This window comes from Dendrobium catenatum, unplaced genomic scaffold (assembly GCF_001605985.2).
Source record: "Dendrobium catenatum unplaced genomic scaffold, ASM160598v2 fragScaff_scaffold_860, whole genome shotgun sequence".
Lineage (NCBI taxonomy): Eukaryota > Viridiplantae > Streptophyta > Magnoliopsida > Asparagales > Orchidaceae > Dendrobium > Dendrobium catenatum.
This window is the reverse complement of record NW_021319322.1, coordinates 582,888-647,718: the sequence shown is the minus strand read 5'-3', so window position 1 is coordinate 647,718 and position 64,831 is coordinate 582,888. Positions and strand designations below refer to the sequence as shown.

Here is a 64,831-nt window from a genome sequence, read left to right as displayed (position 1 = left end):
CCCAGTCCAAATTTTATCTCCCGTTTTATGTTGTTCAAGGGCATTTTACCTAATTTTTAAGTTTAAGGGTCATGGGTTGACCCTTAAATTCAAAAGGATATGGACCTATCCAATGGATTTAGGGTGTGATTTTTGGTGTGCTAATAGATGTTTAGGATAAGGAGTGTAGAGCCACTGATTTTGCCCCAATCCAAGCCTAGGATAGATCCCTATAGTGATTTGAAGGTGACTTAGAGCTCACCTTGGGTGGTTTTAGTTACCACTAGAGTACTCCTTTTGAGCCCAAATTTGTGGATTTAGGCCTTAGGATCAGGGATCCTTGGTGTTTAAATTTCATTACATTTGGGTTCATTTGGTTCCCAAGTAGGAGCCACAATAATTCCCCTTAGAAATCCCCTTCAGCCTTAAAAAATTCTATAAAATTTGGTTAATTCTTAAAATTCCCCAAAACACCCCTAAACTAACCTCAATTCATCCCTCAATCAGTGAAAATTGGAATCCCTTTAATTTGACATTCAAGTCATATTCTAATCTAATTTTAAGCTAAGATCACTGTTTAATCAATTTTAATTAATTAAAAATTATTAAAAATCCCAAAAAATCTTTAAACACTTGCTAATCTCTTATTAGATCATTCTGATTTTGGAGTTAATTTCAAGAAGTTTAGGACTCATTTGGGTTCAAATCATTAAAAGGGCCCTAATTGAAATAATTTAATAATTCCAATAAATACCTAAACTTCCAAAATTCATAACTAATTGTAGAAAATTCTAAATCAATCAAACTCAGTGGCTAATGACTCTAATTTAAAATCTAGTATTTTCCAAAAATGTCAAAACCCCCAAAATCTGGTCAAAGTCAAAAAGTCAACATTTTAGGTCAACCTTAGGTCAAAACCGGGTTAAAACTTCAAAAATCATAACTCTTGATAGAAACTCCAAATTGAGTGTCCCAATGTCTAACAACTCATAATTAGGTCTAGTATTTATAAAATCTGAAACCTTTAAGATTAACTTAATTTTGAAAGTCTGTTTTGACCCGGATAATCTTTTAAAACCCATTAACCCTTTCAAATTTCAGAATTTTCTTAATAGGTTAATAAAATTCTCAACCAACCCATTAAAATCAGTAACCAACTCCCTTTAATATTAAGCCACTCTTTAATTCCAATCAATTTTAAATCAACTTATCAACCCCGATTGCTACTGGGTAACCCAGGCCTACGAGGCTATTAGCTTAGCCCCAAGGAAGGTGGAATAAACTTCACGGCCTCGGTGTTGAAAAATGGTAGTAATCAATTAACTTTTAAAATTTTAATTAAAATTCTTAATTTATTTAATACTTAATTTTAATTAAATTCCCTTTTAAGCCTTAACAAACCCAGACTTTTAGACAACTTCAACTAATAGCCCACTTTAGGATCTACCCAGCCACACGACCTTTCTCACACACTTTAGATGATGTGCTAGGACAACCAACTCTAGATCTAGGTTAGGCCGGTGTTTACTTTACTGCTGTGTGCCAATTTTTCGTAGTTTTCACTACATGTTTGGATGAAATTGCTTTGCTGTGTCTGCTTACTTTTTCTGTACTCTGTGGATGGATTGATGTGTTTGGCGACTAGATTACCCTTAGGTTAGTACGATCTGGATGTGACACAGTTTTCTGCAGGTGGCCACGCTCATGCAGGGCAATATAAAAAGGGGGCAAATCATAAAAATGCATAAATATTATAAACTTTTTGCACAGGTGTTCAGCTGCTAAAGCCCCCAAATCATAAAAAGAGCGTGGCCGATGTGTTTACTTTCTTTTCTGCTCATAACATCGCTTGGAATAACTGCTTTTATATATTAATTGCTTAGGATAACCCTGCAGGTGAGTCTAGATTTTTATTTGATACTAATGTTAATTGTTGTAATTGTCAAGTGTTGTGAAAGTTGATTTTGAGTTGGGATACATTATCCAAAGCTTGGTTTCCAAGAGGAAAGGATACCCCTTTAGGGAAACTCCTTTTCCATTTGGAAATCCAAATTTGGATCATACCTCCTCCTTACCCAAAGAGGAAAGAGTGGCCTTCCCCCTTAGAGGAAAGTGTCCTCTTATCCATTTGGGTAATCTTACTCGAAGATTCCAAGAGATTGAAGAAAAGGAGTCAAAAAGAACGAGATTGGGATTTGAAGATTTGAAGATTGAGAATATCCATTCAAAACTACTTGCGTCATTACTAGGTTTAGAATCCGGGTTGTTGTCAGTGGTGCTCCGGCCACTTTACTTTCTACAAACTCTGGTTTGTAATAAGCAAGGCAACTTTGACTATGGAACATTTATTAATTAGTTAATATTTGATTTGATGATCTGATTTCCTTAGGATTACCTGCTTTTATTAGTTTTTTTGGCTGATTGTGTGCCGCTTTTGCTTTTGCCTGGATCGTGAGGCTCTTCGTGAGGGTGTGAAAAAATTTTTATATTCATAACCTTAAAGTCTAAAATTTTAGTGAGTCTAAATAACATAGAAAGATAACGAATCTAGGGAATTAGCCGGGATCGACCCCGGGCGTCGCATGCATATTCTGCATTACTCTTTCCTTGCTTTAGACCCTTCCCGCCTACGGGTAGAGTCCGGATAGTCTGACCTATGAGGACGAGGTGCCGGACCTGGAGAAGTCCAGTCTTCTAAAAAAATATTTTCTAAGCCTGTTTTAAAAATTTCAAGCATACTTGGTGGAATTGTTAATTAGCATGCATTGCATTAGATACAAACTTAAAGAGTCAAATTTTAATGATCAGTTTAGCATTTTAGCACCCAACATAAGTTGAAGGGGCCAATTAGAAAAATCTCTAATGTCGGCCCCAAACTCTCCAAAACTTTAATTACAACGTTCCACCACTCTTTCATAAAAGACCGGACTCATCTCTTTTAAATCGACTAGGTGGTTAGCTGCTCCCCAATCCAGGCCGGGGTAAGTCCAGACCTTGCGACTGCATTAGTTAAGGATCGGACGACTGTGGTTCAGTGTCCAAAATAGATTTAGGATCCGGGGCAGATCTTTGATCATAAGACCCCAAATTTTCGGTATATAATCCCAAATTTCTATTAAAATGCTTCAACTCTAATTAAAAATTCCTTTCAGTCCTAAAACATAAAGCCAACACTTAGATTAAGTAGGGATACTTCCGGATGGTTCCGGAATCTCAAGTGTCCGCCTACCCTCTCTTCCTTTGAATCTGTTAATAACTGCTCAATCTGATTCCATTCGCTTTTTGATTTTTCCACATAATTCTATTCATGCTTTAATGACTCACTCCTAGAAATCTAACAAATTCTGGCACCATTTTAATGCGGGAGTTTTCGATAGGAGATTTTGGTCTCCCTGCGATGAAATTAACTACGAGGCTTGCGCGTCATAGGAGATTTGGAACCCCACAACACTGATTTAAAAAATTGATTTTAAAACCTTCACATAGATTTACTTCGGGTAAAGTTTAAAGAATGATCGTCGATCGTTGCAATTAAAAGAATTATCGTTAGAATGGTTCATTCCTTTGGGTGATACATCTTCTATCGATAAGGCTTTTGGATGGTGAATGCGTACGATCACATACTTCTTGAATATTGTAATTGGGTATTTAGTTGAACTCTGCTTTGTTCCTTCGGGCCATAAGAAGTTCCCTTATGAACGCGCGGTCTATAATATTCAGATGAGTTTACATAATTCTAAGTTCTGAAACACCCGTTACGAAAATTTATGTTCGTCCTTCGGGCTGAATATACTCTTTCTAACGAGTTGGTTCACTTTAGGATAATAGAACTCAACCTTAATCTTTAAAATTCCAAGAAAATAATATTTTTAAAACATATTTTTCAAAGATTCCACCAATACTCTCAATCCAGGAATACAACCCATGACAAAATAAAGAAAAAAGAAAAAACATAGAAGAACCAAGAATGACAAAAAATACAAGTCTAGAAGTGGCCAGCAAACAGCCAAGGCTCCCAGCATCCCGACTACACCGCACAGCCGTCCAGTAGGAATCTCGAAAAACCCAAGTCCCTCACCAACGGTGCCACCAGCAAAGCTGACCGGATGCGAGCCCGACCACATCATTGCCATAAGCCACAAAAAACCTGCCAATCCAACAAAAAAACCAACAAAAAAACCGAGCAACAGCAATAGGAAAAACACAGCTATCGGAAGCTCACGCCTACGACGTCCCCTCCCCCAAAATTTCCCCCGAGTGGCAACATTTTTATTACATCCAAGCACAAATTCATTGTCAAAATATTTAACTCAGACTCAATTCAGAATCTGATGAATCAACCATCCAATCTCCCTTGTTTTCAATCGTCAAACCAGATGAAATTACCATACAGGTATCATCTCATTAATCATCCACCTCATTGACTGGCACCACAACCAATGTTTTGGTAGAAGAAAGCCTTTCCACACTAACCATATGCGTAGACTCATCCACAAGCCTCGACAGAAACAACGAGGTACCCCACCATCAGTACCACATTCCAAGATTCTTTGTACCTGCAAACTGCCATTTTCAACCAAACACCCATAACAGGTGAAATCTCAGAACCCGCTGGCGGTACGATTCACTAACAGCCGCCAGAGGTTTCAAATTAAAGCCACAATATCAGAAACATTCACAAAATCCATTGCTCGAAGGAAAAAAAGGGGTAGCCTTATGTGACAGAACACAATCACCAGCATCAGCCGGCAAATTACCACCATCACTAGCCAACAATTGGCAATTACTAACACCCACGATATACCCAAATTAACCGGGATCAGCCCATTCAGCCGGCGAATCGCCCTCAGGCTCCACAGTGAGCAAATCCACCCCAGCCATCTCAGAATTAACCAAAACATTAGCCACATTTTTCCGGACAGAGGAAAATTCCACAACCGTCAGTTAATGCTGTTATAAAAAAAAAAAAATCAGAGCTACCTAATTTCTTTTACCAATATCAATAGCTGTATAAATAAAACTATCGATCAAATATATATATATATATATATATATATACTTGTCATATTAAGCTAGTGTATATCTATTATGTACATGTCATGTAACATCAAGTATCAATGCATGTATATCATATATTCATATTGTATGCAATGTAACATATATATCATTTTCTTTTCATATGTATTATATACCATTATATTAATCTTATCAGTCTTAACATGCATGTATCAATCATGTAATATATCATGTTCCTATCATTTTATATCATAATTATGTCATATAACTTATATAATTTATCATATATGTTCATATCATATGCATATATATAAACATGACAGAATACATAGCTATCTATGGTTTTTTTGTATTAAGTCCTACAAGCCAACCATATATGAATTAATCTCAATAACATTAATCATGTTTCTACGAATTAGTCTCATATCATATATCATAAGTTAGGTGGCTTTTATATTAAAAGTCATCACTTTTATCAATCGGCTTGTCATATCATGTCAATAAATTTTCTTATACATTCATTTTTATATCACATAGGATTACATCTATTGACCTCACTTTTAGTTGAGGTCACCAAAGCAACAATCACCTTGAACTATAATCAGCCTGAACTCCAATCACCCTGAACAATCATAAACCTCAATCATCTAGACAACAAAAAACCCTATATTACAATTAACTGACATAATGCATTGCCTTCTTCAGTACTCCGAGCCCCTAACTTTAATCATTGTCCATATTACTTTATTAGGAGCTCCATACATTAGAGTTTTTAGCATTGAGCCCTTAAGCTAATGGTTAACTTGTTTGATCCGGTTGGGCTAGCCCAACGGCGGATCCCCGCTGAACGCTGGGCGGGAAAATGCCCACCCTCAAAAAATAAAATAAAGTAACAGACAAAGTATTTTTGGTATTTTCACCCCTCAAAAAGCAAATTTCCCCTAAATTTATCAAGCCTGTCCATCCCTCCAGGCGTCAGACGCCAGACGTCGCGAAATCGCATTCGGCATTCCAGTCGGTCGTCGCCTTCATCTTCACAACCCTCTCATCTTCTGTCCATTCGACGTTCAAGACTTCACAGCCCTCTCTTCTTCTTCCCATAAGACGTTCAAGAGATCTCAGTTCGGACTTCGCAGCATCTCGCAAGTCGCAACCTCCGGCTCTTCGTAGTCGTTATCTTAGGCGCTCGTCTCCTATTGAAGCTAAATTTAATCTAGCCATTAATCTTGTTGTTTTTGTGCCTCCCACTACTCCAGTTGCCTTATTTTTTGCTTCTCTTTTTTCCTTTTCAACATATTAAAATTTTTTTAGTATACCATTTGTTCACTATGATTTCCTTATCGCAATCACAGATTTTTTTGCTGTTTCAAACTTGAAAAATAATCCTGGACAGTGAACAGAAATTTCTAATGACTAGCATGCTCTTAGGTACATGCGAAATGAAAATGCTTCTCTTCATGTGTGGGCATCTTATTCATTAGAGGTATATAAGATTGCTGTTTCAAACTTGAAAGTTTTTTCAGTGGTTGCTTTAAGAAAAATAAAGTTTTTTTTTTTTTTTTTTTTTTTTTTTTTTTTTTTTTTTACGATTGACGTGAGAATTTTGATTGATACATTGCATGGATTTCAAGTCAAATATCCAATTGCTTTGCTGTTTATTTTTTTAATGTATTTCTGCTTTGATAGATTGTTTTTTTCCAGTTTTTATTGATTTCTTGTCTTTTATACTTTTTATAGAGTTTTTTTGGCTTTTTTTGTTTCAGAATTCTACTACTACCATGTTAAGATGAAGTTCTTTTTCACAGTCTGCATTTGTTGTATGACTAGATGAACAATGCATGTTTTAACATTGTTCCTCCACCCTCAATGCACACATATGCTTGTGTCAATGTGTTGGAAAGCAATATGAAATTATAATTCATAGAAATTTTTAATTTCATAAATTATAATGAAATACAATGCTTTGCTTTGTATTTTACTAGTGATATATATATATATATTGGTATTTATTTTTTTTTATATATTGAGTTTGCCCCCTAAAATAAAGGGTTGGATCCGCCATTGGGTTAACCCAACTTAGCGTGATTGATCAATCGCCCTATTTACCTTCAATTAAATCCCATATCTTTCCTGAACTTAACCAAACTCCTTTCAACTCAACTCGTAGTAAATTGAACATGATTGGTCACCATGATAGAGTCAACAATTGACTCGGTCAATTGAACCCATACTTGGTCAAACCAGGTCAATCTGGGTTAGCCCAGTGCATACACTCAAATTAAACCTCATAATCCATGAACATTAGTTCATTGCATGCTTCAAACAAACCCAATCCTTCCACGAGTCAAGCCTCGGTAAGTTTGACTTGGTCAACCACCAAGAGAGGCCATACTCTTATATACACCCAACCCTTCATTAAAATTCCAAAACCATTGTTCAAACCCCTTGGAATTACTCTCAACATCATGCAAACCTTCTCTATAGGCCATCCTAATTAGCTTGAATCTTGTTGACTAGTCAGACATATAAAAAAGGGTTAGATGGTCAAATTACCCTAGCTAGGCCTCTATTTTCGCTCCATGGCAACTCAACCAACCTGTTTAAATTTACTCCAGAAGTTTCCTAAACACTTTTCCAAGCCACATTAGTCCATAGTTTTGCCAAAAATTCCACTTGTGGACCCCTCCCATGTCGCAAACCTTCAAAGAAGTTGTTCCTGTCGATCTAAGGAACAAAACAAGCCCAAATGCAAGTGAGGAGGTTCATTATATCGATATAAAATTGAAAACCTAAGTCTAGATATAGTTTTTTAAATAACTTATTAAACTTCTTACGTGAATCAATTAAAATTCATACAATAGATTTATAATTGATTTAAAACTTAAATCTAAAATTTATCAATATTTTATCCATTCAATATTGACTTTAAACCCTATTGCATCCGGTCACCGGACGCGGAGATAGGTCCGAATATTAATAAAATATTATTTTAAATTAAGCACGTCAAAAGCATAGGTAAAACGCAGGCAAAAGCACAGTTAAAGCGCACCTAAAGCGCAGTCAAAAGCGCAGGTGACGTGGCATGTTTTTATTGGATGTCCGAACCTATTGTGCGCGTCCGGTGTCCGGATGCAATAATTTTGCCCTTCATCTTGCTATTTTTGGTTGGCTAGAAGAAGAAGACGCAATCACAACCGTTCAGATCTTTTATTTAAAATAAAGGGCTGTGATTGGGTTGTACGAAATGTTCGTCCGCTCTTCCCCTTTGCCGCAATTTGGATGGTTTAGCTCAGACGTCCGATCAGCCCAAACATGATTAGACGGTTTAGAGGCAAAAAGACTCATTTAAGTGAGTCCCAACTAACTTGCACCTCCAATGAACTTCCACCACGTGTAAAGGATTCTGCCATGTTAAGGAAAAGCACTTAAATGTGGCTCAAATGAAATATTAAATGGTTATTAATGATAGAACTTCAAAATTTTGCCATAAATTCATTTCTTTACCATTTTTCTCAAATAATACCTCGATGGAATTGAAATGATGAGCTCATTAAATTAAAATTAAAATTAGAGTAATATATTTGCATTTAAGCTTAAACATTTTTTAATTAATACTCCTCAACCATGAGTCCAATCAAGCTTAAATTTAAATAGGATGAATTAGAGGGTGTTTACTATAACCAATAATTTTATGTAGTTTATTTGAGGTTATTATGGTTCACAATTGAATTTACGAGCACCTAGGCATGATTTGACCCATATTTTTTAAATTTTGTCATAAATTCATTTTTTATCCAATCTGTGCGTATTAGGCTCTATGAATTCATGGCGAAAAGCTATATCTAATAAAATTAAGTTTAGTTTAATTTGATGAGTATTTTAAAAGTAATTTTAGTTATTTGTTTTTTTATTTGATTAATTATGCCTAAAATACTCATCAAAAGGACTTCAATTTGTACAAAGAAGTATGCTAAGTTGTTACACACATCTCATAATTTTCCTAGCCTCAATTGAATTTCATATTAAGCTTAATTGAATTTCTAAGTAACGGGTCATATTTGACCCAAATAATTAGAAATTCATTACACCCAATGCATGTAGATTTAGGACACCAAATTTCTGTGGTATGTTTACATTGTTGCAAGGGTTAGATACATTGATTTGTAAGCTTATTTGAACATTTGAGACACTTAGAGAAAATAATTAAGAAACTAATGGAGCTAACTTAGAAAAATTTATCAAGATCCAATAGTGGTGAAACTCAAACCTAGCAAACTTAGCGACATGACACATTAGAAATAAATTTGACATTAATTGAATTCATCTAGCCCTTTAATTAAGTAAACCTAAAATCAACCCTTAATTAAGGGATGATTTCCAAAAAAAAAAAAATTAAGTTAAGGAAACTCCTATTGTCTTACTACTTCTCGCATCCATTTTTTGCTATTAGGGTTCCTATGCCGGTGGCGCTCCTCACCCCCTTGCTGATGGTTCCTCCAGGGAAGTCTTCCTATTTTCTCTTTTCCTCTATTGTGGTGTATTTTGGTTTTTGTTTTGCTTACGTTTTGCCTTCCTCTGACCTCCTTGGTCAGAATGGTGGAGAAATGCCTGAGCGACCCTTGATTTTTAAATGGTTTGTTCAAATCTTGATCTTTTCTTCACGCTAGCTTGCTGGTAGTTCCTCCGATGGAAGATTTCCTGAACTCAAACCTACTTCTTTTCATGGCTTGCCATCACTTTGGATTTCAGAGGAAGACATCACTTCCCTAGCGGTTCCTTTTTAATTTTTGCTAGTTGGTTTCTTCCCCTCTAAGTGACCTTCTCTTGCATTGATTTAAAGGTTTTTTCATCCTTAAGCTAACTGGTGATGTCTCGATTACCTTGCTTAGTCAGTCACATATTTTGATTAAAATGAGTAATGATCTTGATTATAGTAGGATTTTTTATCATAGATCTTACTTAGTTAATAATTACTATATGAAATTGACTAAATGGTCTCCTCTTGTTGATGTTGGTGTTGCATCTCCTGTAATCCCTATTTGGGAGTCTTTCCCTAATCTTTGCTCTTATTTATCCCCCCCCGGTATCTTTATGGATTGGGTTTAATTTTTGGTAGGCCATTGAAGGTTGATAATGCTACTTCTGTGGGTTGTCGACCTTCTGTAGCTCATTCTATGGTTGAGCTTGACATCACAAAAACTTATCCTGATAATGTGTGGTTGGGTCCTGAAAAACTAGGTTATAATCAATAAGTTTTTATAGAGGTTTTCCTAGCCTTTGGTGCTTCATGTAAATGTATAGGGCATTTGAGTGGTGATGTTGGCCACATCAATCCTCTGCCTCGCGTACTGCTGTTCATGTTGTCTCTAAACTGATGAATGTTAATGTTAGTTGTGAGGGGGACAAAGTGGCTAATAATATTTATTGTGTTGCCAATGAATTGGCTCTTGAGTTGGGTCCTACTGATGTTGTTGATGGGAATGATGCTGGCCTTTCAGTGGAAGCTTTCGTTCAATTAGCTTTGGTTTTACCTTTTGTTGATCCCATTTTTGTTGAGGAGGAAGTTGCTCTTTTAGTTACTGTTATACCTATGAATATTAATTTTACTAACATAGATCGTGTAGAAAGTGTTAATGCTAACTTAAATGCTAATAATTGTTGCATTAACCTTATAACTAGTCCTAGTTGTGTTGAAGTTGTGGAGGAGTCGGATGACAATTCAGTTTCTTTAGGTTTTGGGGGTGGTGGATCTGTGGTAGAGCTTGTTAACTTGGATACTGTGGCTTTTAGGATGCTTTCTCTACCAATTCAAATTATGGTGGTTAATGAAGATAATGATGAAGTGGTGGTGCCTCTGGTTGATGTGCATATATCCGTTATTTCTAGTGATGATTTGTTAGCTCAACTTGCTAGGGATAAAGTGGTGAGGCATGGTGACTGGTTAGATGAATGTAATTCTTCAAATGGCTGGGAGGAAATTAATGAGAAAGAATTGAATTCTTGGGACAACTTTGATTTAAGTATTATTTAAATGGATGATGCTAGTTTTTTTCAAAAATAGGGATAAGCATTGGAAAACATAAATCCAAAAAGAAATGATTATTTCTTTTGGATTTGACCTTCTTTCTGCTTTTGGGGTCTGCTGGTTGGGGCGGGGTTCTTCCTTCGGACGTGTTGGTTCTACTTTTGGGGTCTGTTGGTTGAGGTGGGTATCTTCCTTCGGATGTGTTACTAGTCTTTTGCTTTGAACGGTGTGCCCTTATGGTTTCTTGTCTATTTTTGGTTGCCCTAGTTTTGCGATTGTGAATAGTATTTGGTGCTTTTAGATTTTTTTAGGTAAATAGAAAATGATGGGGCAGGCTCTTGCTCGCCACATAGATGTGCTTGGCTTGTTGGTATCCTTGGTGGTGGAATCACTGGTTTTGGTGGCTTTTATTTTGGATGTGCGATGATGCTTGTTACTCTTGAGGTTATCTTTGGATTGGATTGTTCCCTCTATTGGATGGTCCTAGCCAGGCATCTGGGTGATGAGTGTAGGATGACTCCTATTATTTTCTCAGTCTATCTCGCCACTGGCTCCTTTTTAGTTCTTTTTCCTTAGAGATGTTCATCCTTTCTTTTTTGGGGTATTTTGCTTTGTATTTTGGGTTGTTCACTTGTGGTGTTGTCTGTAATTTCCTTCATTTGGAATAAAAATTTTTATCTTAAAAAAATGATTTTTCCAAAATATTCTAATAAATCATCGAGCTTTAATCAACTCTAAATCACACCTATAATCAATGAAAATAAAAATCAAACTTCAATTTTGATTAAAATTTATTTAATATTCAATTAAATCTTAATTAATTAGTAATTAACTAAATTCATAAAAAATTAATTTGAGTCTATTACACTACTTCCTTCTCATGTAATAAGTAAAGGAAGGTTATTTTAGAAAACTCCATCTTTATGGTTCTAAATCTTGCCATCTCTTTTATTATGGTGACAAAAATAGGCCTATTGATATTGGTGCTAAGATTAGAAATAACAATATTATTCATAACAATAGATTTTCTTATAATAATCAATGGATGCTTAACATCTTTCTTTGGAGTGAGTATGGGTTGCATATTATGTTTTATTTTGTTGGGTACTATATTTAGTGTTTTCTCTATAAATGTGTTGGGTAAGAGTTTAATTTTATTTTAGATATGTTTCAAAACATTAATAATTTTTAATCTTGTAATAAATAACACTTATATTATAAAACTAAGGTATACCTCGCAACATATGAGTAATGTCTATATGCATATATTACAAAATATTTGGTCTTCATAACAACTAATTTTTAGGAGGAAGATATGTTTAGTAGTGACGAGGATAGATGTAGGTTGATGCAGCTCATTTTATAGTTTCTAGATTATTGGTTTTGATTGAGATGACGTTTATTACATTTCTTTCACTTATATTTAATTTAAATCTTTTCTCATCATATATACATACATGTTAAAAATATTTTTCTCTTTCAATCCTTTGTCTCATTATCGCTATAATCCTGTAATTTATCACATTGATATGAGGCTCATCTATGAATTCCAATCCTTTGAACTAACACAAGTATTTATTATTATTATTATAGATATAGCTAATTTAGTATAACAATTAACTTTAAAGAAAAACTTACTTTGAAATTTAGATAAATAAAATACTTAGTTTTAAGGAATAAACATGAATATTTATACAAACATCTCATACATTGGTCAATGTTGACCTTGCCTTTCACCTAAACCATGGGTCTAAGGGGTTGACTTGGTCAAATTAATTAAGCCAGGCCCTAATACCATCTCCCTTGTGTTCAGTGGGTCAAATCCAGTCTGTTGAGCCCAAACCCAGGCCTTGGGTCAACTTGGTTGACTAGGTCAACCTAGGTTGACCCAAATTGACCCATATATTCTCCCTTTCAATTTCAAATCAATTCATACTCTCTTGGCTCAAATTCTAACCTCCTTTGGACTCAATGGGTCAAACCCAACCCATTGGGCCCAAACCCATGCCTTGGGTCAACCTGGGTTGACCATTTAGCCTAAGTGATCCAAATTAAAATTCAAATCATTTCCAACCAATCCTTACCTCAATCCACTCATCCCTTGGGTCAAATTGACTAAGTTGACCAAGTCAAGCTTTGAATTGGAAAACCCAAGTCTTCCTTGGTCAAATTTGACCTATTTTTGGTTAAATTGAGCCATTTAATGCTTTCAAGTCCTCTATTCATCCCTTGGGCAAATCCCATCCTAATTTATCCCATCTCCCTCCTAATTTGCTCTATATATGATCTAGGCCATCCATACAAGGCCTAGGTCTATAAATATGAGAATTAGGGTTCTTACAAAGGACATTTGACTCTAGCTCTCTCTCCAAGATCTCCCAAGCTGAGATTTTTAGTGTGCGAGCTCCCCTAACCTATCTTCACTTTCTCCAAGTCATACTCGCTGCTAAGACCTCGCTGACGGCGAGATCTCCGGTGAACTGAGATCTAAAGAGTTACAAGGCATTTTCCCATCGATTAAGGGCATTTCAAGGCTCAACATTAACTAGGAAAATATTTGTAGACAATCTACAAGCTCAACAATATCAAAATCAAGAGGATCCAACGGTAAAATTGCTTGAAAACCCTAGACCTAGGTCACAACACTTAGGTTTAAATAACTTTCTATTAAGTGTGTTTTAGATCGTGATCTTGATTTCCTATGAAAGCTCTTCACGTGTAGGTATCATGTTTAAAATTTCATATGATTTGATCCAGCCAATCGATCAAATGAAGCAAAACTTGGATTTAGGGTTTTGGTTTCCGTAACGTACGAGTTACATATGATCTAAGCTGTTGATCTAGATATCAACAACTCATATATGGTCGTTCCACGACTTCCATCCGACCCTAGACTTGATCCAACAATCATCGCTTCCGTCCGGCTCAATCATGACCATATGTTCGAAATAGCGGAAGATCAGATGGTCATTAAACAACGCTGATGTGGTTAAGTGGAATCGTGACTCGTAATTTTGATTGTCGCAATCATGCGACAATCATTATCAGCGACACAATCATTGCATTGCTAGGAAATGAATGCCCAAAACTTTCTAGAGGATGAACCTAGCAGAGCCCGAAGGAGATAATCCGAAGGAAGAAGATCTAGAGGAGGATGATCCATTTGAAGATGAAAACTTGAAGATGAAATGCATTGCTTTTAAGACTTGCATCATTCAGTAGGATTAGAATCTAAGTTATCATCAGTGGGGCCTGACCACCATTACTTTTTTGTAGAATCTGAGTTATTCTTATACGACACTTACCGTGGATTGTGAACTTTCTTTTACTTTGGGTTAATTTATATTGATGTGTTTATTTTGTATGCGCAGTAGAAATTATATATTTTTTTAGGTTTCTTTCTTACATATGTATGACCTAATTTTGTTAGGATCTCTAAGATTAAAATCTTTTCTACTCATAACTAAACTTTAAAATTTTAAGAATTAAATAATATATAAATCTAATGACCTAGGGGATAACTAGAATTATCTAGGGGCGCATGTATATTAATGCAATTTTCTTCTCCCTTGTTATAAGACACTTCCCTAACTATGGGTAGAGTTCAAATAATCTGACATATGAGGATGAGGTGCCAGACCTGGAGAAGCCCAGTCTTTTCTAAAAATTATTTTTTATAAGCCTTTTTAAAATCACAAGCATTCATGATTTGATAGCTTTTCAAATTAGCATGTATTGCATTAAAAATCAATTAAATTAAAATTTTAATTGCATTGGCTCTAGAAGCATTCACCCTATATAAGCCCAAGACTAATTAGGAAATTCTCTAGACTTCGGCTTTTCTTCCAAAAAAATAAATAAATAAAACTCAGCCTACATACTCATATTTTATAAAGACCAAATAACATGGATTTTATGCGCTTATGTAATTAGCCGGCTTTCCTTTTTAGGTAGGATATAAGCCTAGATGCAATTAGCTAGGACACGGGTATTAGTATTGGGTGTAGAATATTAAATCCACCTTAAATTTAGGGTTCAAGGCTACTACATTTGGTGTCTCGTAAGACACCTCATCAGTAGGAAAGTTCCCTAGTCTTTAGAGATTACAAATCCTACCTATTTGCATCACATGGATGATGCCTCCTCTATCCTTTCCTTCTACATGCTTTGAGGGTGTTATTTTCTTTTCCTCCAGTTTCTCTTCAACGTCTTAGCCCTCTAGGTGTTGATCTAAGCAATGCATTTTGATTAAGCCCACTTGAACCCTTTCTTTCCTTTTGAGTAGGATTTCCTAGTCTCTCCTCTATGCCAATCTCATTTTGGTAAAAAATAATGTCGGATTCTTAATCAAGAGTATTCTTAGGTTCCAACCTGAGATGTAATTAACTACGGGGGCTTGTATCCCTAGGAAATAGAACTCCATCATCAAATAAACCCCACTAGAGCTAATGTATCGAGTGGGGGAAACCCATTATTTCGATCAAGTTATGTATATTACTATATATTGGGGTGCATTGGTGAGAGCTACTATCCTCAATGGTTAGTCGTATGTGTGATAGAATCTGCCCTTCCATTGACCCCGCTTGCGAAGAGAGCGGAGGCCTGCAATCATCTCGTCCCTAGGGATGGTGCAGTCGTATACCCTCTGTACTTAGTTCCCCCACACGGTGGATGTTCTTTCGGAGGTCCAAAGTCAAGTTTTAATTCTTTAAGTGCACTTTATTTATTAATTACTTACATCATTTTCATTATTTTTTTTCTTTTCATTAATTTTTAAAAATGTCATATAATCCATATAAGCTTTTGGAATATTTATATCATTGGTTGTCATTTGGCCCATCAGTCCTAAAAACCATTAATAAAGTTTGAGTAATCTAATATAATATTTGTCAATGGTTACTTAATCTTAAGGTTGAACCTTATAGTATTAACTTTTTATGATTGATAGTTGAGAACTTTCTTTTTCCCCTATTAAGGCTTATATCGTCTAAACTTTTGCCTCTACTTATACAATTCATCATAATATGTAAATCCATCTCACATGACATGATATTTCATTGACTTCTTTCAATGTATTATCTTATCAAAGATATTTAAATTTTTTTACAATTAATATTTGATCAGTGTAAATAATGTATTATTTTATTGTGTTATATTTTCAATAAAAAATATATTATTTTAGTTGTGTTGTGCAGAAAAATATAAAAAAGACACAAAATTCTTAGTCTCATCTAATGTCACAGTGTCAAACAAATCAATGCCGCTATGTCAACAAAGGTACCATTGGAGCACCACAACATTGATATGGCACGGCCAACTTCTTTGTTAGACAGTGCACAACATCAAAATGGTCAATTTTTTTGTACCATGATGTCTATCTTTAAGTGCCACAACATCATAATCTATCACGCCTCAGCCTCAAATTTGGCATTCCGGTGCCATAGTATTAAACTCTTAGCAGTGCCACAGTGTAGCAGTTGTAAATTCCAAAAAACATGATCTATCAGTGTAATGACTTGATTGTTCACTAAGTATCTGATTCACATCAATATGCACCATAATGAAGCCAACCAAAATAGTATCACAACAACTTTTGTTCATCTATTAGGCATAATGGTGCCAACCTTCCAAGCACCGTAGCGCAAGTTTCCTACTTTGTATTTACTTATAAATAGTTATTGTGCTGTATTTGTAAGGAGTTCAGTCACTTATTTAATTTCAATATATTTCAGAGTACTTCTCTGAATCTTTCTTAGGATGACAACTAAGAGAATTTAGGAAAGTACTTGATACAATCATTAGAGTATTTAGTCCATATTTATTTGAGAAACTTCATACATTAAGAAAGGAGTGTAGAGGAGATACATTGATCCTTCATGGTGATATCATTCTCTTATATTTTTATTCTTCTATGAATTTATTGATATAGGATGTAAAATATGCTAGGTTATTAAGAAGATGATATAATTGTAGAAGGTCAGCATTATCTTTTTCACCCTTACAAGCTTGATAGAGATCTAGGAATGTATATACTTTGAATCACATTACAAATAAAAATTTCATTATGAAGGATAAATAATATACATTCATTAGTCCAAAATATATTATTTATATATTGTATCCATTAATTAACTATTTTTTTATTTAGTGATTGAATCTCCACAATAAACAATTTTTTTTCAGTAGGATAGTTTTTCAATTAGAGTAAATAACAATAGTTGACACTGAAAAATAAACTTTCTTGTGGGATTGACATTATACTTTATCACTTTATTACTTGATTCACTACGTTTACTTGCGTATATTAAGTGAGATTAATTTGTTATTTTATATCAAAAAAATCTAAGTATTATTTAGGGTAGATAGAACCTTAATCTTTTTTATAATTCAAAATAACACTCCACTGTATCACCCTCTATCAATATTCACATGTCATAAATTTATCCTATTATTAATTAATAAGTTTAACATGCATTAAGATAAATTTGAACAATGAAAATCAATATTCATGCACTTAAATGAACATTATATCTATAAAAAATTCTTGGTTGAAATTATCTTAAGTTTTTTTTTTTAATAAATGATCTCATAAAAATTTATTAGAACTGTTAAAATCATAATGTCATGCTCAATATGAAAAAAAAAAGTCTACTTGCATGCATATTCATTTAATGGAATTATAAAATTTAAAAAATATCACATATTAAGAATAATTTTCTCCCAATATTATATATTGAGTATCTCAACTAAATTATAGGTTCTTCTCTACGATTAAAGTCATGATTTTAGTCACCTTGACATCTCACCCTTGTGTATACAACTTGTTAATAATAACATTTTCAACATTTAAGATAAATTTCTAATTTGTCGCATTGGAGCTTTGTCAATTGACTTCAAATAGTATTTTTTACCTCAAAATGATTCCTCCTTATTCAATCTTTCAATCCTATAAACTCAAATCTTACTTAATTTGTGGAAGAAAATTTGAAAATATTATTCTTATTGAAAGCCTTAGCTTCTCTTCTTCTCATTTTCTTCCTCTTTCTTTCTCTCCCTTTTTTTTACTTATTCTTTCCTTCTTCATTTTCCTTTTTTTTCTTCTTCCTTTTTCCATATTCTTTTCTTTATTTTCCTTCTTTATTTTTCTATGATGATCCCCCTATTCCTGCTCTGTTTCCTTGTATCGAGAGCCCATATTCCATCCAATTTGTAATATAGCTGGTAGAAGTAACAATCTTGCCATTTCCATTTTGGGAAGGGTAATAATTATAATAGTCCACTTGGATTTTAGTTCATAATTTGACAAGTTTTACATTGGCTACATATTCAACTACTTCGTTTTTCATGCCTTGCCACCAAAATATTGACTTCAAATCTCTTTACATGCATTTTTGTACTGCCTATATGAATGGTTCACCTTGAGTGATGAATTTCTAGTAAAATTTTTTTGCTCAAATTTGAATCACCAGATACTCATAGAGGTAGTTTATTCTTAAAACTCTATCATCAAATGTAATCTCTTACAACTTTCTTGAATGAACTTGTTCAAATAACTTTTAATATATATTGTTGGTTTTTTTGATTTTCTTTAATTTGGTCCATTAAAGTTTGTTTCATAATCAACTGATGCAAAACACTTGTATAGTTAAATCTTTTGACCTCTCATTGTAAATATTCTATTTATTTGGTTAATTTAGACTCTTGAGTAATCATCCAACCTACAATACTTGTAGAATTTCAACTTAAAGAATTTATTATAATATTTTATTATCCAAGACAATACTATATATGAATCATAGTCTTTAATTAATTCTAGTCATCTTCTTTGCCTAAATTTTAATTCATTATTTGTAAAAATATTTTTCAAACTCTAATGATTACTAAATATCTCACATTCCTCTACAAAAAATAGCGTCTCCAAAATTTCAAAGCAAAGGTTACTGCTGTCATTTCTAGATCATTAATTGGTTAATTTCTTTCATGTGATTTTAAATATCTTGATGCATATACTATTACCTATCTATTCTTCATTATGACACATCTCAATCATTCAAAAGATATATAACTATAAATCTAAAATCCTTGTGCTCCTGATGGGATAGTTAATACTAGTGTAATTGTCAAATATCTTTTTAATTATTAAAAACTATTTTCATATTATGTTGTCCATTCAATTTAACATTTATTCTCAACAGTCTGGATAATTACATAGCTATATATGAAAATCCCTTAATAAATCTCCTATAATATCCAACTGATCCCAAAAATCTATAAACCTCAGTGGCATTCTATGGTGTAGGCCATTCTAATTTTTCTTTGACCTTTTAAGGATCCACCAAAATTCCTTTACCACTGATTATATGTCCAAAAAATGTAACACTTCTTAGCCAAAATTCACAATTAAAAAATTTGGCATATAATTACTTCTCCTCAACAGTTCTAATAATGTCCTCAAATGTACAACATGATCTTCATCAATCTTAGATTATATCAAATAATAATCATTGAATATGATCACAAATTAGTTTATTTCTGATTTAAAAATTCAATTAATCAAATCCATAAAATAGCAGGAACATTCGTTAACCCAAATTTTATCACTAGAAACTCATAATAATCATACCTAATTTTAGAGGCTATCTTGGCTACATTTGCTTTTTTAACTCTGACTTGATGATATCCTGACTCAAATTAATTTTAGAAGACCTTGTAGCATTGGTAATGAATATCTGTTCTTGATAGTTACTTTATTAAACTCTCTTTAATCAATGTGCACCTTATAAATCTATTTTTCTTCTTTACAAAAAGTATAGGTGCACTATGAGGAAAATTACTTGATCTAGTGAATCCCTTATCTATTAATTATTGTAGCTGACATTTTAATTATTGTAATACCTTAGAAGACATTCTTTAAGAAGATGCAAATATTGCTAATGTTTCTGGTTGTAGTTTAATCCCGAAATCAACTTCTCTTTTAAATGACAATATTGGTAATTCGAAGCATTAGGAAAAATCAATATAAATGGAATACTCTTTATTTTCAAGAGTATCTTTATTTAAAATTTAAAATCTTCAGTAAAAATACCAACTCATAACTTCTCATCCACTTATTTACCTTTAATGCTCTAGATAGGGAAAACATCACACGCTTATTATAGAAAAAGTGAAACAATTTATTATTAGGCAAATCAAACCTTACGCTTTTGTCCTAACACTCATTTATAACAAAATATCAAGCTAAATATTTCATCCTAGAATAACATCAAAAGTCACATAGGTTTAAAAATTAATTTTGCCCTTAGTTTTCTAAACTAAATATTAATTTCTACAATGCAATTTCTATTTACACGTAGATGGCACCATAATACATAATTCATGTATGAAAAACAAAATTTTAACAAATAGACTAATAGTAAAAATTTTCAAAATAAATGAATGTAAAGACCCAAAATCAAATAGAATAATATCAATGACTGGAGATCAAAAGTGTACTTGAAACTTGTTCTTTTGATTTGCTAGCCTCTTGAGGTGTCATGGTAAAAACTCTTATTTTTATGGGTTGTGTGTTCTTATTTTCTAATATTCTCCTTTCATATGAACATATGGCTTTCCATAAAATTGGCCTTACATGAATTCTTATTGCCTTGCATTTTTTTTTGTTGAACTTATCCCTGATACCCTTATAGCTTGCTGATTTTCTTCTCTAAAGGGCAATTTTTTTGTGATGCCCATTTTCTCCATACATATATCATTTTTCAAAACTAAAAACATTTCTTTCCACAATGTTGACATAAGAGTTATTCAGGATGAATTTGCTTCTACTTGTTATTAAATTTAAACATCTTATTTTTTAAATTATCTCCTTTATCAAAGTTTCTTTTTTTACCCAACTATTACTATGATTCTGCTTTATATGACTCAACCAATTTTTAATTATTTTGACTTTCTACCAAACTAAAAATTTATTGATATCAAAAGGAGCCAAAGCTAGTCACAATTGATCACTAAGGCCTCTTAAAAATCTATGATAAATTTCTTCTTGAGTATTGACATAATAATGAGCATATCTGGATATTGATGTGAACATTGCTTTGTATGACATGATAGTCTTAGAACTCTCAGTCAAATTGAAAAAAATATTATCTCGTAGTGCAAACTTAGTTGATGTTTGAATAAATTAGTCTTTGACAACCTTTACAAAACCATCCCGATCAATCATTGATAGCAGTGTCATTCCAAACTTCTCCCTATAAATAAAGATTGCAAGTATTACTCTTCTATTACTTAGGAAATTATATTAGCTAAATTTTTTCTAATTTTTAGCAGACTGTCCTCAATAACAATGGGATCACTTGCTTTTTTAAGTGTTGGTAGTTTGAAAGTCTCAAATATTCTCAAATGTTGGTCTACTTCATTAATAAACATAGATCTTAATTGGCTATTGGAAGAAGATTTTTTAATAGATGCTATTTTCTCAACCACTTGAGAAATCATAATTACATTATCATCTAACTCTTTGGGACTTGTTTTTTTTTTTTAAAAAAAATTCAAAATAGCTCTTTTATTTGACCTAAGACCCTTGTATGAAACATATAACCCTCATCATATTAGGATTTATCCTATGGTCTTTTAGTGTGGGGGTCCTTTTAAAGTGGAGATCCAAGCCTATGATTGCTTCATCAATCTTGTTTAGTGTATCATTGATGCAATGTTAAATAATGCATGAGATATAATGCCATAAATTAAGTGAGAAGTGAAAAATATTGAGACTTGATCTTATAGTTTACAAACCACCACACCTAAGCTTATTATTACTACTCGGTTACACATTTGACACTCCATTCACATGCACATTATTATAATTATTGAAGCTAGTGCAAACTTTTTAGATATTTAAAAACTATCATCATCATTAGATATTGTTGTGCTATCTTGTTAATGCAATCATGTGAGTTGTAGTGCCTCAATTTTTTAGGTTGGAACATTGTAACCATTTTAAAGTTGTAATATATAAGGTCTACCAATGGAGTATTGCTATGGTAGCTTTCATTTTTAAAAAGGAAGCTTAAACTACATATGTCTCCTCACAACCATTGACTTTCTCTTTTATTATATCCTGACATTATTTCCTTAGATTTTCCTCCTTTATGATGTTTAGACCCAATACCACCATATGCAACATCTAACCCTCATTATATTGGGATTTATAATCATATGGGCTTTCAGTGTGATGTGGGTTAGGCTAAAGCTGAGTCTCAAGCTTGAGATCACTTTATAAGTCTTATTGAATTTATCATTGATGCAATGGTAACTAATACATGAGATGTAATGCCAAAAATTCTCCAACACAAGGAAAAATACAACAAGGTTATCTTATAGTTCACAAACCACCACACTTGAATATATTATTACTACTTGTTTAAACTTTCAATACTTCATTAGCATGCACATTATTAAAATTTTGATGACTATAACTTTGTGTTATCTTTTTTAGCTATTTAAAGACTATCATTATCCTTCTTTAATACGACTATTATCACCTATCTCATGATGCCCCCTCAAAACTTTCATATTTTCTAGATAATAAATGTTTTAATCTCATAAAATTTTACTTATATATTTTTCATAAAATAATATCTATTTAAAATTTTACCTTCCATTTTATCATGATGATATTATGTTTATTGAAGCCAAGTTCATGAGTGCAAAGCATTTATCTAAATAAGATAAAATGTTTCATGACAATTGGTTAAAAAGAAGAATAGTCTTTGTTCGAACTTATGAATTTGAATGATATATCTATAAAGCAAAAAAAAAAAAAAAAAAAGGATGAGGGAAATGGGCTATGCGGAAGAAAACCAAAAAAAAAAAAAAAAAAAAGGATGAGGTAAATGGGCTATGCGGAAGTAAACCAATAAAACGACCTAAAGATTAAAAAAAAAATTCAAAATATTAAAAAAAGAATTAAAAAAATTAATTGAACCATGAAGTCCACCTGAAAAAGGAAGAGCCGAGGAAAGTCCAGTTCCTGTTTCCTATCTGCTTTCTTTTGCTTGTCCGCCACCAAATCTAGAGCCGATAGAAGCCGCACGTTGCCGGATTGCTACCGAAGGTAATCGATTTACATCTTCTGGAGTTTATTTTCTTCTTCTGTCACCCTATTTTATTTTTCAGTCGTATGTTTTCAATTTGATTGGAAGCAAGGTCATCTTTCCACTTTGAGTTCATGTGATTGGGTTCTATCCATGATTCTTGGTTTTCTTGATGCTCCACTGAATTTGTATCGTAGGTTTCGATCCTGAGGGATTTCTGGTTTTCTTGCGGGGGTAGGGAATCTCTTTTTTTCTTCCTTTCTGCCTTGTTGATGCTATCCATTGAGGGATCTGTTTTTTCTGAGCTTGATGAGGTTAGAAAATAGAGTTTTTAATTGTTTTTTTTTTTGATGGATTGATTAACGTTTTTTATTGGGTTTTGACCCGATTTTGGCGAGTATCTGCTTTTTTTAGTCTCCCAGGAAATCAATCTTGGCTTCATTTTGCAAGGTTTCTCCTTGGGATGAAATTTGCATAGATCTTCCGTTTGTGTGATATGCAGTTTCAGCTGTGTTTCGAGTTTTCTTAGACTTCCCATTATATTACTAATTTTGTTGTGTTCTTGGCACTCCATCTGCAGAGGTTGAACAAGAGTTGAAATAAGAAGATTGGAAATGGCTGATGATCTGGTCACCCGATATTGGTGTTACATGTGTCGGCAAAGAGTGAACCCAGTCATGGAGGTGGAACCTAAATGCCCCTTCTGTGACAGTGGGTTTGTGGAAGAAATGGATGGAAGGGAAGTACCTGAAACTGAAGACGTGGGATCTGAGAGAGTCCTTTCTCCATGGGCTTCTATCCTACTAGGGATGATGGCTAATCCTTCTCGTCGTCGCCGTAGCAGGAGGATTTCGAGGATTGAAGAGAATGATGACTCTGATCTGGACCGTGAGCTGGAATCCACTGCACGGAGACGGGGTAGGGAGTTAGAGGAAGAAGAAAGAAGGATGGGTAGGGAAGAGGAGGAGAATGAGTCGGATACTGAGCGTGAATTGGACTCCATTGTACGAAGGAGAAGGCGGAGTACAGCCATACTTCAATTGCTTCATAGCCTTCGCGAAGATTTTAGGTCGGATTCTAATGATGTAGAGAGGGAAAGGGAAAGAGAACGGGATAGACATAGTCTGATCCTAATTAATACTTTTAATCAGGCTATTGTTCTCCAAGGATTCGTTGATTCAGATCAAAACCAAAACCAAGACTCAAATAGTGCTGCTTTTGGTGCCTCCATTGGAGATTACTTCATTGGATCAGGACTGGATTTACTGTTGCAACATCTAGCAGAAAATGATCCAAACCGCTATGGCACTCCACCTGCCCAGAAAGAGGCGGTGGATGCGATGCCTACTGTAAAAATTGAGGAGGATATAATCTGTCCAGTCTGTTTAGAGGACTTTAAAATCGGAATGGAAGCTAGGGAAATGCCATGTAAACATTCTTTTCATTCTGGATGCATTTTACCATGGCTGGAACTCCATAGTTCTTGCCCTGTATGTAGATTTCAGTTGCCTGCAGATGAAACTAAGAATTCAAGCGGGACAGCTGATGGCAGTAGATCAGGGGGGAGTGGTAGGGATGGTGGTGTTGGAGGGAGGAGGAATAGATCAAGGGCTTCGACCTTGTGGCCATTCAATGGATTGTTTTCATTTTCAGGTTCTCAGAGTGATGGGAATCCTTCCTCAGCCTCTGCATCTTCTTCATCTACATCTGATCACAATTCCCCCGCAAATGAAAATTAAAGATGTTTCTTTAATGCCCTTATTCTACCTATCGTTATTGTATCTTACTTCGTGTACATATTGTTGTAATTCCATATATCATATTATGGAATATAAAACCAGAAAGCCTTTTTTTCTTCAGTTTTTCTAAACTTGCAGACTTATTCGTGTTTGGAGGTGCTAGGTTTTAATGTTGTGACTTATCTCATGCATTTCCACTTATCTTTATAATGGGTCTGTTGGTTTACAGAACTTAGAAGTTTTGCTTGGTTGATAATATATGAAAGAAACATGTATTTTACTTAATGATCTACTGACATTTAATTGTTTACTTCACTGGGACTAATGTAGTTTTTCTTGCCCTGGACTTTGCAGACAAATTTGGAGGATGCTTACGCCAAATAAGTTTAGTTCTGAGCAATGAAGAGGTAAATAAGAATATTATCAGCAGGGAAGGTAAGTATAAAGATTATCAGTTCTTTGACTTAGGGTTGAACAGTTCATGCTGTCTAAATTGCTATTTTACTTGAAAGCATCATTACATTACATTCTTGCGTTTCTGTGCAACTAATATTACTAGCTGCTAAATTTTATACCTTATGCTCAGTATATTGTTAGATCCTTCTTAAGCTATAGATAGTGTGCCCTTCAAGTTGTTCTTTTTTTTCCATATGTATAATGCCTGAATATTAATTATTTGAAAAAAATATATTTTTATTTCTTAGCAAAGTACAAAAAATATAGGCATATTTAAAACTTTGATATCATAAAATATTTTTTTTTATTACATTCCCATATTTTTTGAAAGATATTACTTTTCAAGTTTTGCTTTGACATATTGAGAGCACATCAAATATAAATTAATTTTGTATATTTTTAAGCTTTCCCTCTTGTATCTGGTCAATACAATTTCATAATTCACACAATCATAAACTTTATTTAATACTTGCTAATGTTATGTGTACTTCACTATTTGGACTTTGAAATTGTCAAAAGTTAAATTAAGATTTTGTTTGGGACGACTTTCTTATTGCTTCTTAAAACAGTTTTTTTTAGTACGGAAATAAAATTTGATCACCTTGTGCTCTTGCTTAAATTTTATTTCAAGCTTCTTTTTCTAATACCTTGTTGCTCCTCCACTTTGACATATTGAGAGCATATCAATTGACAAATTTCTCCAATGACAAGGAGTGAAGGGCTGCCCATTTTGGAAGAATTGAAAAGGGTAAGGTTACTGTTTGTCTCTTTTATTTGAAGAGCATGTTTGCTTCACATGTCATTGTACATAGCAATTATTCTTCAATGCAACACAAAGCTCATTTAGACCCAATGAGCCTAGAAGCCATGTTGACCCTCATACCAAAAATGCGCGAAAAGAGAGAAATTTGGCTACTCAAGTGACGGTTGGCAGATGCGATACGTCAATTAAAGGGTCAAACGACCTTTAATCGCCAAATGGATTGCGCCGTTGCTATTAGAGCGTCGAATTTGCCTAAGAGGGAGCCCCTCACAGTCAAAAAGTACGGAAAATGTCAAAATTGATGTCCAACACCTGAAGTTGACACGTGACGCTATCCAAATGACGTCTGATCGCAAAACGGACTTCGCCGTTGGGTTCAGAATGTTTGCATCACCCAATATTGACTTTAAATTTGTTCAATGAAAATCATGCGAGGAAATCGTCTCACATCTAGAGGCATAATTCACATATTTTGAAAAATACATGCGCAAATCGAGGGATCAACATGCAAAATTCGAGGCATAAAAGTTTTTGATTTTTTTCTATAATTTTAAAAACAATAATATATTATTATTATTATGATGATTATTATAAAAAAATCCAAACTAACCTTGCATCCCGTTGAAATCTCTGCTCAAATCCTCAAAATCCCGCAAAAAATCCCTCGGCGCTAACGACGTCTTCGCTTCTTGTATATCCCTCGTCTCGATCGCATCCCCGTTCCCCCTGTCATCATTGATAAAAGAAGAGCTAAACAGCTCTTTATTTTTTCGTTTTTTACGAAACCACAGCCAGATTCCTTCTTTCTTGCAGTTATAGGAAGATCCGATCGACTCAAATCCATACTCGTCAAGCCTTCCAACCCTCTTCACAATCCTTACCAAATACACGAAGTCAATCCTGCACTTGCGTTGAACTCCCTCAAGGTAGCTTCCTCCAAATTGACGATCACAACCACAATCAACTCTCAAACCAGGCGCACAAACCACTGCCTCTGACCCCAATGTGTCCCTCACTCTTCTGACCTTCAAGCGACCTCACCCTCTCCACCCAAGCCGAACCAGCCGGCGTCTCCCACGACCAATCTCCAACCTGCCGACTGTCCGTCAATTCCAATCGGCCACTTCTCTACTTCGATCGAATGCCCCTTTCCGATCTCTAGGTTCGATCCAATTGTTCTATTCTCACCTGACTCCTGCACTCTCATGTTGCTGTCAATCTCTTCTCTTGTTTCTGCCGAACTGCACCACAAACAAAACTATTCACTACCATAGCTGAATCAGAGCACCCGATCTCCCCTTTCTCCTACCTACCAGCAAACTAAATACCCATTCAATAAACCACCTCTGGTCCACCTACAGCTCCTCTCAAGCCGCCTCAAAAGCCCTCTATTCCCTCTACTAAAGTTGACATCCTCTCCCATCACCTGCATTACTTTCCTCTTCCCCACCAACTAAGCATCACTCCATCACAACGACAACGTTTTCTTTTTTGCTTTCCTTTATTTACTATTAACCATTTTTATTATTAGTATTTTTAACTAATATCATTAGTTAGCTTTATTATTGTCATTATTGTCAAAAAAAAAAAAAAAAAGAAAGAAAAAAAGAGAGAAAAGTGAAACAACAACTTTAAGTACCCGTATATATGCCTTCATGCATGTGGGGAAAAGACTGTTTATGTAAAATAGGTACTCCCCGAGGACTCAAATACGTCTTTCTCTAGTGTGGTGGGATTGAAGATCATGGCTGTGGTGTCTTCTGACAACTACCATACAAGCTTTTCTCTTGCATGGTGGGAATGCTTAACTATCGAAATTTCTCCTAAATGGGGGATACGTCGGGAGGTTGCCAAAATTCTGACTGAAACACATAGTACTTAAACAAATAACAGGGTACCTGGATTTAAACAAAATGTAGTGAACTTGATTTCAGCAAAATCCATAAGGAACATAGCTTAAATTGAACAACATGGAATTAGACTTCAATGAACACCTAAAATAAAAATATAACTTGCAAAAGAGCAAAAATCAAGCAAGAATAAGCAAACAAATGATTCAACATGACTCCAAGCAATGAAATTAAGGGGATGCATAATTTGCTTGCAAACAGATGTACAACATCTCTAAATAATATTGTAAATTGCATACAAATGATGATAGTTGAGGTGTAATGCTCACATCAGTCACAAAATAATTACAGTAATCCCTGCAAGCAATAACAATAGATGTTTTGCAAGGATGACAGGTCCTCTATGAACGCAGATATACACACAATGTATCATCTACAGATAGAGAGAACATATTTGCAATGCATACAAACGCCTACATGCCATTGCAAGAAATCCGTCATCTATATGATACATTATATACAAGTAAGTACAGGAAGAGCCACAATGAAAGCAAGCACCTGTAGACAATGATAGTTGATATGAAAGGAATGTGGTAATATATCTACCAACATATACAGGACGCTTACGATGAACACAATAGCACGTTCATGAGCAAAGTATGAAAAAGATGCAACAAACAAATCAATCTCCCTACAATATTGACTTGTAAATAAGTGAATCATCCCATGTGAACATTGAAAATTAATAGAGAATGAATGCAGTGACTCACTAGCCAATATGGGTGAATAGGTTAGTGATGGATGTAGGTCATTGATAGTCAACAACAATATGCAAATGAACACACTAGCTTATATGGAAAGGATAATGGTAGATACGTTGAGGGTATGGCGGCTACCCTACAAACATATTAAAGGAGATTGCAACAAAAGCAATGACATGCTCATGAATAAAACATGGAAGATATACAATGACTATAACAAGTTCCTTATAATCAGCACCAATTTGCAAGAAAACATATCAAACCTCTGCAAGCCATGGTGATCAGCATGAAATGATTGCAAAGATGTCCTCACAATCAACGTCAATTGAATATCTAACAAACACTAATCCCCTGTAAGAAAAAATGATTGATTTGCAACAAACGCAAGCACCTACAAATTACTGTAGAAGACCCGTCACACTATATATCATCTACAAGTCAATGTATGAGACCCATCAACGCAAAATATCTCTTTTGCAAAAAGTAGCAAACAATTCATAGTGTAGCATTACACCGTCGGATCCACAACATTTGTACAAGCCGACAAAAGGTGTCCACAGGCTCCTAAATAGAACATCATGCATCCTTCATCATTTGCATAATTTATCATGTTTGAATATTGCAAAACCCACCCTCCCTTATTCATTGAAACATGCATTAAGAACATGCATACACATTTCATAAATATTTTGGAATGCATGTAAAGTATACACATATTGCAACATACAAAATATCATGCAAATATATAATGCACTATAATTATGCATTAAGCCACTGCACTACATACCAACATATCATGCATACATGATTAAGCAACATGCAAATGCAAAATACTAACATACATGCATATATGTAAGTACACAATTATATACACGAGTATGTTAACAGACAAATATGTCATGTACATCTGCTGCACTGCATACACATAGCTACTACATAAACACATTTTGCAAATGCATTCAAAATTATATAACCGTATGGGCTCGGACAAGCGTGATATATGCACATACGTGATGTCTGAGGATGCTACACAGATCAATTAATGAATTTAAATTCGAGTCCGATCCTTTTATGTGAATAGATATGAGTCGAAACGGCTCAAACAATCAAACAAATGTACGGTCGTGGCACCTATCAATACATTTATTTTATACGTTCATATTAGGCCTTCAAGATCTATTACAAGAAAAATTTACTAATAAATTCCTAAAGCTGATGAAGAACTTAATCCACTATTGGGAAGTAGACATAGTTGACAAGGTTTGACCAATAAAATGAAATTACCTAAAAACTCCAATAATGACCGTGTTGACAGAAAATCTCAACCGGAGAGGACCCCAAACATTCTAAATGCCTGCAAATTCTCATAAAATATATTCAATTGACTTTAATGTATTCACAAACATCGCCAATATTTAAAATTGAAATAAAACACCTAAAATACTTAAAATAAAAATTCATCCATTCTTCGCAATAGTTTATCGAGGTGGACAAATATGAAAATTACTTCAGCTTATAAAGAACAAATGTCTGGTTGAGAATATCACTACGATTCATTTTGAAACCATCTCTTGCCAGTAATGACGTGACACGTGTCCTTTAACTGGTGGTTTTGCCGCCAAATGATATTACAGGTAAACGGTTATAATTGGGACTCTCTGATCGAGCTGTATTGACACCAAATGGTACCATTAAATTACGATTATGGTCAGAGCCTGTATGTTCCCCAACGACGCTAAATCTTTGAGTAATGAATCTATAGGATATGATCGATAGAGCACAAAGCCCTATGTTAGCTATGGTGGATTAAGATCTATCCCCTTTGGCAAATATGCACCTCAAGTCTACAAGGTACCCTTTGACGAAGCAAACCATGACTGCTGACAAAGATCCTTCTATCAGGTTGGTTCGACTACGTCCTCTAACTAAGTAGATTAAGGGCCATGATGACTTGGGAAGACGGAACCATGGGATCTTGATCGGGTTTATCATCATTCCCCCTACCATCCATTTTAAGTGCAATGTGATGAATTTCTTATTTTAAACATTAAATTTTCAAATACCTAAACATGTTGCTACTATATACTAGGCACTATATTTGTTTGACGACTAGCCTTAATCGAAAGTTCTCTCTCGCTATCGAGAGGGGAAATTAACTATAGGGATTTGCGCCTATAGGAAACCTAAACTAAGATCATATAGTCCTCACAAAATGAGGGTGAAATCTCTTGGTAATGTCTTATTTAAAGCCCAATCTGCCTTCTAAAATTTTGCCTCGGAACCTAAACGTTAAAACTCTCCTCGACGATTTGAAAATAAAGCAAGGGGGGCTGCAGAGAGGCTGGGGCGCTAATTTTTGAACCCACAGGCCAATCTCTCAAGAGTGAGATGACTACCACTGAAACTTTGCTATAATTTGGCAGTAGAAGGTAGCTTTTCTTATCCCATGCGGGAACTCCTTTAAGCTTATCCTTTTGAAGTTGAGAATTATGGGCAGCTATCTAAGTTAACAATTGATAAACATTGCACCAATTGCTTAGTTCCCATTTGCTATTCTGATGCTTTGCGAGCTAGAGATTATGAGGATGAGAATAAAGGCAAGGGAGTGAGCCGTAGAGAGGCAAGTCATGCGGAGAGAACCTATGAATAGTAAATACTCCTTTAGCTTTCATTTGTATTGAATTTTATGCTTGTTGATTGTTTTTGGATAATAACTTCTAATTTATGTGTATTTGTGTTTAATTTGTGAATAATATTATTTGGACAAGTCCCTGCTAAGTTCTTATATCATTTGAAGCAATCTGCATGACTATTCATAGAAAATCAACGAACACATAGAGAGTTGGCCGGCAACTAAATGCGAGTCTGCAGACATATGCGAAAAGATAGTTTCGCAATTTCCTATCGTAATGTAAACTATACGTTTCGGTGGAAATATTCAAAGAAAGTATCTGACTTTTATTTCTGGTGGAAATGCTCAGGCCATTATCAGTTTTATAGTAGTTTAATGGTCTTTCTTTTGGTACAATTTGGTTGATGCTGTATTTTTGCAGTGCCGTGTGATTTAAAATCATAGTTCCCTTTTTTCGAACAGTTCATGTGTTATGAAATTGCACAGAAGGTTCAATAGCAAAGTGCTGAATGTTCTAGGCATGATTTTCATGTAATTTATAACTGTTTTTGCTAAAATTATAGAGGGAAAAAATAACTAATTGAAGCCTATTTGCTTGTTTGTAGACCTGTCAATTTCGGGTTATGGGTCGGGTTCGGGTCGAACCCGAAACTGATCTGGCACTATTCGGGTTCGGGTTGACCCGACCCGTTTTCTCAAACGGGTCGATTTTCTGGACCCGAACCCGACCTGCTTCGGGTTCGGGTCAACCCGACCCGACCCGCATACGCCGGATGCCGGACGTTGAACTGTCGGACGCCGGATGCGGAACTGTCGGCCGCCGGAAGCCGGACGTGGCGCGAAACTGCCGCGGTCCGCGGACATGGCATGGACGCGACCCGTGATGTCCTCAGGACGCGATGCGAGGCAGGCAGGCAGCCTCATGATGCAGCGGACGGGCAGGCTAGCTCTGGGCAGGCGGGCAGCCGGGAAGCGAGCAGGGTCACTCTGGGCAGATCGGCAGACATATTTGTGTGCATTCCGGGTCATTTCGAGTTGTTCCCAGGTTCCCGGGTCAACTCGAATCCGACCCGGTTTTTCAAACGGGTCGGTTTTTAGAACCCAAACCCGACTCGCTTCAGGTTCGGGTCAACCCAAATCCGAAATTTTTGGGTTGGGTTCTGGTCAGGTTTTTGGGTCGGGTCCAATATTGACAGGTCTACTTGTTTGGAATGGTTTTTTTATTTTTTTTTAAGAAAATAGTTTAATAAAACAAGACAATGAATTTGATATGTTGTTTTATTGAATTATTTTAAAAATTTAGAGAACACATGTTAGATGTTTTGTATGTTTCCAATTTAGATTTTTGGATTCTAGTAAAAAGCAAGTTTTGAAAACAGACAAAACGCTAAATCAGTAGGCCAAATGGCAGATAGTTATAAAGGAGGCAAAATAAATCTATACAGACAAAATCAAATCAGATGAAAAAACTAATATTATTTTAATATTCAATCATTTTTAATAGATTTCATTAATTTTTTTTTTAAAAATATTGTAATAATCTATTTATATTATTAATCATAATAGTAAAACATTTAAAATATAAGGTTCATAAGATTTTCTTACAAATTAAAATACTAAATTAATTGCATAAATTTAAACAGAAGTTTTATATTATTTATATTGAATTGCATGTTTTATTATGTTAATGTTTTTTTTTTTAAATTGTAAAAATATTATGTGCAAAACATTTTTTTTTTCAAGTAATAGCATTAAAAAATAAAATAAAATATAAATAATAAACATTTTGACAACTCAATAGCAGATTTGATTTTAAAAACCCCGAATCTCTAGAAATTATTAGGTGCGGAGTCCGCACGTAGAGATACGTTCAGACTCCAATAAAATGTTGACACGTGGAGTGGACCCGTGAATATTCAATTGAATTTATTTTTTATTTTATATATTTAATATGTCTGCAGAATCATGAACTAACATTTTGTAGCTCACTGTTATGAGTAGTATGATGGTTATTATCTGCCCCTTCTGCAAATGCATAGCTTTTTCTTCTTTCAGATAGCTTATTTGAATCTCTGGGCGTTCTACAATTCCTCAAAAGTTTATAAGAAAGCATCTAGAATTGCTACAAGAGGTGAAGTTTACCAACATATTCTCTTTTGGCCTTTGGGAAGTTCAATTCTATTAGCTTAAGGTTTTGTTTGGGACGACTTTCGTCTTGCTTCTTAAAGCAGCTTTCTAATTCAAAAATTAAGTTTGTTACACTAAAAAATTGTTTTATGAAGCTGTAAGAAAACTGACCCAATCGAAGCTTAAATTCTTAGAATGATATTTTGTCTAGTACGGCAAATCTTCTTTTTGCTTCATAGATAAGCTTGTTTGTGGCATAATTGGCTGCCAAGTGCTGACAATCTATAAAAAAGTTCATGCAGGCATCCTGATGCTAAAGGATGGTAGCGCTGTAAACCAAACTTGTATGGTGATTTCTGAAGCACCTGCTGCTGCATAAGAGTTGCATTTACTCCATTGGTAATCTTAGGATTTGCTTGGACGACTTTTTTACTGCTTCTTAAAACAGTTTTTTACTTCAAAAATTTTAATCTTTGTACTAAAAAAATGCTATAAATAGCCGTAATAAAGTCATCCCAAACAAAGCATTAGTTTTACCATTTTAATGTAGATAGGCTCATTAAAACATCTTTATCTTGATGTCATCCAGATTTTCATAGTAGAATTTCCAGTGAACTGAAGCCCTCACAATGGAAAAATTATTCGATGCGGAAAGCGCACTGTCTGCACAAGTACTGGGTACCTACCTATCGGTACCCAGCGGTACTGAATGCGGGTACCGCTAGGTACCCAATGCTTGTGCAAACGGTTCTTCCCGTCCGTACTCCGCACCTAATAATCTCTCCTCACAATGAAAACACGGGCGTTTCAAAATTCTACCCATTGTCTCAAATGTTATTGGTTACCTTCACTTGTTTGAAAATTCTACAAATTCAAGCCATCACAATGAATACACCACAAGCAAAACAACTAAAATAATAAGCTAAATACACCACACAACTGAACCTTTTTAAGTTAGTATATATAATGAAGCTTGTAAGTAAATAAAAGTGGAATACTCAACTTCACAAGCAAAACAACTAAATGCATTGACATCAAAGCTAAGCAAAGCAAATACAAATATACAAATGCAAAAAATATAGTGATGCTATACGTGAGAGATACTTAAACCTAAGTAATCTAATATACTTTACATAAAAGGAGCAATCAAAGCAATAATTACAAAGTTAACATACAATTCCAAGAAATTATGTAATATGTAATAAAGTCAATACACAATTATAAAGACAAATATTTTTAAGCAATTCAGCATCCAACTCGTTGGTCTTTGCGATTGTACCATTCCAATTATGGCTAAGCGTTTATTTGGGATAGTTTTTTTATCACATTATTTTTTAGATATAAAAAATAATTTCACGGGATTATTTTTTATCATTAAAAGAAAAAAGTGTTGAAAAAAATATTTTTTTACAACCAAAAGCACTATAATTTTGCAATCAATTTTATAAAATATTGCAGCAATCTTAAATAGGAGAAATTATTATGTGCGGAGTTCGGATGTAGCTTTGCATCTGGACTGCAATGAAATTGTAACACATGAATTGTATATGTGGATAATTAACATATATTTTTAAATTCTTGCGACCTGACAACTCAGCCCGGTTCAGAGATGAAAATTTTGAATTATCAGTATATAAAGAGCTGCGACTTCGATTCACTGTTCATCTTTGAACAAGCATAATCGTCATTCAGGTGCTCTGTTATCTTCTTAAGTTCATAATCTTCGAACAAGGTTAGCTTAGCATTCTCGTTCATTTTATCTTCAAAAATACACTTTTTTTTTGGCATTTTTCTCAAAATAGTTTTTAGGATTTAGCTAGCTAGGCTATCTGCTCACCAAATATAAGTTTAGAAACTTAATATTCAAAATTATCTAAAATTTTGATGATAAAGGAAGGAAATCACAAATCAATACAATATAATTTTTAACATAATGATAGAATTAAGTACCAAGAAAAGACCTTTGTATAAACTTAAATATTGCGTGAGTTATATATATATATATATATAGAAAGTAAGTTTAACGTTCTTAATTTAGATATTAATGGATAAAGTAATATAATTAAGAAAGAAAGAAAAATTCAATGCAATGCACGAAAAATTTAGAATTTTTTTAACTTAATAATATAAATATGTGCTCAATATCCTGATAAAATAAGTGCACGGTTCAAAAACATTTGTAGGCCAATTTTATTATGTATTCCTTTTTAAGACTATTGGTAAATCAAAGAAAATTACTTTGTAATGAATAATAGAAATAGAAAACACATACAGTAAGCTAATTCACCAATAGATTTTTCACTAAAAAATAATATGATTTACAAGAAAATGCCACATTTTTATGATTTTTTTTTTAAAATTTTAGGAAATTTAAATGATAATTTTAGTTATAATGGGAAGAACATGTTGGCGCATCCCTCTGAGTTAATATAGTGTCACACAAAAATCCATCGATAACTTTTCAATGTGAGAAGATTTGCCCCTATTTTTGTCAGAAAATAATAAAAAAAAATTATTGTCGTTAAAGTTTACTATAAAATTTCATTCTAATTTCAAATTTATTATCAAAAATTTAATATAGGCTTTGTTTGGGACAGCTTTCTTCTAGTTTTCTAAAGCAGTTTTTCAGTACAAAAATTTATAGTTTAAGAAAATTCGGCATTAACAAATTACTTTAAAAAACAATTAGGAAGTTGACCCAAATGAAGCATTAGTTATACCGTATCCATTGAGGTTCAATATAATATCTCTAGGCTTGAACTCTCATAGTATAATTTTGAAGCCCCAACTTCTCCTAACATAACCCTTAAATAGATAAAACATATTCATCATAATAAAAAAGAAGAGAAGCATTAATTATAAGGTATGAAATCGAAATTAGTGTGAATTGGCTATATGAATGAAATAATGACTACAAAATATGAAGAGGCGTAATCGATTTTTGTGTTGATTTTGTTGACAATGATATTAGTAGGGGTGTCAATTTCTGGTCACGGGTCGGGTTCGGGTCGAACCCGAAACTGACCTAACATTATTCGGGTCAACCCGACCCGTTCTTGAAAACGGGTCAATTTTCCTGACCTAAACCCGACCCGCTTCGGGTCCGGGTCAACCCGACACGACCCGAATGACTCGTTTCCAACAAAAAATTGCTAGTTTTCGGGTCAAAACGGGTCTATCTCCTCTTTTTCGGGTAATAAACGGGTCTATTTCCTCTTTTTCGGGTCAAAAATGGGTCAAAATCGGGTCAATCTCAAGTTGCCGGGTCAAAATCAGGTTTTCGGGTCAAAATCGGATCAAAGGGTTAACCCGAACCCGACCTGATTTTTGAAACGGCTCGAAATGTTGAACCCGAACCCGACCCGTTTCGGGTTCGGGTTGACCCTAACCCGAAATTTTCGGGTCGGGTTCAAGTCGGGTTTTCGGGTCGTGTCAAATATTAACACCCCTAGATATTAGGTTGTCATCATAACTACTTGATAATAACTCGATAGACCTTTTGTGAGTTCTTCTCAGCCTCAATAGATTTCTCTTAGCAACACATCAATCTTCTCAGGCTTTCCTTGAATGCTTAGTAATCTTAGATTTTAAGTTCTCTCAGCTTGTCTTGCATGGAACTTCTTGAATTACTTATCTCTTGATCACACACAATTCTTTTAAGTGACAATTTACTAATGCGAGTAAATCTGTAAGAGTGGGAACAACGGAACACTTTCTTGAGTATATTGGTCACTTTTGGTCTAATAGCATGTTATCGAGAGGATATAGTATGTGATGCTTTAGGATCTAATGGAAGGATTGAATTATCTAAATCTATGTTTTGTACTCAACCATCAATAAGAACAATTAGAGCTATTAAATTTCCAAATTTTAAAAGTAATATAAATCAAATTTCGTTCCAACAACACATAATTATATTAATCTAGAGCAAGAATGTATATACATCAAAACAAACAAACTGGATTACAAAATCAATAGCTAAAATAATAGAACTCGGAAGCCTGGTTTTACATGCCTCTACTCAACTGGGCCCTTCTCTTTTCTTGAAATATTTAAAGTAATAGGATGAACAAAACTAGCTTAGTAGACTTTATATCTTGACCCATCATAGATATCAATATTTAAATGAAAAGCTAAAGTTGCACTATAAACAAAAGGAAATAAAAAAATTTAAAGAACATCCTTAACATTTTAACTTTTTGCAAAGCCTTTTATATAGAAATTTCTCAATCATTCTCTAAATACTTGGCATTAGAGATTCACTTGCACTTGCCTTTCACGTTTCATCAAAATTCGTTCACAGTTTCAAAATTTTAACATCCATTTCAGATTTTTTTTTTTTTTTTACTTATTTTATTAACATTAATGCAATGCAATGAGTCATGCACATGTTATGATAGTTCCATTTATGCTTATATCTCCTTTTTATCTTTCACACACACACACACACACACACAGATATATATATAGCAAGCAGGGCTAGAATCCCTCCCACATATGCATTAAGTAGACGGTCAGATGAGTATGTACAATGTGACATAACCTATCACACCAGCTTTCAACAAGTGGGGCTAAAATCCATCCCTCATCTGCCCTAAACTGATGGGGCTAGAATAGAACTTTTAGGGCCCTTATCACATAATAGAGAGTACACTTTTTCACATATCAGAACATATCCAATGCCATATTATGCATAATGTAAATATAATGTAATAATAATTAAATAAAAAATATATTGCAATTTCCACATGATGCGTGAATTGCCTATAAAAAGCCACATTGCATGTAGACGAATATACTCACTAAACTTTTCATGTTTCACTTCCAATTTTAGTCGGGCATTCGCATGAAAAATTTAAGACTTTATATAACTACTATAATTACCAGAAAAATCTCAAACAAAATATATACTTAGAAATTTACATAGGAAAAATCAATTAGTAAAATTTCAATTCTTATACCCAAAACTTTCAGAATAGAGCATGCAATAATATATAAAAATTTACACAGTGAAAATTTCATGAAATATGAGATAAACACATTCTAATCCATAATTTTTTATAAAATAATGAAGATTAAAATCAAATATAGGGATTAAAAAATTTTCCTCTTGCTCTACAATTTCTCCAATTGGCTCGACGATCAAACCTGAGCTTTGGCCTCCAAATCCTCTCCCTCTCTTTTTCTTCTCTCTTTCCCTTCTCCTCTTTCTCCGACAAGACAGTTGGGTGAATGGAAAAGATAAAATGGTTTCAGATATTTTAATATTATAATTTCACTAGTTTGACCTAGTGTCACGCCGTTCGCCTTCTTGCACCATTGCGCTCTAAGAGAATCTTCTAAATGATCATAGAATATCCTCACCTTATACTCGACATGATGGTGCCACTTCATGGCACCATATAGAACATACAACCTATTTTTTTATCCATTTTTTTAGAGGTTCAATGCTGCGGCACTGACAATCCAGGCATTGCGACGCCTACAGAATATTTTTCAAAGCTTGAATTTTCACCTTTTTCAAGAAAAACCATTGTTCATTCAAGCCCCATTACACTTTCAAAAACTTATAATTACTCATTACATCAATTATAAATGAGTATTTAACTTAATTAACTTTCATTAATTAATTTTAAAGACAAAGGAAATTATATTCTCCCCTCATAAAAAAATGTCATTCTTGACATTTCAATTAGAACAGATTTGGATACAATTACTTAAACTCAGCTTCCTTCTTCCAGGTGGCTTCCCTTTCTAACATATGCTTCAACTAAACTTTGACCATTGAAATCTATTTGTTCATTAATTATTTAACATCAAACGACATAATTTGCTCAGGCTCTTCCTTGTAGGTCAGATTGAGCTGTATCTCCACTTCATCTTTTGGGACATTTCGATCTACATCTGATACCCTTTTCCTTAATGCTAACACATGAAATAAATTATGGATATCATTTATTTGGTTTGACAAGAATAATTTTGAGCAAATTTTGAATTCTTTCTATCACTTCGAATGGTCTTATATACCTAGGACTTACCTTGCTATCTTTTCCATACCCGCTTACTCCTTTCATCAACTGACTTTTAGATACATAAAATTGCCAACTTAAAATTCCATAAACTTATGCTTTGGATCGAAACATTTCTTATGTTTTTCCTGAGCTACTTTCAATGTTTTCCTGATCAGTCTAATTTTCTCAATCATAATGTCCACCAATTCATAATCAATTAGTCTTCTTTCTCCCACCTCAGCCTAAGATACTGATGTCCTACCCCTTCTTTCATCTAAAGCCTTATACAGAGTTGCATCGATACTTATGTTATTATAAGAAAAATCAATTAGAGATATATGGTCTTCTCAACTTCCACTAAAATCTAGAACATAGCGCCTCAGTGGATCATCTAAAATTTGAATCACCCTCTCAAACTTCCCATCTATCTAGGGGTAGAAGGTCGTACTGAAATTCAACTTCATCCTATGACCTTCATTAAAAATTAATATGCCTTATTGGCAGAAAATGTACAGGCTTTGTCAATCTATCTAAAACTACTAATAATGCATCCTAGCCTTGCCTAGACCTGGGAAAGCCCATAGAAAATTCATAGTGATCTCTTCCTATTTTCATCCATGAATAAACAATGATTGTAATAGTCCATTGGGTCTCTGATGCTCAGCTTTTGCCATCTGGAATGATTCACAATTAGAAAATAATTCTGTCACTTCTCTCTTTAACCAAGGTTACCAAAACATGCACTTTAGATCATGAAAAATTTTATTATGGTTTGGCTGAATAGTTTACCAAAATAGTGGGCTTCATGTAGATTCTCCTTCTTTAGATATTCATTATCCAAATCCCTCAACCTATTACTACAGAAAATCATGTCTTGCTCATCTATTGGGAACTAAGCTATCTTTTTAGACTGAATCTAACCAGTCAGCATCACATATTCCTTATCAACTTTATGTACTTTTTTGATCATATCTTGAAATGAAGGTTGGACTATTATATGAGAATAACTCCAACTGATAAATCCAATGAATGCGCTACTTCTAACTCTAGCCTCTCCATTTCCTTGATTAATGTCTATTCAAAAGTAACCAAACTAGTTGCCGCTTCAACCAATTTCATGTTCAAAGCATTCGCTCTACCCAGTTGATAATATCTAAATCATAATATTTGATAAACTCCAACCACTTTCTTTGCTTTAAATTAAGCTTCTTTTGGATGAAAATGGACTGTATGCCTCTCTTCAGATTTTGAGTACACGTTGATATCATCAATGAATACAATAATAAATTAATTAATCTAGGTACTCCTTGAATACTTGTCACATCAGATCCATAAACATCGATGGTGTCTTAATCATGCTAAATGACATCACCACAAACTTATATTGCTCATATCAAGAGCTCAAAGCTGTATTCACTATATCCTCAGCCTTCACATTCAACTGGTGATATCTTGATCTCAAATCAGTCATAGAAAATACAATTGCACCTTTTAGTTTATCAAATAAATCATCTATCCTAAGCAATAGATATTTATTCCTCATCGTCACCGTATTCAACTCCTAGTAATTTATACATATTCTCAAAGATCCATCATTCTTCTTTACAAACAACTTAGAAGCTCCCTAAGCCAATCCACCCAGCTTGATAAAATCATTATCTAATTGCTTTTGCTACTGGACTTTCAACTCTTATAGTTCTCTCAGCTTCATTCTATAAGGATTCTTCACTATCAGAGTTATACATGACCCTTTCTGGTGGTAATCCAGCTTCGAGGAAACATCAAGAAAATCCTTTACTATACGAATATCTTCAAGGCCTTTAAAATATTTGTTAAAATCTCTCACATAGGCCAAAAATATAGAATTCCCCTTCCTTCAAATTTTATCTACTTGCAACATAGAAATTAGAGATGATAATATACTCCCAACACCTAGAAGAGCAAACACTTCCCCATTAACACATAGAGTCACCCCGTTCTTATGAAATTCGATATGAGCTTGGTACCTGCTCAACCAATTCATGTATACTATCACATCTTGTCATGCCTTAGAATATAATTTGAAAGAATCAATAATTTTATCTTTTTAATCACAACACTGAGAGCTATCTAGTTTTATTTATCAATAATAAAAATATATATTAGTAAAACTAAATTCTATTAACTAAAGAATCTATATGCATCTACATTTATTGACCAAAAAATTATATACAATACTCTGAAATGATATATGCATAATATACCCTTTCATTCTGAGTATAAAAGAATAACTAAAAAAAGGAGTTGAATATGAGGAATCCTGATCAACCTCTCACTCCCGAACCTCTTCTTGACTTGAAATTATTTAAACTGTATATAATGAGCTAAAAAGCCGAACAAACCACTAAAATCTTATGATTGAATTCAAAACATAATAAATAAGAAATATGCATGTCGTTAGTCAATTCATAAAAGTAATACTTATATGATAAATAATCAATACAAAAATAGTAAAATTTGCTTGTAGTAGCAGTAGAATCTATAGATTGTAAAAAAGTATGGTACGGAAGCCAGTAAAGTAGTGCAATAGAGAAATTAGTAAACCAATATGAATTTTGAATCAAATCACTAAATTAGTTGCTGTATAAATACTATTAATTCATAAATAAATCGTATACAATGGTAAAACTAAAGCATCAACAAAAGAACCATCAAACTTAAATCAATATAATAAAATCTTATAATGATATACACATACTATCCAATTAGTTTATATCAATATCATATCCATATATTAATCACATGCTCAATATTAATAATTAGTATAGTGAATTAATAAAAGTAATAATAATAGTTAATCAATAGCACTATTAGTAACAATTCAATAACAATATCGTGTCCGTATCAATACTAGTAAATCTAATGGAAGTAATAGTGAATCAATGTAGTATCAGTACAATGAAGTCATATCATAATAATAAATTAATAACATGCATTTATTTAACAAGTAAGAAATTCTGGCTGTTATAGTGTTTTTAATATCAATATCTTATCAGTAAAAATTATTGGCTTGGTAAAAAGAATCTTCATTCTTTACCTATTCGGCATAGTAATAACTCCTTATAACTCCCAATCGTTGTATCATTGTATCACATACATCAATAGAGGACAACATCAAACTATAGTATTTAAAGGAAAGCCTATCGGCCAACTATATTGCACAAGTCAATCAATCTTAAACCAACAAGCCAACATGTCTTTACTTGTCTTTTTCATACTATATAACATAAGAAATAAGAATCAGCTATAATCTAATCACATATTTATTAATATAATATAAGCAATAAGAATAAACTATTATCTAATCACATATTTGTTTTCATTCTCAATATTTATATTAATAATATGCTTCTTATAAAATATATAGAGTAAAAATGCACATTTTTAAAATATAATTAAATTATTACAAATTGTGTAAAATATCATTTCAAGATTTTATTTGTACTATGATATTATTTTTAAAATATATATTATTTTCTATTTAATTAAAACCACATATATTCTAAAATGCATGATGCAAAGTTTTTAGAAAATATTCAAAGTATTTGTAATCTTAATCTTTATAATATATAAAAAGTTACATAGAGAAAGTTTTACCTCTGAAAAGTTGTTCGCATTTTTTGGTAATGTAAATAAAAATTTAATTAGAGAAATATCAAAAATATCAAAATTTTGAAAATTGAGATAGGTATAATGTGATATACCTTTATCCGGATAACTTTTTAATTAGCTTGAAGGATAAAAATGACCCGAAGGGGCTCAAATCAGAGTTTCTCTCTCCAAAAACCCTCAGACATTCTCTAATTCGGGAGCATGTGCATTCAAATGGGTTGGAATAGTGGATTTTAAAATATTTAAAATTGCTTATTCTGTAAAGCTACCATCTAGTGCTACCACCTAGCATTATGGCGCTACCACTTAGTGATGCAATGCTGCTACTTTTTTTTTTTAATTCTAGAACCCAAAGCACTGTAATATTACTATTTAAAGTCTGATACTACAGGAATGTCAAGGCACTTAGACACCCAACATTGGGGCACTCAAATAGTAACATTGTTTAAATATTATCAAAATTCATTGTAGAACCTTAGGACTCATTTTAGAGCACATTCAATCTTTTTCAAGCATAAAAACACTTTCAAACAAATGTGTTGACCTCACTTCTAGCTGATGTCACCTGAGCCACATTCATTGAAGCTATAGCCACCTTAAACTCTAATTACAATGAACCAATCAATAATCATAAACCTTAATAATCTAGGTAATATGACCCTATATTATAATCAACTAACCCAGTACACTACCTCTCTCAGTACATTGATTCCATGACTTTAATTATTAGCTAGATTGTTTCATTAGGAGCTCCATTTATCAGAATTGTCATCACTAAACCCTTCAGCAAGTGGTTGATCTATTTGACCCAATTGGGATAGCCCAACCTAGCTTGATTGATCAAGAATCTTGCCTATTTATATTTAAACCCTAGATTGTCCCTATATTTCACCAAGCTTATCTAAACTCAATTCCTAATGGATTGAACATGATTGGTCACATTGCCCTAGCCATCAATTGATCTGGTCAACTAAACCAAGTTTGGTCAAGCCAGGTTAATCTGGGTCAATCTAGTACATATATTCAAATTAAACCCACTCAACCTCTCAATATAACTTCCTTGCATGCTTCAAATAAACCCAACCCCTCCATAAGTCAAGTCTTGTTTGGTTTGACTTGGTCAACCCACCAAGAATGGTCAAACCCATGCATACACTCAACCCTACATTCAAACATCAAAATTTCTAATTCAAGTCCCTTGGAATTTATTCCAACAACATGTAAGACCTCCCCAAGACTCATGCCAGGCAACCTTGAAAAGTTGACTAGTCAAATAGTAAAAAACCCCAAATAGGGTTAAGTGGTCAAACTTCATTAAATAACACATTTTCCTCTTTGAAAACTTATATACTCTGTTTAAAATCATTTAAAAATATTCCTAAACACCTCCCAACCCTATTAAAACCTTTAATTTTGCCCAAAATAGTATAGGTGGTCCCCTCATTATGAAAGAGAAAACCTTTCACTCTCAAACGTTGAAGCCACCCCCTTTGCTCCCTAACCAATTGGGATAGGTGTAAGCCATCCATGGAACTCCTCTGATGCATCCCGACCTTTCAATCGAACTTTTGGATTTGAATTGAGCCAAACCATACAAAATATTCATTCTGATCATACTTTCTCCATAGAGCATCTCTAGCGTAGTTGAGGTTTCATTTTTTACTTCCCACAACATCCTTGTCAATCCATCATTATTTTCCAGTCAATTAAGGCTTGGCGGTGGCAAGATTGATGGAGGATTGAAAGCTTGTCTGTCCCAACCATTCAAACATCTTATCTAGTATTCCCTAAGCTTATAGTATTTACAAAAGTTATTTGACAGCTTCTAAGGAACAAAACTAGCCTTAATACATCCTCTGAAATAACTCCTTTCCAGGAAATTTTTAGTTTAACTATATAGATTTAAATAACCTTATATAGACTGCATATAAAAAAAAAGCATTCCCCATTATTCCTTTAGTCATTAGGAATGTTTCCATAAAATTTTTAGCCATTTGATTAGTCCTATAAAATGATAGAAAGCTTTCCTAAATCTAGTGCTTTGGCCACCTTCCATGTGGTCCATTTGCTTGCCACTGTGTGTAAAGGTCCAATCTCGTCAGTGCTTCCAGATGGAATTACCCTAAGCTATTTATTAAGCCTATTTAAACCCTATAACTTATGAAATTTATAATAATTTCATTTCTTGACTAAATCATTTATATAGATACTTTATGGAATCAAGAGGAACAACCCTTTCAATTAAAAATGGAATTAGGCAGATCTATTGACTGTATAAAAAGTAATTATATTATGAGTGTTTATAATTTTCTTTATTTACTCTCTATATATTCAACTATTTGGGCTCAAATTTGGCTAACTAAAAGTGTGGTATGTTTAAAACACACCATAATTTTCTTAAGGTCATTTGGAGCCCCCATCACCCCGTCTTGAATTTTCAAATACATAGGTTAAGTTTTGACCTAAGAGTTTGGAAATTCATGGTGCTTAATCCACATAAGAATTGGGACACCATTTTGCTATGGCATGTTTAAATGATTTAAAGGTTTAGTCGCACCAAATTACAAGCCCATTTTAACAATAGAGACACTTAGGAAAAAAATTGAGGAAATTGTTCGGAGAGCTTAGAAAATTTTTCGTAAAATTTTCATGGATCCAATAGGGGTTAAACTTAAATCTAGTTAATATAGTGACATGACACACCCTAGGAATAAAGTTTAATTTATTTGACTATTTACTTAAGCAAACCTAAACTCACCCCCTTTTAAGGGTTGATTTTTCTGAAAATTCTAATAAATCATATATATGAACAAAGCTTTAATCAACTCTAAATCACATGTACAATAAAGAAAACTAAAATCTTATTCCAATTATGATTAAAATTTAATTAATATTCAATTAACCTTAATTAAATGATAATTAAATAAAATTATAAATAACTATTTATGAAATTAATTTCAAAATTTCAAGGATTAACATATTTGTTAGTTCTATCCAATGACCTTAATCTAGCACCTATTTGAATTGATTTGGTTAATTAATTAAACTTCCAAAATCCTTATGTAAATAAACACTATTGAATAATTAACTAAAATACTTAAAATTTTTATTAAAATCAAATAAATTTTAATAAAACCATCTTAAGTGAATAAAACAAAATAAAAATAAATAATAATTAAATGAAATTTGAATGAAAATAAATAATAAAGCATTAGTATTAACTAAAATTAATTACAAATAAATTAAAAATTCAATAAATAATTAAAAACTCTAATTAATTCAAATAAAAATTAGTGGATAATAATTTAATTTTGAATCATATAAATCATATTATTTCGATAATTTATTTTATTAAATTCACTTTAATCAAATACATTTTTAAATTAATATTCATTAAATAATAAGGACTCTTCTTGCTTTATGCTTCATTCCTTTAGAGGATATATTAGCATTAGATTTTATTGGTTCTTAAATAATTTTAAATAAATAAATGACCCCAATGTGATATGTATAACTTCTTTCAAGAATATACAAACACATTGAGATTGAGGGGTCTTCAACTAGCCTTTAATAAATGATTATCAAATGAAGGGACCTTCATACATCATGCATGATTTCTTTTGGAGGGTATGTATGTATTAGATTCATAAGATCTTCTCTTCCCTCTATTAATAAATCATTAATAAAATGCAAGGATTCTATGCAATCAATCTTATCCTTTATGGTGGAATAATAACATTATAAATATAAGTCTTATTACACTTTGAAGTAACTAACATACATGGTTTCTTAAAATTAAATGATCAACTTTAACATATTAAATATAAATAATAAAATGTTAAATTATTAATACTTAAATTTAAATTAAAAATTTCCTTAAGCATATAATAAACAAATTCCTTCAAATAAAGAAACTTAAATAATAAATCCCTTGAATATACTAAAAACACAAAACCTCCTTCACACAGTGTAGATGGTTTGTTAGGACAACCAACTTTAATTTTGGATAGGCCAATATTTGTTGTGGCTTGTTTTGTGGACACTACAGGAAAATAGCCGATTTCCGGCAGTCGTGACCCACGGTTACCGGACCGCCGGTACTACCGGCGGTGTAGCCGGCGGTTTAGCCGCTGGCAATTACCGGCGGGCTAACCGGGGGGTTTGTAACATTAAGCCGCCGATAATAGCGACGGTCATCAAACTGCCGGATAAATCGCCGGGCGTCAATATGACCGGCGGTTTACCGGCGGTGTATCCCGCCGTTGATAAGTGATCCCATTACCAGCGATCTTGACCGCCGGAAGGTCGCTGATAATTGCCCTAAAATTAACAGGCCTGAGCCTCGCATATCATTTCTATTATTTCCTTCTCTCTCGCTTCGGATGACCTCTGCCGTCGCCTCCGCCCGCGTCTCGCTTGATCAACCTCGCTGTCTTGCCGCCGACGACCTCTCTCCAAACGGCGATGAACTAGCTTCGACCGCCGACCCCACACCGTCCGCCTCTCGCTCGATCGAGCTCTTCTGTCTTGCCGCCATCGATCTCACACCGACTGCCCTAATTTTCGTGTGAGTTGAAGAAAACCGAGATTTAAAGGTAATATTTAATGTTTTTCTGTGATTATTTGTTCTCACTAGACATTTGCAAGAGTTTGCAAGAGAGAGATAGGGAAAAGAGAGAGAGGGAAAAGAGAGAGAGAGAGCGAAAAGAGAGAGATAGGGAAAAGAGAGAGGGAGAGAGAAAAGATAGAGAGAGAAAAAAGAGAGAGGGATAGAGAAAAGAAAGAGAGAGAGGGAGAGAGAGCGAGAGCAAGAGAGATAGATAGATAGATAGAGAGAGAGATCAAGAGAGAGCTAGAAAGAGGGATAGAGATATAGAGAGAGAAAGAGAGCAAGCGTTATAGAGATGAGGATTCTCAGGTGGATGAGTGAGTTCACTCATAAGAATAGAATGTGAAACGAGAATATATGTTAAAAGTTTGGAGAGAGTTGCCTTAGATGATTTTGTCGCATAAAACATCAACCTTTCTAATGTCCCAGTTAATACCACATCTTTAACTAATCTCCTACTTTTTCCTATGAATGTTGTCATCAATTAGATGTATTTTATATTTGCTCATAGATGACACTTTGCATACATGAAAAACTTCTTACGACGACTCCTATGAATTTGGATTTAACATAGCCTTATATCTTTGCTTACGGAGAGCATAAGTACTTGTGTCCATAGAGGATTTACGTCACATGCTACGTATACACTATTGTTATCAACAAGTAATTTCAGTGGTCATCGTAGCTCACAAGAAATGGTTGTATTCATCTACAAGTGAACCGACCTCAACCGTAGGGACTGATATAATAACCTTAGCTGTATACCTCTTGAGTGTATTTATCTTCCACTGGATGGTTGTTGGCTATAGAGATGCTACGGTATCCATGCTATAATGGGTCATAGGTACTGTGCATTATGCTATAGGTATGTTATCTTTGCTTGTAGACAATATGCTTGTTTGTGTCTTGATGTTGAATATGAGGATACTAGAATACTCTTGCTATAAGAGTTTGCAAGTGCTCGTATCTATTGCATATCAGTTATTGCATCAACTAATAGTTCCCTTTATTAGGGCTTTTGCTCTTCAATATGCAAGCTCATTAGTTAGTTGATATGAATACTTACAAATTCCATGTTGGATATACATAAATCAAGAATCCTGTAGCATATATATTCTTTTCATTTGAAAGTAGATTATTATGTGCTCATTTACACATTAGTCTGCATTGATAACATAGGCGTTTCTACTACATATCCCTTGCTTTGCTTGTAGCCTTGTCGTGTTCATTGCACATAACAACTTTTTTGAGACCACAAGTTCCAAGCTTATACAACATCTTTAATTTTCATCCTCGTATAAAGTTGTAGTCACAAGCTATTATACAACAACTTTTTTGTCTTAATGCCCTTTGCTCTGGAGACCAATTTCATTGAAAATTATACTATGAGTAAATCCATTCATCCACCTAAAGTATAGCACATTTTCACATGTGTTATAAATAATATTTTCATAACTATGTAGGGGGACATTTGCTTCAACATCCAAATGACTATCCAAGAAGAGAGAAGTTGGATGTATAACAGATTGTTGTCGGGTCGAAAAGGATTGACAGTTGAATTTATACAGGGAGTTGAAACTTTCATTCAAGTTGCATCACAACTGCCTTCCTTTCAGTTTGATAAAATGTTTAGATGTCCATATTCGAAGCATAAAAATCTAGCATTTCTCAAGCCCGATGATGTGAAGGTTGATTTATATCGTAGGGGATTTCTTCCAAACTACTAGATTTGGACATCACATGGTGAGTACGAGCCACACAGAGATGCTCATGCCGGTTCATCTACAGCTTATGAAACATTTGATGAAGATCAAATGAATAGACTCTATGAAGAATTGATTTTTGATGTAGCAGGTCATAATTTAAGGTCTAGTGCGGAAGAGCCACCAAATGCAGAAACACAAAATTTTTTTGAGTTATTACATTTAGCTTAAAAGCTAATTTGGGATGGTTGCAATACATATTCAGAATTATCCATTGCAGTGAGGATGCTAAGTATTAAAATTGAGTAAAATATTCCCCATGATTATTTCAATGACTTTATTGGTCTTATGAAGGAAACTAATCCAGCGGACAATTTAATTCCCTAAGACTTGTACATAACGAAGAAATTAGTATCCAAGCTGGGTCTAACTGCTACAAAAATTGATTGTTGTATCAATAGATGTATGTTATACAGCAAAGATGATGCAGCATAACTTTTTTGTCGCACCTACAATGCTCCTCGGTTTAAGCCAAACTCAGGAAAGCAACGTCGTCCAAAGAAAGATGTGTCATATTCCCATTTATTTTATTTACCAATCATTCCAAGACTTCAGCGACTCTATGCATCAATGAGTTCAGCAGGCCATATGAGATGACATAAGGAGAAAATAACAAAAAATGATGTTCTTTCTCATCCATCAGATGCTGAAGCATGGAAAAATTTTAATCGAGTGCATGCTTCATTTGCTGCTGAACCCCGCAACATAAGATTGAGATTATATGCTGATGGTTTTACCCCCTATAGTCAAACAGCTACACCGTACTCTTGTTGGCCAGTTATATTAACACCATACAACCTTCCACCAGAGATGTATATGACTACTCCGCACATGTTCTTAACTCTTATAATACATGGACCACATAATCTAAATGCAAAAATTGATATTTATTTGCAACCATTAGTTGATGACCTCAAGTTATTATGGTAAGGAGTGTTCACATATGACATATCAACAAAATAAAATTTTCTCCTTCGAGCTGCATTGTTGTGGACCATTGGTGATTTTCTAGCCTATGGTATGTTGTCGGTTGGAGCAAGCGGAAAATTAGCATGTCCGACTGCATGGAGAATAAAAGCCTTTCTACACTAAAATAATGGAGGAAAAAAACTTGGTTTTGATTGTTCATCTTAGTTGGCTACATGCTAATCACAGTTTCGGGAGAAATAAGAAAGCATTTGTTAACAAATAGAATTGAGTGGTCGCCTCCTCCACCCAGATTAAGTGGTGATGATGTCTTACAGAAACTTTCTGATATTCTAACAATTATTAATTTTCCTCCAATGCTATCAGAGTCTAATTTCGGGTTATGGTGTTGAACAATAATTGATTAAGAAAAGTATTTTTACATTACCCTATGGAGAACTAATTTGATTAATGCATAATTGGATGTTATGACATTGAGAAGCAACTTTCTGGATCAATATTTTCTATTATGGTGTTAAAGATAAGAGTAAAGATAATGTCAAAGTAGATGGACATTAAGGAGATTGCGATGATAAAAATCTGAGGTTAGTAACAACATCGATGGTAAATCATAATTTTGAAAAGCCCCCCCAAGCCCCTTCCCCCCGGATCTTTTTTTTTTTTTACGTTAGTGCAAAAAAGATCGAATGTCAGTGTTTTAAAGGTTTAAAGATGCATGATGGTATGGATCAATATAAGCGATGTGTTGCCATGAAATCGATAGTTATTTGACTCAAAAGTCATGATTGTCACATATTATGGAGGTTCTTCTTCCGATCATAGGTTGTATGTTACCTGATTACACATCATCCGTTGATGGCCTTACTTTTCTTCAAAGATTTATGTTCATCTAAAGTAAGTGAAGATGCTTTATGAGGGCGAGATAACATACCAATCATCTCTCAAGTTAGAAAGATATTTCCCCCCCAATTTTTTTTGATTCTTATGGAACATCTTTCACTCATCTACCTTTACGAAGCTAGAGTTGGTGGAGCCTGTACTAATATCGTTGGACTGGTATCTTCAAGGTAAATGGTTCAGATTATTATTAAGTTTTCAATTATTTTTGAATAAGTTAAGAGAAATATTTTATTAAACTTTGATGATTGCAATTGTTTAATAGATATTTGAAAGTTAAAGAATATGTTGAAGATAAAGCACGACCAGAAGGATCAATATGTGAAGCATATTTGTCTCAAGAAACAACTTACTTTTGCTCCTACTACTTCGAGCCCCATGTAAGGAGTATAAGAACAAAAATTGGTCGTAACATTGATTTCGATGTAGAAGAACAATCACATGCTGCACTATCAGTATTTAGAAGGCAAGGAAAGCCTAGTAGCAAATGTGTTGAAAGATTTCTCAAAGATTTAAAAATAAATACAGCAAATTTGTATGTGCAACTGAACTGTGAAGAAGTTGAGCCAATCTTAGAGTAAGTTCTTGCATAATATTAATAATGAGTAATATTTATTTGAAATATTAAAGTATTATTTATCACAAGGTATTTCGTAAGCAATTGTCTTTGACCGATTCGAGGGATATTGAGCAAGCTGTTGCAAATGAATTTTCAATTTAGTTCAGATCATATATGAGCATATCAATTTTAAAAATTTAAATCTTATTTATTATAAAAAATACTAATATTTAAAAATATTTCTAGGTACAAAATCCTGATAACAAATGTTTCAATAAAGATTTGTAAGCACTAGCATGAGGTCCAATGCGAAAAGTAAAAACTTGGCCAATATATATAGTGAATTGGTTCAGATTTCATACTAAGTCGTGGAGTGAAGGAAGAAAAACTAAAAATTATGGAGTATATGTTAGAGGGAACACTCATAAAGAAGATGAGTGTGATTATTACGGTATTCTGAATGAAGTTCTTGACTTGGAATACCCAGGCGAAGATGAGAATTTTGTATACTTATTCAACTGTCAATGGTATGATCCAGTACAGAATAGAGGTATAAGAGTTCATCATGCATATGATTTAGTAGATGTAAAACATAGTAGAAGATATGGGAAGTTTGATCCATTTGTATTAGCAAGTCAATCTATTCAAGTTTATTTCAGCAAATATCCCAGTGGTCGTAGAGACAAACAAGATTAGCTAGCTGTCATAAAAATAAAAGTACGGAGAATAATTGATCAACAATACATTGTAGCAACTACACATCAAGAGGATGAGATGTCAAGTTGTAGGCCTGTTGAAAATCAGGAGATTCCAACTACAAACTCTAGTATTGAAATGGAGTTAGAAAATGTGAATAGTTCAACTAGTTCAGGTGAAGATGAGAACGAGGATAAAAGTGAGGATTCTCTTGAGAGCAATGAAAATAGTTTTGATAATTCTGAGTAGTTTTTGTAATTAGAATTGTAAAATTTTACTATTTTGTAATATTTTGAATAGTACTTTTTGAATTCTAAGAAATGAAATTATTAATTTTCAACTTGTATTTATAAACTACTTTTTGTAATTCATTAACTGCTTTCTTAACTGCTTTTTGTAATTCATCAACTGCTTTATTAATTATTTTTTGTAATTTAGTAACTTCTTTATTAATTGCTTCTTTTATTTTACTTTTTTTATATTACAATGCTTTACTAATTATTTTTTTTAATGTAGATAGCTTCAGGCGATGATCCTCCTCGAAAATCATTTGTCTCAAAGTTCCGGCGGAAGAAGTTTACTGTTACTCCCAGTAGATCCACACAGCCTGATGAAGGCGAGGGACCTTCAGTTCCTCCTACTGTTGTACCTACACCACCACCCAAGGGACAACAGCAGTCCCCGAGTGAGCAGGGTTAGGGACCTTCAGATCTACCTACAGTTATACCTCCATACTTCGCTGGCCACTTCCCTCCTCCCTCGACGAGTCCTCACTACCCCTCTCCAAATCAGACACATGCCTCTCCATTCTATCCATATTACCCTCCACCATCATCACAAGCAGTAGGTCCATCCACTGGTCCTCGCCCTCCTTACCCCTACCCATATTATTATCCTTATCCGGTGCAGCATGAACAGGGTGGACCATCTAGACCACCAGAGGTTGGCGTTAGCGATCATGCAACTGCAGCAGATAAGCGTCAATACATTGAGCCTAAGGGTGATAAGTAAGTTCAGTTTATGTTATTAAGTTGTTTGTATTTTGATATATTACATGTTATTGACAAAAAACGTAATCTGCAGCTTCAATCCTTCAAGGGCACCTATACATATGATCCGAGATATTATAAAGAATAAATATGATGCTCCTTACTTATCCTGGAAGAAGATCCCAAAGCCGGTTAGAGATATGTGGTTTGGAGAATTTCGGGCATATTTTTTTTGGTATGATTTCAAATATGTGATTTAATTTATACTAATCTTTTTGTTATTGCCTAAATATTTACAAAAACAATTTAGGTGGTTGCCTGAGCACAACACAAGGATCGGAACAAATTTTGAGAGGAGAAGAGCGACCCGTCTCAGGGACATGTTCACGGATATTAGAAAGTATGGGCAGCATCCTAATTGGATTAGAGAGGGCGTTTGGGCTGATTTTAGTAGTGCTTGGGCGACCCCTGAGTTTGTAAAAATGAGAGAGCAGAATAAGCAGAACAGAGCCTCTGACTGTGGTGGTTTAGGAAGCTCTCTTCATACTGGTAGATCGGTACCTCATACGGAACATAGGCGGCGACTGGTAAGAGTTTTAAATTAGTTTATTAAATATATTTATGTTATTATAACTATATCTTAAATTTTCAGAAAGAGTACATTGGTTGGGAGCCAACACCACTGGAGTTGCATACAAGAACTCATCAACATCAAGCTGATCATCAGTGGGTTGATGAAAAGGCTAAGATAGCTAATGTAAGTAAATAATTAAAACTAATTGTAATATCAATTTATAATATATTTTATGGCTGTATTCTCGCAGGTTGTTTTTGTACGAGCTCTAGAAAGCCGCCATTCCACTAGCGAGGGGTCATCTTCAGGATCAGCCCACACTTCTGAGTATCATACTTGGTCTGATGTTGTTGGTGGAAGACAAAAAGGGAGGATATATTACTTGGGTTCACAGGGCTATGCATATGAGGACAGTTCATCCACCTCAGCATTTTATGATCCAAGTACTGGAGCTGAAGAAACTTTGAGTCAGAGGGTTGCAGCATTGACTAGAGAGATTGAAGAAATGAGAAGGGTTCAAAATGAAATACAAGCAGAGTTGCAATCCTATAGAGTTGAAAATCAGAGGAAACAAGAGGAAGAGCAGCGACGAACATCTCAAGACAGCGAGAATACAGCTGAGGAGTAGAATTATGACTTTGTGAATTCTGAACTTGTGACTTATGTTTATTGTAACTTTGTGAATTTGTGAAATTCTAAACTTGTGAACTTGTGAACTTATGTTTTATGGTTGAACATATTAATTTTGTTTATATTTAATGTTTTGTTTGGTTGTGCTTATGTATATAATTGTGATAGTTGATTGAATATAGCAGCGTGTTGCCCAAATCTTGTTATATATTGTATTATGTGCAGGTTTTAGAATCTAGGGTGAACCTCCTTCATATAGAGGGGAGGCTGTCAAATTTTTTTTGCAGGAGCTACAGGTTTCCGGCGGCGACCTGGCGGTTTAGCCGTCAGAAACTACGATGCCAGACATATTTTAAAAATCCGCCGGTAACTTCTACAAACCGCCGTATTATGCCAGCGGTTGTCCGACGGCAGCCGACGATTGTTCGTTGAAAGCCCGGCGGTCTAGACCGCCGTTACTACCGTCGGTCTGACCTCCAATAACAGCCGGTGTTGTACCGGTGGTTTACCGACGCTTCCCGGCGGTTAATTTAACTCACGTCGGCCGCCATAACTGACGGTTAGCCATCGTTGAAGGACCGCCGGTAAGTCATCGGCAACTTGACCGGCGGTACATCGGCCGGATTACCGCCGGTACAAAGCCGTGGAATAACAGGCGATATATGCCGCTGGAAAGCTGTCGGCTAATTAAACTGTCGATAAAAACCACCGGAAAATAGTTTCCTACGCCATTTTTTCCTGCGGATCTATACCCGCCGCAAAGCCGCCGGTATCTTCAAATACCGCCGGTTTTTTCACCCAAACCGCCGGAAAAAACCGCCGGTTTTGGATGATTTTCCTGTAGTGGGATGCTTTGTTTGGAGAGCATCATATGTTTATTTATTTATTTTTAGCACTCTAATTGACATGCAAGCTTTAATTTCTATCATTCCACTAGCATTTCTTATTGTTTGCATTAGATTCATTAGGTTATTATACACATGTGTAGCATTCTTTCATTATATCTATAATCATAGTTGCTCTTATAGTATTTTCTTTATTACTTGCAAGAGTTAGTATAAAATGTATCTAGGGTCTTATGTAAATGTAAAGAGACATTGTATATATAGTTTGTATATAGATGGAGTTGTAAAGTGTCAAGTGGTGGTATAAAATTTTAATGGTACCCTGCAGTATTACCCCAAGGGGCTTATTATATAATATATTATTAATTATTATATATAGGGCTCCAAAAAGATAATTCTTTTCCTCGGAGCGATATTTCTCTTTAGAATCTATTAAGAAGGCCCGCAGAGCTTAGAAGATATTAAATAGAACAGTTCAAAGCTATATATTCACAGGTATAACGAAAAACTGAGTATATGGGATCAGGCACTGGCCCACCATATACTTGTTTCCAGACCTAGGTTCTGACAAATTATTCCTTTTTATAGAAGAATAATATCAAGAATTGTTTTCTTTTATACTACATTTGTTTGATGCTACCTATACAATATAATTATGTCTTACATTCATCTGGTGGTAGAGTTGCATTAGAGGGTCATTCTTTTTTTAGGTTATTTTTGTATGTATTTGCTCATCATACTTGATTAGGATATCTATACTAGATATAGGCGATGATATATGGTAGTTGGTTGACCTATACATGATACATTTCTCCTATACATGCATATATATATATATATATATATATCTGTGTGTGTGTGTGTGTGTGTATTTTTGCAAAATACAGTAGCCCATCACACATGCCAATGATAAGGTATGAGGGGCCTAAGCGTTGGGGTTGCCATAGTTTTTTAATGGGTTAGGGCCATTATTCTGTCAAAATTTTCTAAAAAATTTGGACTTAGGATTTAGATAATTTAGTTTAGGTAAAAAAGATAAAACATAGAGTTTTAGTGAGTCTTATAGCTTGAGTCATTTCAATTTAAAAGTTATAGTATTCATCTTGAGTCATCCGATTCAGTGTCAAACTAATTCATTGCTTCCTTAAGAATAAAACTTATCTTCTCTTGCATTACATTAAGGGGATCGATGTGTGCATTAAGGTTGCTAGCAGGAAGCTCACTCCAAGCAAGCATAAGCCTAAATTATACACCCATCAAAGTATTTTCCTTAACTTCTAAATAAATTTTAAATATATATTCAAACTTTTAAACTCAAAATTTTAATTAAATCTTTATATATTTAAAAAGCCCAATTCTTATTTTAATCAAGAGTATTCTCTTTCAAGATGTATTTAATTATACAGGCTTTCCTCTATAGGGAGTTTAGAACTTGGCATAAAATAAACCCTACTTTAGCTTGCAAAAGTAGCGGGAAGAAATCTTTGGATGCATATTTAAGCTAATGCTTGCTTAGTTTCATTTTTAAAATGATAGGTTAATGTGGATTGTATCCTTTGGGATGATTTTTATGTTTTCTATGCCGCGTTTGATTATAAAAATAAATTATTTCTCCCTCAAGGTAGTTAATATTGGCTATATGGATTTGTCTAAAGAAACACTAAAGCGAATTTTTTGTCAATAGAAAATACATTTTATTTTGCCTACATATTTTTCTGACGACTCCACTAGGGATAGACTCTTTCTTCATCTTTAGTAAGGATTATATATTTTTATGCATATAGATATCTCATTAAAAATTTGAGTTTGGAAGATCTTTATCCTAAATTTTCAATTTTTAATTTAAACTTAAATGACATTTTCTTAGATCCAAATCTAAGTCCTAATTTCAATAAATCCCCTAATCTAATTTCTTTTAGATTGGATCTAAAATAAAATCTTTAAACCTCAGTTCAAAATTATATTCTTTCCAAATAAATCTAAATTTTATTTCTTCCATCACCTCCCCAGTCTAAATTCTTTTGAACTGTGTTCTGATTTAAATATTTTTGAATAAAAATCCAAATTCCATTTTCAATAATGTGGGCCATAAATTTTACATATGCAAAATTTTCTAAATTAAAGAAAAGTTTATTTGAGAAAGTTTGAAATTTAAAATACGAGGCAAATTTTTGAGCAAAAATCTTTTTTAAGGAGTAATTGGTTTGTTTTTCTTAGTCACAATTTTACCTTTATTCTCTTTAAAATATAAAGTAAATTGTAGTTGACTCCTATAAATATTTAAAAAACAAAAATCATGATTATCAATGCTTATGAGAAGATTATATTACCTCCAACCATTGGTTTGGGTTTAATACATGTTTTTAATTAAAATCCATTTCAAAATAAAATTAGATTAAGAAATAAAAATCTTTTCTATCTCCTTGTAATTTTATATCTCATAAGCATACTTAGCAAGCTTGTAAATCTATAATATAATTCTCTTAATCAAGTCATTCAATCTTATCATAGGATTGAGTTTACTTGTAGATTGATCTTCCTTATATAAGAGAGTGAGTTTTCCTCTCTTATGCTTGGAAGATAATTTTACAGCTGAGAATGTCTTCTCTTAAAGATTTTGGAAAGGAAGCCTCTTATAAAAAAATTTAAAAGTGCACAAAGTACACCAAAAATTAAAAGATGTACAAAGTGCACAAAAAAAAATCAAAGATGCATAAAGTGTGCAAAAAATCAGAGATGTGTAAAGTGTGTCAAAATAAAATAAAAAAATAAACAAAATGTGCTAAAAATGAATAAGTGGCTTCCATTTCTTTTAAATATTTAAATCTAAAAAAAACACATCATTTTTGATGTTTTGATACTTGATTATGAAAATTTTGATCATAGATTCATCATCATACAATGATGTTCTATTCGATATTAAAATATATGTCATACTAGAAGATTGATAAATATTCAATTTCCTTCTCTAATTTAAATCTTATTGAATTAGATTTTAACAAGCCTTAGTTTAGCTTCTAGGGATCTTGAAATCTAAATCTTTAGAATGTTTAGATCTAAATCTTAGGGTCATTAAAATCTAAATCTTTAGATCTTCTTGGTTTAAATGGAGTCAATATACATCTCACTAACCTTTTGAATTTTTCCATAGGTTATTTTGATTGGGTCTAAATGATTAAGAGGAAAAATTTCCATCCTCTCTCTCTCTCTCTCTCTCTCTCTCTCTCAGCCACCTCCCATTCAAGGTTTCTATTTCTTGTTTGGGGATCGATCTCCTTCTCAAGCTTTCATCCACTTGTTTGGGAATCAAACTCCCACTAAAGTATTTCATTTCTTGTTTGTGAAATGATCTCCCATTTAAGTTTTCAATTTCTTGTTTGGGAATCAATCTCCCCCTCAAGCTCTCAGACAGGTTATCAATATTTAGTTTGGGAATCGATCTTCCATTCAAAATCCAAATATATCTGTCTGAGAATTGATCTCTTTGTCAGATCTTTAATCTTTGATTTTGGAATTTATCTCCTATTTAAAATCTAAATCTACCCATATGAGAATCTATCTCTTAGTCAAGTTTTCAATATTTGATTTGGGAATTGATCTACCGTTGAAAATCTAAATCTACATGCCTGATCATTGATCCCTCAGTCACATTTTTAATCTTTGGTTTAGGAATCAATCTCCCATCCAAAATCTAAATCTATTTATATGAGAATCAATTTCTTAGTCAGGCTTTTAATCTTTAGTTTAGGAATCAATCTCCCATCCAAAACCTAAATCTATATGTCTCTGAATTGATCTCCCAGTCAAGTTTATAATATTTGGTTTAGTAATCAAACTCGCATATAAAATCTAAATCTATTTGTCTTAGAATCGATCTCTACATTAGCTTTTCAAATCATTAGTTTGGGAATAGATCTTGCATCCAAAATCTAAATCTACATGTTTGAGAATCAATCTCCCAGTCAAGTTTTCAATCTTCAGTTGGGGAGTCGATCCCCATCCAAAATCTAAATCTACCTGTATGATTATCAATCTCTAGATTAGGTTTTCATATCTTTGGTTTGGGAATCAAAATTCCATCTAAAATCTAAATTTACTTTTCTGAGAATCGATCTCTCAGTCAAGCTTTCAGTCCTTTGGTTTGGGAGTTTATCTCCCATCCAAAATCTAAATGTACATGTATGAGAATCGATCTCTCAGTCAATTTTTAAAACCATTAGTTTGGGAATCAATCTCGCATCTAAAATCTAAATCTACCTGTTTGAGAAACAATATCCCAATTAAGTTTTCAATCTTCAGTTGGGGAATTGATACCCTTCTAAAATCTAAATATACATGTATGAGAATCAATCTCTCAGTTAGGTTTTTCAAATATTTGGGTAGAGAATCAAAATCCCATCTAAAAGCTAAATTTACTTGCATGAGAATCGATCTCTCAATCAATCTTTCAATCTTGGTTTGGGAGTTGATCTCCCATCTAAAATCTAAATATGCATCTCTGAGAATCAATCTCTCAGTCATGTTTTTAAACCTTTGTTTGGGAATCAATCTCCCATCCAATTTAAATCTACTTGTTTGAGAATCGATCACTCAGTCAGATATTCAATCCTTTATTTGGAAATCGATCTCTCATCCAAAATCTAAATCTACTTATCTGAGAATTGAACTCTCTATCAGGTTTTCAATCCTTTTTTTGGGAGTTGATCTCCCATTAAAAAATCTAAATTTACCTGCATGAATTGATATCTCGATCATGTTTTCAACGCTTTGGTTTGGGAATAAATCTCCCATCCAAAATCTAAATTTATCTGTCTAAGAATCATTCTCTCAAATAGATTTTTAATCCTTTTCTTCTGGGAATTGATCTCCCATCTAAAATATAATTTTACGTGTGTAAGAATCAATCTATCAGTCAGGTTTTTAATCCTTTGGTTTGGAAATCAATCTCCCATTCTAAGTCTAAATATGTATGTCTGAAAATCAATCTCTTAGTTATATTTTTAATTCTTTTAGTTTGAGAATAAATCTACCATCCAAAATCTTAATCTACATGTCTGAGAATTGATCTCTTAGTCAAGATTTTAATCCTTTATTTGGAAATTAATCTCCCATAAAAAATCTAAATCAACCTATCTAAGAGTGAATCTCTTAGTTAAGTTCTCAATCTTTGGTTTGAAAATCGTTCTCCCATCCACAATCTAAATCTATTTTTTTGAGTATCAATCTCTCAGTCAAAATTTCAGTCCTTTATTTAGGAATCGATCCATTCAAAATCTAAATTTATCTACTGAGAATGGATCTACTAGTTTGATTGCAATCGTTTATTTGGGAATCAATCTCTCATTGAAATTTAAATCTGCTAGTGATGGAGCAACCCCTATGAAAAGAGGCTCGTAAGGAATCTAAGAAAACTATTTACGATACAAAGAGCTTAACTTTTAATGATTTATATAATAGATAGATACTAAGGAGGGAGAAAGATATATGTATAAATTAGCCAAACAAATACATATGAGTAGTAAGGATTTAGTTCAAGTGAAGTGTATTAAGGATGAAGATCAAAAAGTACTTTTCTTAGAAGATGATCTTTAACAAAGGTGGATGAGATATTTTGCTAAACTTTTTTATAAAGAATATGAAAATACGATTTACTTTATTGACTTTATCACCATAAATGAAAATAAAGATTTTTGTTTTAGTTTTTATCGACATATAAGTAAAACCCAAGTTAGAGATTGAGGCTTTGAAGAAATGAAGTGTGGAAAAGCTGTTGGACCTGATGATATTCCAATCGAGATATGGAAATGCTTAGGAGATGAATGAATTTCTTGGCTTACTAAACTTTTTAATACTGTTTTGAAGACTGAAAAGATGCCAGATCAGTGGAGAATGAGTGTGTTAATTCTTATTTTTAAGAATAAATGTGATGCACAGGAGTGTAAGAATTATAGAGGAAGTAAGTTAATGTGTCATACTTTAAAACTATGGGAGTGAGTTATGGAGTGTACGTTGCGGCATGATACTAATGTTTCTCAAAATCAAATTGGATTCATGCTAGGTAGGTCTACTATGGAAGTCATAAATTTATTGAGAGGTATGATGGAGAAATATAAATAGAATAATGAGGATCTACATATGATATTTATTGATTTAGAGAAAGCATATGATAAAGTTCCAAGAGAAGTGCTATGGAGAGTTCTTGAAAAGAAAGGAGTTAATAACGCTTATATTCAAATCATTAAAGATATGTATGCAGGAGCTATTACTTGTGTTCAAACACAAGGTGGTTTAACCAAGTATTTGCTGATGATATTCTTCTTGCTTATATTCAAATTCCAAACTTTGGCCTCCAAGTCCTCTCCCTATATTTCTATTTTCTCTTTTATCCTTCCCTTCTCCTCCTCTCTTCTCCAGCAAGGTAGTTGGGTGGATGAAAAGGATAAAATGGTTTAATATATTTTAATATTATAATTCCACTATTTTGACCTAGTGCCTTATAGCTCACATTCTTAGCTCTGCTATGTCCCTAGAGAATCTTTCAGATGCTTCCAAAATATCCTCACATGAGATTATCCATTTAGATAGGTATATCAATTGACTTTTGACTATTCTTATTCACAACTGAGTATATATCTATGTTGACAGGTATATCTAATTAGCATGTGTTTTCCCAACATTCTATGATCTCGAAAGGTCAACATATATTTGGTTTGATTTTTCACCCTTTTGCTTCAATCATTCTTAGTTGATATGGAGTTATACGAGGTCCCCTTCTTCAAAATTATTTTTTGCTTGGTGTCAGTGTTGATAATGTCAACACTAGTTTTTTTTTTTACTTTATGTGAATTATTTCAACTCGACATAAATTTTTTAAATTTCTTCTAGGAATCTTAAAGCTATGTTAAGATTGACCTTCACCTTTATATAATAAACTATTCATTAATTATATTAAGAAATTAAAGTCAAAAGGACTTTGAAGTAGGTGTTCTCACACTCCAGGATCTATATTGAAAGAATTAAATTTGTCTTTTATTTTAACAATTTAACTAAAGCTTATCAATAAACAACGGAAAAAAATATGATTATATTTTATCTTGCTCGGAGTCTTACTCCTTATAACTCCCAATCAATCTCCAGCTCCTTATGACTTCTAATCATTGAATCATGTGGATCAGTAGGGTATCACATGGATATATCATATCATATGTTTGATATCATTAATTACTTCATTTAAAATGCAATAAAATTATATCAAATCATTCAGAATGATTAAACCTATAATATATCCAAACTTGCATGGTGAAAGCTTATGAAATAAGGAGATAATACATTTTTGATATATTTAGAAAAGCGATAAAATTGGTAGAAATTAAAATCATTGAAAACAGAAGTAAGAGATTAGTCACTTACAATGAATATAATATTTGACGAATATGATCCAAAGATTTTTCTCTTTCCTCTATCTTCTTTCCCTCTTTCAATTTCTTCCTATCCAAGCAACCAAGTGAGGAAGTAGGTGGGGTGAGGCATATATATTTGATGTTCATAGTCTAGCGCGGTAGTGTTCACCAGATCAGCGCCAAAGCAATGTGCTTCAAAATTTTCATGTTTTTCAATTAAATTTATTTCACATATCTAAGCACAAGTGTCCTAAGCATGCATTGAACGAAGCTTGTCTCATTAAACCATGGCCATCTTATTGAAGTGAACTAGATATACTATAAACCTATCCCAAGTCTTTGGTTGTCATTATTTGAATCCTCTTAGTAAGTGAACAATAATTCAATTTTCCACCACAAAATGGCCATCAATTTATGGATGAATGGTTGTACTCTTCTTCAGGGGGCATCCATCATGGAACATAGATTTTTTTTTTTTTTTAAATTATGAGAAAATAGAAGTCTATCTAAGATGATTGAGGTTGACAAACTAAAATTCACCAAAATATTATTGAAAAATAGTCATGCTTCTTATCTCACTCACACCCCATAAGCACTAATGTCTTCAAGAACCCATCCATCAAAACAAAAACATAGTGATAACTACTACATGGTAACAATGGTCCTTGTAGGATGTTCATATAGATACTCTCCTATGGCTAAGTCTATAGAAACAAAGGAGTGTATAGATACTTATTTCATATTGGATTATTTTAATATGCAATTGTGTATGTATTTCTTTAGAAATTGCCAATAATAATGCATTGTTGGTTAAATCAGATGTTGGTCGACTACGTTAGGATAACAAATTTTTTTATATTTTTAAAGCAGTTTTACAGTACAAAAATTTTAATTCAAGAAGTTCTCTAAATAGCATCTATCTTATATTCATTAACTTAAAAAAAAAACCTAATATTACTCACATATGACAGCTGTGTGAAGTTTCTCAGCTCACAAATATTTTTTTTTTGCATAATTAGTATTTACCAAAGAGAAATATGTGACAATCTAAATAAAATTATCATACAGAATAAAAGATTTAAGTCCTTTGTAGCTCTTTCAAAATTGATAATATTATTCTTTATATTTATATTTTTTTATACTTTATTAATTACATTATTTTTGAGAGATTTTCTAAGTTCACTAGTTTTATTTTATATAATGTTAGAATAATAGCAATATGATATTACATTGTTACTAATAAAAATAAATAATATTTTAAAATTTTAAATATAAACCTAAGAAAAGAGGAGATAATTAGAAAATTCATGGCAAGAAAACTATCAACATTATTGAATAAGAGTGTTATTACAGCCTATTTTCCTTTGAATATTTTATTACCTCGAAGAATTTGAACTCCTTAGAATTTCTAAGACAAGTATATCGTAACTCTATATATAAAATTATTTTACATAAAATTTTGAATTATCAATAATTTTTTAAATATAATATACATATAACAAAAATTCTAGTTAAAGCACATCCATGAGGTTGAAGCTAATAGTGAACTAATTCTCTATAGAAAAATCATTAAAATAAGTGATAGATGGACTATTCATAACCTAAATCCCCATGAGATAGCTTGATGGGAAGCTAGAAATAAACAAAATCTTCACTAAATAAACTCGTTGAAGTATATGACTGATAGGATTTTCCAATTATTCTATAATCTCAAACACTACAAGTATTAAAATAAAAACGGTGCCCTATCCACTGATTATTATATCGCCGCTAATTCCGCGGCAGTTTATTCAAAACCGCAGATTGCACATTATCAGCGCGAATCAACCATACTATCACA

General features: G+C 33.4%; 1 protein-coding gene across 7 annotated transcripts; it reads left to right on the top strand.

Annotated features, from left to right (window-relative positions):
- Positions 1–22,976: 22,976 nt before the first annotated feature.
- LOC110098673 (E3 ubiquitin-protein ligase SIRP1-like) lies at positions 22,977–34,005 on the top strand. 7 transcript variants are annotated; one of them, XM_028697062.1, is made up of 5 exons: positions 22,977–23,132; positions 23,693–24,765; positions 25,206–25,258; positions 33,369–33,444; positions 33,743–34,005. In XM_028697062.1, the coding sequence occupies exons 2-5, from the start codon at positions 23,727–23,729 to the stop codon at positions 33,817–33,819; spliced, it is 1,245 nt and encodes a 414-aa protein (XP_028552895.1). In that variant the 5' UTR covers positions 22,977–23,132; positions 23,693–23,726; the 3' UTR covers positions 33,820–34,005. The 7 variants fall into 7 exon arrangements, 5 of the variants coding, with proteins under 5 accessions (XP_028552895.1, XP_028552897.1, XP_028552896.1 ...); XM_020825576.2 differs by lacking the exon at positions 22,977–23,132 and adding an exon at positions 23,238–23,426 and having other exon boundaries at positions 33,680–34,005; XR_003701553.1 differs by lacking the exon at positions 33,743–34,005 and having other exon boundaries at positions 25,206–26,055.
- Positions 34,006–64,831: the final 30,826 nt, after the last annotated feature.

Bases quoted from the DNA above. Each gene is read 5' to 3' on its own strand.
- LOC110098673 (XM_020825576.2), top strand. From the start codon at position 23,727: ATGGCTGATGATCTGGTCACCCGATATTGGTGTTACATGTGTCGGCAA. The intron at 25,259-33,368 runs GTAAATAAGAAT...TTCTTCTTTCAG, and splicing joins TAGTTCTGAGCAATGAAGAG to ATAGCTTATTTGAATCTCTG. The intron at 33,445-33,679 runs GTGAAGTTTACC...TTTGCTTCATAG, and splicing joins ATCTAGAATTGCTACAAGAG to ATAAGCTTGTTTGTGGCATA.